Source organism: Gekko japonicus, unplaced genomic scaffold (genome assembly GCF_001447785.1).
Source record: "Gekko japonicus isolate JY-2015 unplaced genomic scaffold, Gekko_japonicus_V1.1 scaffold752, whole genome shotgun sequence".
NCBI lineage: Eukaryota > Metazoa > Chordata > Lepidosauria > Squamata > Gekkonidae > Gekko > Gekko japonicus.
In genome coordinates, this window is record NW_015170296.1 from 316880 (window position 1) to 388307 (window position 71428).

The 71428-nt window shown below is 47.0% G+C and overlaps 2 protein-coding genes across 2 annotated transcripts in view; both read left to right on the plus strand.

Annotated features, from left to right (window-relative positions):
- The window catches only part of COQ2 (coenzyme Q2 4-hydroxybenzoate polyprenyltransferase), a 22733-nt gene extending 10467 nt beyond the window's left edge, over nucleotides 1-12266 (plus strand). Inside the window, exons 3-7 of the mRNA XM_015417925.1 lie at nucleotides 728-849; nucleotides 3390-3475; nucleotides 5588-5721; nucleotides 7738-7926; nucleotides 11755-12266. Coding sequence (XP_015273411.1) covers nucleotides 728-849; nucleotides 3390-3475; nucleotides 5588-5721; nucleotides 7738-7926; nucleotides 11755-11910 — 687 coding nt within the window. The 3' untranslated portion in view covers nucleotides 11911-12266. The remainder of the gene's footprint in view (nucleotides 1-727; nucleotides 850-3389; nucleotides 3476-5587; nucleotides 5722-7737; nucleotides 7927-11754) is intronic.
- Nucleotides 12267-24411: 12145 nt separating this feature from the next.
- LOC107116069 (placenta-specific gene 8 protein-like) lies at nucleotides 24412-40598 on the plus strand. Its single transcript, XM_015417928.1, has 5 exons — nucleotides 24412-24497; nucleotides 31049-31189; nucleotides 36228-36352; nucleotides 39643-39751; nucleotides 40312-40598. Exons 2-4 carry the CDS (start codon nucleotides 31078-31080, stop codon nucleotides 39745-39747), a joined length of 342 nt encoding a protein of 113 aa, XP_015273414.1. The 5' UTR covers nucleotides 24412-24497; nucleotides 31049-31077; the 3' UTR covers nucleotides 39748-39751; nucleotides 40312-40598.
- Nucleotides 40599-71428: the final 30830 nt, after the last annotated feature.

A 71428-nucleotide genomic window follows, 5' to 3' on the forward strand; every position in this document is an offset into this window, starting at 1 on the left:
TTTTCTGCTGAAGTACAGTAAGCTAGTCAGTTGTTGAATGTCTGGGGAAAATATAAGTCCTCCGCTGCTGGTATTTTGGTGGTGGAAAGGGCCATCAAGGTCCAGGCGATTTATGGAGACCCTGTAGGGTTTTCAAGGCAAGAGATGACCAGAGGTGGTTTGCCATTGCCTGTCTCCAACTATCAGCCCTGGACTTCCTTGGTCGTCTCCCATCCAAGTACTAACCAGGACTAGGGTTGCCAAGTGTTACCTTCCTCTGCAGCGGGGGACTCCTGGGCCGATCACGGAGCGCGAGTGCACCGCATCCACATCACCAGGAAGTGACGTGACGCCGCCGAGCACGCTGGGGGCGGGGCCATGACCATCTGAGGGAAAACCATAGAGTTTTCCCTCGGATGACCGTGGCCCCGCCCCCAGCGTGCCTGGCGTCGTCACGTCACTTTTTGGTGACGTGCACATCGGGGCGGAGTTCCCCCCAGGGCCCGATGCAGCGGCGGTGGGGAACGGGCCTCTGGGACTTGGCAAGCCTAACCAGGACTGACCCGCTTAGCTTTTGACAAGATCAGGCTAACCTGAGACTTCCAGCTGGAACTTTACTGAGGCTCATCTATGAGAGAGAATTATTTGATGTATGAAATCTAAAGTGACAGAGCTTGTGTACAGTGTATGTGTATATATGCATTACTGCTGAAATAACAGAATGACTGAACTACTTCTCTGCCTTCAGGTTGCAAGAACGGCGTGTAGGCCGCTGGCTGCTGGAAGGATTTCAACTTTTCAGTCTCTTGTTTTCCTTGGAGGGCAGCTCAGTTTGGCTTTATGTATCCTTTTGTGTTTAAATTATTACAGGTGAGTAAAATGCTTTAGCCATTCCATCCTAAGACTTGAACCACTTGAAATCCTTGCATAGGCATGAATGTGGAAAATGCTGTATTAGAATTCAGCAATGATTTTGGAAATGTGTGAGCAAGAGGGCAGTTGCTTTGTGGATGGCTCTGGGAAATGTGCGTGGTTGACCCATTCTGATGGCACATCTTGCTTGGGCCCAGTGTCGAACTAAGCCTTGCAGGGGGTGCAGCCTTTTGGTATTGAAATTGAAAAGTTCCGTCCAGAATTGTTTTGTTGGGGTAGAGGGGGTTGACTTGAGTCTTCATTAGACCCTTAGTGCGATAATGTGTTAATAATAATAAATAATAATAATACTTTCAATTTATTAATCGCTTTACCCAGCGGACTCAAAGCGATGTACAGTTACACATTAGACAGGGGACTAACAATGTTCAAAGGGGATAGGGAGGACAACGTATATTCATTGTTAATTGCACATGCTGTCACTGCATAGTGTAAACGTCTTCTGGCTTGGCTCAGTCATTTTCCAAACGGCTGCTTGTCGACCAGGCTTCAGGACCCGTATGTCACATCGCCACACTGCCACCACCTGGTTGGAGACATCCACTGCAGGGATTTTTGTAGCCGAGAAGTTCTTTCACCTTTTTCCGACCTCGACCAGGAAGTCCCGACCGTCAGCTAACACCCTCCCACAAGGGAGATTGGTGTGCCCACCCTCTCTAAGGAGTGGTTCCCATTTTATCTACTCGCCGAAGCTTTCGAATCGCTGGGTGGACGATGAGCTGGGGACAACAGGCTGGCTGCTCACACCAGCGCGGGGCTCGAACTAACACAGTTCGGATGTTAAGACAGTGGGATATACCCACTGTGCCACCGCTCCCCTTGTGTTGTAGTAGTAAACGTAGGTTGGACATAGGATATAGAACCACAGAGTTGGAAGGGGCCATACAGGCCATGTAGTCCAGGGGTGGCCGAACTTGCTTAACATAAGAGCCACATAGAATAAACATCAGATGTTTGAGAGCTACAAGACATGAACAAATATTACACATTTTTACTGGAAAACATGCAGATTTGCTTTTTATTAACATTAAGTGAGACTGCAAAAAGTAATAACAAAAGCGGTAAAAGCAGATATTGATAATTATTTTTATTTGCCCAATGATATTTGTTTGCTAATGATATTTAGCTTCCCCAGCCGCCCTGCCGGGAGCCGTGCAATATGTGTAAAAGAGCCACAGTTTGACCACCCCTGATCTAGTCCAACCCCTGCTCAATGCAGGATCAGCCTAGAGCATCCTTGACCAGTGTTTGTCCAGCCGCTGCTTAACAATTGCCAGTGAGGCAGTGTATATGTGGTGGTGGTGGAAAGTGCCTTCCCGTCACAACTGACTTATGGCAACTTCAGAGATTTTTCATGGTTAAAGATGATCAGAGGTGGTTTGCCATTGCCTGACTCTGCATAGTGATCCCGGACTTCCTTGATGGTCTCCTGTCCAAGTACTCACCAGGGCCAGCCCTGCTTAACTTCCAAGCTCTGACGAGATCAAGCTAGCCTGAGCCGTCCACGTCAGGGCATCTATGGGTAGTAAATTATTATTAAACTATTCCTTACTAAATTATTTTAAAATGTCATACTGTTAAAGTATATGTGTAGTGAATTATTTTTAATGGTATTGCTTTTTTAAAGCAGCACATTTTGTGTCCTTCCTACTAGGCATCCAGGAAGTCATGTGTGCCATTCTTCCTTTTTCTTTCTTTTCTTTTTAAAAAAGGGAGCCTTGAACCAACCCCTGCGAAAGAGGTTAGGCTGAGTGTGATGGTCCCTAGTGTCCCCAGTGAGCTTCATGAGTGAGCAGGGGTTTAAACCCAGGTCTCAGTGCTCCTCACTATCTGACACTGGCTGTAAGTGAGCGCATTTTTCGTAATATTGTGCTCTGTGGGTTGATTCCCATGCCACTGTTCCGCTAGCTTGTGTACCGTCCTCTTGTGCCTTGGGTTGGAGGAAGGCACTACCATTAGAAGAACAGACCTATGCGATCTAACTGTCCATTTGCTGTAAAACATGTCATTATTTACTCTGAATCGCCTTGGCAGATGGCAAATGCAATCAATAGCAGTTCTTAAAGCTAAGAAGAAAGGTAAAGGTAAAGATTCCCTTGCTCGAAAGCCAGTCGAGTCCGACTCTAGGGTTGCGGTGCTCATCTCCGTTTCAAAGCCGAAGAGCCAGCACTGTCCGAAGACGTTTCCGTGGTCATGTGGCCGGCATGACTAAACACCAAGGCACACGGAACGCTGTTACCTTCCCACCGAAATGGTACCTATTTATCTACTTGCAATTTCTTGCTTTCGAACTGCTAGGTTGGCAGGAGCTGGAACGAGAGACGGGAGCTCACTCCGTCATGCGGCACGCTCGGGTCTCGAACTGCTCAACTACCGACCTTCCACAGCCTGCAGTTCAGCGTCTTAATGTGCACAATAATAATTACTTGCGTTAAAAAAAACACTTGTATTGAATGCTTTTCTTCCTCCACGTACAGCATTGTGCTAGGAGCAGCCTCTCTCTCTCTTGTGGTGACCTATCCCCTTATGAAGAGAATAACCTACTGGCCTCAGCTGGTCTTGGGTGAGCTTCACAATTTCCTTCTCTTGCAAATGGCTTGTTCCTCTCCTGGCTCTGTTATGTTTTGGAAGAATTCAGTCACATTTATTTATGGAATTTATGTGCTGCCTCTCCCGAGGCATCGGGGAATTCTCAGGTTGCCGTGTAGGATCGATGCCCCTTGGGGACGCACAACTAGCAGAGCAGTTACGTGGCTGAGAAACATTGTGGTGCTTGCCACCTTTAGGAGGGATGAGTCCTGTAGCAGTCCTGTGACGTTTAGTGCGTTTTTTAAAAAGAACAAATAAAGAAGTTGATGCTGGCAAAGATAGAATGGGAAGATTAAAATCCTTCCCCTCTTCTGCAATCCCACTCCCTGCTGCTTGCCCCATTTTCCTATTTACAGCATAGATTATCCTGTTTAATACCCATTCTCCTGATAGGGTAATCATATTCCATAGAAACATGATTTCCTGTCCCTTTTGAGACCTATGTAGAAATCCTGGGCCAGTGCCACTTATTGCATCCCAGAATTTGGAGGTGAGGAAAGCTTATCTGCATAACCACTTAAGAAACAAGAGCTCTGCCCTCCTTCTACGACTGGCCATGTCACAGGATGGAATTAAAGGCATGCACCCTGTGCGGTATATACAGGTAAGGCTCAGAAGTGGGAGGGGCAGGGCTTGAGTAATACCTTCCTCAGGTGGGAATGGCTTCCGTCCTTGCGTAGCTCTGACTCACTTCCATAAAACAGAGTGAAAGAAGTCCTTCTCCTGCTGAGGTCCGGTGCTGCAGTAATGTTGCGTTTCTTGAGGCAGAGGGAGGTGTTTATTCTGGGTCAGGGTGTGGGCAAGGCTACTGCGCACACTTCCCGCACCTTGCATTACTGGTGTATTACTTGTGCCAGTTTGGTGTAGTGGTTAAGTGTGTGGACTCTAATCTGGGAGAACCGGGTTTGATTCCCCACTCCTCCATTTGCACCTGCTGATGCGACCTTGGGTCAGTCACAAGCTCTGGCACAGCTGTTCCTGAAAGAGCAATTTGTGTCAGAGTTCTCTCCGCCCCACCCACCTCACAGGGTGTCTGTTGTGGGGAGCGGAAGGGAAAGGAGTTTGTAAGCCGCTCTGAGACTCCAAGTGAAGGGCGGGGTATAAATCCAATCTCTTCTCTTCTTCTTCTTCTTTGCCCAGAAGCCACAGAGGATGAAAAGGCTGACTGGCTTGCGGGCAAACACATAGCATGTTGCCAACAAAACTCAGATCTCAGTGCACTAGGTTCTCTTAAGCAGCCATGGAACTTCTGATTGCTCTTAACTAACATTGCAGCTCTTCTGAAGTTTCAATAAAAAGGGTCTCACATCTGCCTGCCTCATGGGTTATTTTGCATCTGATTCCCTGCGCAGTCTTCTCAAACTATTTTTTAAAGTATTTGTATGCCCACCTTTCTCTTGGGTATCTCAGAATCCATGGTGGGTAACAATAAGGTAAATACAACTTTGTAAAAAAGATTAAAACAGTAGGTGTAAGAACATCAAGACCAGTGGGAAAACACGTTATGCCCTCGTCCCACCAGCAGGTATTTCCCAGGCTCAGACTGCCCCCAAAGGAAAGGAAGGAGGACAAGAGTGCCCTGACCATTTCCAGGAGGCTGTTCCGGAGGGACACAGTAGGTACAGAGAGGCAGTGCAATGCAGTGTAGTGGTTAGAGTACTGCTTCCTGACTGTTTTGAATATGAGGACTCCTTTTTTACCAGAAAAAAAACCTTCATGGACCCCACGTGATAGTAGTACTATAAGTACCCATTGATTGAGAAAATACATCACAACAAAAAGATAAAAATGGCAATGCTTAGTGCGTAAATAGATTCACAGAGCCCTTGCAATAATTCCACGCCTCCCCAGGGGTCACCACCCCCCAAGTTAGACTAGGATCTGGGAGACCTGAATTCAAATCCCCACTCTACCACGAAGCTTGCTGGGTGACACTGAACCCCCAGTCCTTTTCTTTCAGCCTAACCTACCTCACAAGATAGTTGTGAGAAGGTAATGGGGAATGGAGACCCATTTGCACTTCCTTGAGCTCCCAGGAGGAAAGACAGATAACAATGTAGATTTTTTTCTTTGTCATCTCCCTTAGGTCTTACCTTCAACTGGGGTGCGTTACTCGGGTGGTCAGCCATCAGAGGCTCTTGTGACTGGTCTGTTTGCTTGCCCCTGTATTTCTCAGGAGTGCTGTGGACGCTGATATATGACACCATTTACGCTCATCAGGTATATAACTTTTTTTCTTCCTGGTTTGCTTTCAAACCTATGTTCTTGGTTGAACTTCCTCCCTGGCTGCACTTTTTGAAAGAATTCAGCTCTACAACTTTTTTCCCTTTTAGGAAATTTTCACCTGCACATTAGTAAACAATGTACAGCCAAGATGGGTAGCCATGTTAGTCTGTCTGTAGTGGTAGAAAAGAGCAAGAAACTAGTAGCACCTTAAGGACTAACAAATTTTTTGGCAGTGACTCACAAAAGCTCATACCTTGTCACAAATTTTGTTAGTCTTTAAGGTGATACTGGACTCTTGTTCTTTTCTAACGTACAGCAACTTAATCATACATACTAATTACAGTTTTCTTTCTGTAAGCAAAAATGTACAGAAGAACCCCACAGAAGTCAACTGAATTTGCATTTTAGGCTGCTTTTTCTTCTCTCAAAAAGCAGAATGATTTATTTATTTAGAATATATCTGAGCCTCCTCTTCAGAGTCCTGCTTGGGTCAGCGTACAGTTAAAAACCACAGTATAAAACACAGACCATTAAAAAAGCACAAGGATTAATGAGGGTATCTGGATTAAAAATGTCCAGAATTCATTCATCTAGAAAACAGTGATCTAGGGGAGTATGAAGTGCTCTGGCGAGTTACAGCCTTTCCCACTTTTCACAGACCAATATTAAATATGGGAAATAACACGTGAAAGCAGATATTCCTGACCTCTGCCACCAAAAACAAAATGGGGTGGGGGTGGGGAGACATTTTACTACTCAGAGATACATTGGAATTTGACTTTGGGTATTCAATATACCCCAAATAGCAACTTATATAAGCTGTGTCACACAAGTGCCGAGGGTTTGAGTGTGAGAAGGCCCTCGTCTGAAGCCGAACAACTTTGGACTGCGTTGCCGTGGGGTGACCCGTTTCTGTGGAACGCAAAATGTTTGCTTTTAATTCCTTGGGCTGCTTCACCTGTCATGACTGACTTTTGTCTGTGCCGTTGATGTTTTTACGCTGGTGATCAAGAGCAGCCTTGGGGCGAAAGGGCAGGATAAAAATACAAAAATAAAACGGCCGACGCCACAGAGTCTTGTAGGCTGCCCTTATCAGCTGCCCTCCTTACGCTTGATGATGATGTGAGACTTTGGAATGACGACACACCTGATATTTTCCACAGCTGGGAGTGATTCATTGGGAGCGCCTTAATCATCGAGCCTCTGGCTGGCCCTATATAAACGAGGAATTTGGAGGGGGGGGGGAAGAAATACATGAAAATCGGCCTCACCCCTTAAAATTCCCCTCCAGCATTCTCTAATTTCTCAGGGGTTGGGGCAGGGGGATTTCTCCTCCCCTCCTTTTCTCTAGACCGTTCTCTGCCTACACTGACCGTTTTGTTTGCTCGCGTTGTTTTCCGATTCTTCTGTCTGAGCCCCCGCTACATTGTTTTGTTCATTAGAGATTTGCGTCGTTTGTCTGAATTGTTCTTCTCATATTTTATGACCTGCCTTGAGTCTCTGTGAGAAAGGTGGGCTTTAAATGAATAATAATTAATCTCCCCCCCCCTCAGCTGATGCTTGGATGCTCCAACATACTGTACCTTCCAAAGTGAATCCGGTGCTCAACTGGCTGCTATTTTTTGTGGGGAGGGTGGTGGTCTTTGATTCAGGAGCTTCTTGCCATGTACCGATGCTCAGCATGGACTGTCAATCATCTTTGCTTGCTTTCTTCTGCCTTAGATGCTGTCTGTTAGAGGAAATGTCTTTATACATCAGAAATATATTTGAATGCCAATGGTTTAGGTTGCCTGTATTTTTGATAACGGATTCCTCATGGTTTGGTGGCTTTGTCTTCAACCACTGTTGTGCTTTTCATTGCTGGTTTAAGCTTCAAACGGGGACAGAAATGCTTCCTGATACAATTTTCAGCTATAGTGCACAGTACAAAAGGACCATTTTTGTCCCTGTGTCAGTCTGCTCAATGCTACTGCCATTTGACTTCTATGTCTATAACAACTTCATTTTTAGGATAAAAAAGACGACGTTGCCATTGGTGTGAAATCAACAGCGCTCCGATTCAATGAAAACACAAAACAGTGGCTCAGTGGCTTCAGTGCTCTGATGCTTTTGGGACTGACTGTGACAGGAATGAACTGTGATCAGACTTTCCCGTACTATGCAGCTGTGGCAGCTGTAGGCGTCCACTTGGCACAGCAGGTTAGACTCCCAACATTACGCTGTTGTTTGAAGGGATAGGTGCTCTATCTGATGCACGTTCTTAAGTATCTTTACTGCAGCAGCCAGATAAAATGTCTCCTGTGTTTTGTCTCTTTTTGGCTTTCCTAAAAATAGTACGTTCCTCCCCCCCTGCACAATTTGTTTTTTTATTAACGTTCCTGAAAGGTGAGTTCCAGTGCAAACCAGGTAGACTACAAACACATTAGCTGACCTCCTCTCTTCCCTTGCAGCAGATGATGGGGATCGTACAAGGGAAAGGGAAGGAAGTCCTACCAACCTTGATTTTGTGTGGGGGGGGGGGAGAGATCCCACCGCCTGCAGCATGGTTTGTGGGTCAATTTATGCACTCACCGGAATCTGGTGGGGAAGCTCTTCCCACCGATGTTTGTGCATCTGTTTTTGAACACTCCTGTGTGTGTGTGTGTAGCACCCTGACCTTGATAGCCCAGGCTAGCCCAGTCTCATCGGTCTTGGCTACTATATGGATGAGAGGCCTCCAAGAAATACCAGGTGCATGACGCAGAGGCAGGCAATGGCAAACCACCACTGAACATCCCTTTCCTTGAAAACCCCCATGGGGTGGCCCATAATTCAGCTGTGACTTGACAGCACTTTCCACCACCACAGGTGTGTAGGGCAGGGAACTTCCAGCATGTAAGAAGAAGAAGAAGAAGAAGAGATTGGATTTATACCCCGCCCTTCACTTGGAGTCTCAGAGCGGCTTACAATCTCCTTTCCCTTCCCCTCCCCACAACAGACACCCTGTGAGGTGGGTGGGGCTGAGAGAGCTCTTGACAGAAACGGCTCTTTTTCAAGGACAGCTGTGCCAGAGCTTGTGACTCACCCAAGGTCACATCAGCAGGTGCAAGTGGAGGAGTGGGGAATCAAACCCGGTTCTCCCAGATTAGAGTCCGCACACTTAACCACTACACCAAACTGGCTCTCAGTTTGTAGAAGAGAGAAGTCTAGCAGAGAGAGAATGAATCCTTGCCCCTGGTTTTTTTAGCCTTGACCATGCAATCTGTAGCCCATTACTGGCTATGGACCGTGACGGGAAAATGTATCAGGGTTCCGTGGAGGGGTGTGAGAAAAACGTCGGACTTCAGTGAAAAAGAATTTATTTCACAGTTTGGCGAGTGAAAAACCCATCTGGGTGTTCTCTGTACATTTCACACATCTCACACATTATATAGTACCTTATTCTGCCTTCTGTCCCTATGAGGGTGTAATTACTGTGTTTCCCAATCATGTTTCTCATTTGCCTTGATGCATGTTCTGGTTCTTAGTTTCAATTGTTTCCCTTACAAATTCCTCCGTCAAGTGACATAAGCCCTGAAAATGGAGTGGGGAGGATGCTTTTTCCATAGCCGATGGTCTGTCAGCCCCCAATTCTGTATTCAGTTTTTCCCCTTATTAGTTCCCAAGCATGATGCTGACAGGAAGGAGGAAAGAAAATGGCAAAATCAACACACTGCTCATCTCTCTGTGGTGTTTCAGTGGGATAAAGTCATACTCTTGAGACATTCCAGTGACTTGGGTGTGTGGGGAGAGCAGGCCATGGGGTGTGGGCTAATGCCAAGGAGTTCTAAGCTCAGCTTTCTGCTCCACCCCAGTTATTCTTTATGACCCTGAGCAGTCACTTTATGATCTTGAGTCCCTTAGTTATCACATGGCGATACTGGTTCAGGCAGGGAGTTGTTTGCTTGCAGGTCTATTTAAAAATGCAGTTATCCTTCCTGTAGGTACCACAATCCTGTAAATGGTTATTTTGCTTTATTTTTAAACACCCTCAGAGGAGCTTATGACAACATAAGGGTTCCAAAAACAAACCTCAAAAATGCATAATGGCAGCTGATACAATACATGGCCGTAGGACAGGAAGCACAGATTTTAAAGACTTCTTAAGTCACAGCACCCTGAAGCCCAGCAGCTTGTTTCAACAAAATGCTTGCACAACCCTAATGAGCCAGTTTGGTGTAGTGGTTAAGTGCGCGGACTCGAATCTGGGAGAACTGGGTTTCATTCCCCACTTCTCCACATGCAGCTGCTGGATGACCTTAGGCAAGCCATAGTTCTGGCACAGCTGTTCTTGAAAAAGAGCAGTTTCTGTCGGAGCTCTCTCAGCCACACCTACCTCACAGGGTGTCTGTTGTGGGGAGGGGAAGGGAAAGGAGTTTGTAAGCCGCCCTAAGACTCCCTTCGGTAGTGAAGGGCGGGGTATAAATCCAATCTCCTCCTCCTCCTCCTCTTCTTCTTCAACATCAGTCGCCTGGCTATGACTGATCTACTTCAGTGGGCAATTTTAAGGCCGTAGTCGGTAATCCTTGGGGTGGATCGTAATCCACTGTCCCGTTGGCACAGCAGAAGTTCCACCAGTGGAGGAAGAGAGGACAATTTCCCCTGAATCCTCCCTCCCACTGCAAACCTCTGCTTTGCCCCTCCCACTGTTCCTTGGAGGGGGGGGTCACTGACTAGCAGGAGCTCAAGTTCAGGGGCACAGAAGAGTCCATGGGTGTGGGGGGGGGGAAATCACACTAGGATTCAAATCCCTCATTCTGGTAACTATCATTGTAGCTTCAGGTAGTGGCTGTACACAAAGAGGAGACTCGTCCCCTGGTCTTGGACTTGATTCTGCCGAATGTACAAACTGGGCCCTGTATTCTTCACTGTCCCTGTGTGTCACAGGCTCTATGAGGCTACATGAGTTGATTTTCGTTCCACTGGACTGAGTGGGAGGGAGCCTTGCTAACTGTAAGATGGGGAACATAAAGATAATAGTCAGTCTGCCTCTTTCCCGTCTACCTTTGATGGCTAGTCATTGGACTTTTGCACATACTCTTGTTACCATCTTTCGAAAGGCTGGGAGGATCAGCTCTTGATCTGACTCTTTAATCACCCTTTAGTGATACATTTGTCTTTATTGTGCTTACGGTAACAGGAGCAGGTGATGGTTAGGAGTGCTGGAGTCTGCAGATGAGGCTTTTACTGCATCTTCCTTCCCATCCACCCCAGATTCGTCTTAAGTGTTCATACATAGTAAAGTCCTCAATTCCCCCCCCCCCGCATGTATTACTACTGGTAAGCTACCAGGTGGTTCTCTGACCTGGATGGGACAGGCTAGTCCAATCTCATCAGAGCTCAAAAGCTCCACAGGGTCAGCCCTGGTTAGTACTTGGGTGGGAGACCACCAAGGAAGTCCAGGGTTGTTACGCAGAGGCAGGCACTGGGAAACCACCTCTGCTCATCTCTTGCCTTGAAAACCCTCTGGAGTTGCCATAGTTCGGTTGTGACTTGATGATGTTTACACACACACACACAAGCTACCAGGTAGTTGACAACCATCTCTATTTGCGTTGTTGTTGCAAAGCCAGAGCTTAAGGGCTGTGTTGTACTAATTACTGGAAGGACTCTACAGATCTCTCTTCTCTCCCGCCCCCATTTTGGTGTGCTAACCTTCTAAATATTGACAGAAGATATGGTAGTAATGGTGATTTTATCTAATGCCATCCCTGTATATCTGTAGAGTGTAACAAAAGAAAAAAGGTCCCTCTTTGAGTGGATTACCATCTGTCAGCAGTGAGAAGGAAAGTAGAAGAGAGACAGGGGGAAAAGACTGTTGGCAAAGAGCTGCAAAAATAGACAGAGTGAAGAGTTTGTTGCAGCACGTAATATGAACAGTAAACTCCTGGCAACCTGGGAAAAGATTCTGAAGAAGAGGAGATCTGAGGAGGGCTTTAACAAGGCACAGGCTCAATAAATAACAAAAGTAGATAACTTTTAATATTAATACATTGTCTCTTTCCTCAGATATACACTTTGGACATACACAGTCCTGAAGATTGTTGGAAAAAGTTTTCTGCCAATCGCACAGTAGGACTCTTGCTTTTCATAGGGATTGTTCTGGGGAATTTATGGAAAAAGAAAAATACAGAAGAAACAAGGAAACTGTCAGACCTTACTTAGTGCGAACATAATGGACTCTGTTTTATGGCCAAGAAAATTATTCCAAGGAGATTAAAGAAAGAAGTTCTACACAATTTTAGCAAATTCTTTCTTTGCACTTGCACTGTGTTGTGGAAGTGGCCCTTTGTTAAGAAGATAATGCATCTTTTTAGGTCTAAAGTCTGTCAAGATGGGGTCCAGGTACTAAAATACATGAGAGCTCCCTACTGAAGTCCTGGGAAAATACTTATAGGTCTGCACCCACATCTGAGTATTGTAAAATTATAGTAGGTGTTCCGGAATTACTCTGTAAACACAACCCATTGTTTTGCAGTTGTAACACTATTTCAAATAGTTAAACTTATTAAATACTTAGTTGGCGTAAACAGGTCTATCGTGAAACATTCTGGAACAATGAAGCACAAACTATACTGTGACTTTTGTCAAGATGACATTTGGCTTTGCTGTGTACTCGCACCATCTAAGTGTTCTAGATCCACACAGCAGGTTCCTGCTCAACAGTTTAATCTTGGGCTAGCTGCCAGTGAGGTGTAACAGTCAAGTGTCAGACTACTACCTGGGAAACCCAGGTTCAAATCCCCACTCTGCCTTGGAAGCTTGCTGGATGACCTTGGGCCTGTCACACGTACTCTCTCAAAGGGTTGTTGTGAGGATAGAATGGAGCAGAGGAGGAAGAGGTAAGCCTCTCTGGGATCCTTTCCACACTTGGATCTCATCCCTGGTTTTATCAGAGTTCAACTCGCGGCACGATACCTTGCATGTATCCCTGGTTGTAACAGCATCAGTTTATCCCAGGATAAGTGTGGGGCAAAATCGGGGCGACCTCACTGTAACGTGGGAACAAAAAAATACCACAAAATTACATGGGTGAACTCGAGTGTAATGTAGAATGTAAGTTCGGGGACAGGGTTGAAGCAGGATTTACGGTCTAGTGCGGAAAGGACCTGGATCTCCGTCACGGTATAAGTACAGTAAATTAAAAAGCTGTAGGCTGTCTTTGGGCAATCGCTTTGGGTAGGTTTGTCGATTTCACAATGATCTGGCAGCCCCAAGGCTCCATGCATTGACTGGAGCCCTGTGTCATAGCAAGCAGGTGTACCAGAGGTTGCTAGCGTAGCTCTTCCTTTACTTCTTTAACTCACACAGGTCATAGTTGTGCCTCCCGGTGCCAAGTCTACTTTTATTTAATACAAAGTACTAGGGTTACCAGGTCCCCCTGGTCACTGGCAGGGGATGGGGGGGGGGAGCGTAGGGTTGCCAGATCCAGGTTGGGAAACTCTGAGGTTTGGGGATTGAGCCCCCGGGGGTGGGGAGACAGGGCCATCAAGTCCACCCCCCAAAAGTATCCAAGTTCTGATTTGGGCACAGGAGCAGGGGTATAATGCCATAGAGTCCACCTTTCCAAGCAGCCATTTTCTCCAGATCTATCACCTGGAGATCAGTTGTCGTAACGGGAGGTCTCCAGCCACCATCTGGAGGCTGGCAACCATACTTATGGACCTGCCCAACCACCGCAATCCTCTTTGGAGGCTCTGCGTCAGAGTGCCCCCCCCTTCTGAGATTAGGCAGGTGGCAACCCGGGAGAGGGCCTTCTCAGTCATGGCACCAAAACTCTGGAACTCTCTCCCCAGGGAGATTCGCCTGACCCCTTCTGTTGTTGTCTTCCGCCAGCAGGGGAAGATTGTTCTGTTTCGTTCGGACGAATGATGTCTCCTTCCTAACCGATGCTTTTACGTTTTGTGTGTATTTCAGCTCTGTGTTTAATTGCTTTGATGATGGGTGTTTGGAGAGGGTTGGTTTTAATGGTTTTAAAAATCTGATTTTATGATGTGTTTTTAAATTCCGTCGCCTTCTTGGTGGCTCTTGCGAGAGCAGGAAGGCGGGATATGCGTTTTGTAAGTAAAAGAAACGAATCTGTCGCTGAGGCTTCCCAATTCTATCTGAGAACTGACTTTCATGGGTGAAAGTTCCCATTTAAAGAATTGAAACCCCGTGGCTTGTGCAGACTAATTCGTCCATTAACTGATGACAGCTTTTTAAAGTCGCTCCCAGTTCTTTTCAAGTAGGTTGACTCCTGTTTGGGGTTATCCAGCAAACAATGTAAATTGTCACGGGCCACACACACCTTTAATCTGACATCCCGCAGAGCTGGATTGTCAGATAAAAGGATTAATTACATCCAAGAAATTGCAGAAGCCTCCAGCAACTGGCGTAGAAGTGCGTTCTTCAGCCGGTAAGGTGGCCAGGCTTCCAGCAAAGTTCTGAAATGCGAATGTGCCTGTTGGAGAAAGAAGCTGGGCCTGCAGAGATCAGGTTCACGGGGTTTATGAGTTCTTTAGTGGTGAGTGGCTTTTATTTTCCCCCCAATGCTAAGCAACCAAGTTCAGCTGCCCTTCCCTCTGTTGAGGAAGCCATGTAGCACTGCAAGAACACCTTGCACAATCATTCTTGGAAGTAATTTCCGTAGAAGGTGTGGTCCTCTGTATGCCATTCAAAGAATAGCGACAAGGTCACTTCGGTGGCGTTTTATTTGACTGGGTGCGTACAGTTTCTTGCTGAGATGTGATTAACGAGTCCCCCCCCCCGTCCCCCGAGTCTGAATAGGAGCAGGTGTGCTATTTCATTTTAAAAAATCACATGTTCCTTTTGATGTGAGTGTTGGTTTCGTTGACACAGAGGTGTCTCAGCCAATAGTTTATGGCTATGAAACGGCTCTCCTGTCAGGTTATTTTTTTCCAGGAATTTGTGCACATTGGCCCTTGATGTATGTGGTCTAGAATGAAATCAGGTTGCTGATTCTCAATGTCTATAAATGGGGATAATTTCACTGCCTTTTGTAGTATATTCCTTTTGGGTTTCTGTGTCGCCTTTCCACCTTAGGTTCCCCAAGTCAGCAAGTCATCAAACATTTCAACCTCAAAAATATGTAAAATTGAGTATATATACAATGATTCAATAAAAACACATAACCATATGTAACACCAAAAACCAGGGAGGAGGCCCATACCAGTTATGCATCAGTCACACAAAACAGTGTAGGAAAGTTGATGTCAGCTTTCAAAGGCACCTTAAAGACTTAACAAAATTTGTGACAGGGTAGGAGCTTTTGTGAGTCACAAAGTGAGCAGTAACTCACGAAAGCTCCTACTCTGCCACACATTTTGTTAGTCTTTAAGGTGCTACTGGATTCATGGCTCATGAAAGCTTATAGCCTTTCACAAAATGTTGTTGGTCTTTAAGGTGCTACTGGACTCTTCCTCTTTTCTACTGCTACGGACAACCGCAACTACCCAACTTGAGCTTTCCGAGGAAATGTGCTTTTTGGAGACTAACCTTTTGGTTCAGCCATCTCCAATGTTGATTTAATTGTTTGCAATCAAATGTGATTTGGTGTGTTAAAACTGACTAAACCAAATCATGTTTTTTATTTCCCATAATCATGTCAAACTCTTTTCCAAGTGTTAGGATTGTCCTTTAGATTGCAGCCAAAATGTCATAAGTACACAGCTCTGAGTAACTGGATAATGTCTTGGACAGCAGCCATGTGGTACCCGCGATGCTTATCTAACCGCTGTCCAAATAATTTTGTTGCAAATGGTGAGTTTGCTTCCCCCCACCCCCCTGCTTCATACCCATTCAATCTTAAGTCCTTATATGTATGAAATAAAAAATGTTCCAGGGGAAAAAAAACAATCTTAAGTCCTGAAGAACATCTGGGAAAAGATCTGGTCTTCCGTTGCAGTTCAGACCACTCACAGGAAAAGTTTAATGTGTCCAAATCCACTGAGAAATTCATGTTAAAAAGATGCTGCAGAAAACAACTATGAATTCCTGGTCAGATCTTTGTAGCTGCGGCCAACCTTTTTTTTTTTTTTAAGGGTTGGTTTTGTTTGTTGTTTTGAGGAGTCGGATCTTTGCCGCTGTGGCTAACTTTTTAGGGGGTTTTAGGTGCTCAATTGCACCAAGCAAAAGTGATAAACACACTTCCCGTTCCCCTTCATTTGGCTTCCTGTGCCAAATACCACTTCCTCTCGTTTACAAAAACAGCTCTTGTGCAGTTACTGTTCTAAACTGTGGTAAGCTGTTCTTTTGGGGCCATTAGGCAACATCCCTCTGCCGCAGAGCAATTTGGATTAACCAATGTAGAGATGATCTGGGGCCCTTTACCCCAAGCTATGTAATCCATTCTACAGACAGATCTTTTCTTCCATCGAGGAAAGTGCTTCATGCCAGAGGAAAGCCCAACACTCAAGGCTGGGGGGCGGGGGAAGGGAGGTATTTGGCAGAATGAAGGGACTCCAGATACCCCTCTACTTCCAACACACAGTTGATCAGACAGGGAAAATGCACAGCCACAGATCCCCAGCTCATACTTGTAGGTGCGTCTCAAACCAGAGGGCATTGTCCATAAAAGCTTTGTCTGGTCAGGTGTTAGAACCCCAGTCTTTGAGAGCCTGTGCAGGGTAACAGCGCAAGAAGAACCTTGCCGGATCAGTATGGTGTGAGAGCCAGTTTGGTGTAGTGGTTAAGTGCGTGGACTCTAATCTGGGAGAACCGGGTTTGATTCCCTACTCCTCCGCTTGCAGCTGCCGGATGACCTTGGGCAAACCATAGTTCTGTCAGAGCTGTTCTTGAAAAAGCAGTCCTCAAAAGAGCTCTCACAGCCCCACCTACCTCACAAGGGTGTCTGTTGTGGGGAGGGGAAGGGAAAGGAGATTGTAAGCCGCTCTGAGACTCCGAGTGAAGGGTGGGGTATAAATCCAATCTCTTCTTCCCTTCTTCAGTCCCATGAGTCCAGCGCCATGTTACGGTGACCAATCAGATGCCTCTGGGAAGCCCACGCTGACCTTTCACTCCCCTTTTCTGTTTGTGCTCCAACCACACCGGCAAACTGATTTCAGTGGCATGAAGGTTTCATTGCGCCACATTGGCTAATAGATATTGCTGGGCTTATCCTTCATGGCTTTCATAGTCACCTGGCAGCAAATTCCGTAAATTAGTTGTACATTGTTCTGAATTGACTGCCCACAAGGTTGCCAGCCTCATGGTGGGGCCCAGAGTTCTCCTGGAATTACAACTGATCTCTAAACTATAGAGGCTAACTCCCCTGAAGCAGACAGCGGCTTCGGATAGTGACATTGTGGCATACCATAGATTCTAGGAGAAGTGGAAGTCCTAGACTGACAACGCATTTTCACTCAGCTCTCTTCTCTCCACACACTTCACATTCCCCGGGCACTACCCCCCCCCCCGACTTCCAGAAGTGTCCCAAGGCAGATCTGGCAACCCAAACTGCCCATCAACTTCATTGGGTAGCCCTGAGTTTCAGCAGACTATATGCCATTTTTATGTAGCTCTGTCACACCGTGCGTCCCATCAGATGCAATAGTTAAGAGTTGAGCTGGGATGATGACCCCACACTGAATCTCACATCTCCGCAATGAACTTATTGGTAGGCTACGGCAAACCGCTTTCTCTCAGGCTCAAACGCGGCACCCTACTGTCCCTGCCCACAAGATGGTGGTAGTTGTAAAAAATTTCTGAAGAACCAATCAGAGGGAAGAGGCCCTCCAAGAAAAGAAGACACAAATAAGGGCCTCTAAGAAGGCAAGTAACCACAATATGAGTAATTCCATAGGTAAAGTATGTATACATAAAAATTATGTAATAACAACTATCGTGCTAATGAATGTGGGCAGGGAAAAAACCCACGCCATATAATTGCAAAATAAGTAATTCACACCGTATAAACGATGAATAAGAAAAAAGGATATCAACATTTATACATAGTAATAGAGAGCAACACATAGATGTATGAACACGGCACAAAAAAGACCAAGTCCCAAGTATGACTTATCTTCCTCAGTAGGATTAATTGGTGGTGGTGAAAAGTGCCGTCAAGTTGCAACTGACTTATCAAGGCAAGAAACCTTCAGAGGAGGTTTGCCATTGCCTGCCTCTGCAGAGTGACCCTGGACTTCTTTGGGGGTCTCCCATCCAAATACCTCGGAGGAATACCGAGGTTGTGACACAGAGACGGGCAATGGCAAACCACCTCTGAACGTCTCTTGCTTTGAAAACATAAGTCAGCTGTGACTTGATGGCAAAAACATAAAAAATAATGCAACATGTTTATGGATTTTTATTTTATTTGCTATTCTGCTATTTTGACAAAGCGAGTATTGAAAAAGCCCTCCTCACTGGAAGATGTCTCTTTCATTTATTTATTTATTTATTTATTCTTTAAATTTGTATCCCGCCCTCCTCGAAGGCTCAGGGCGGCTAACAAGGGCATAAATGCCAATAAAAACAATAGGAATTTCTTCATCTTCTTCGTGGTCTCTGTGCATCACACCCTTGGGATAGTCTGCGCCTGCGCTGACCCTGCTCGGTACCGGTAGCAAGCCAAAGGGATTTTCGCGCCCGCTCCTAGGTCACGTGCCGGGCTCCACTGCGCATGACCAAGGAGGGGCACGCAGATCCCGCCAGTTCTTCTCTGACAACCGCGCTGGTAGGACGCCTTTGCTTCGGTCTGCTGAGTATTAGTTTCACTTTTTAGCTTAACCGCGTAGTTAGCCTTTTTTTCTTTATTTTTCTTAGTCTTAGTATTTTTCTTTCGGGTTTGAAGTTGATTATTTACTCCCCACCGGCCTATGGCCCCGCGGTGGGGTTTCTTTAAGCGGTGCAAGTCCTGTGGACTTAAAATCTCCCCCACAGACGGACACTCTTATTGCCTGGTGTGCCTAGGGGAGTCTCACCGTGTATCTACGTGCAAACATTGCCAGAAGTTTTCCAATCAAACCAGGAAAAACAGAGCTGCTCGTTTGCACTTAGCCTTGATGGAGAAGGCTCTCTCTCCACAGTCATCTTCTCCATTGGAGACATCCGGGCACGCTTCGATGTCGACCCTAACCCCGGATGCTCTCATTCCCGCTTGGGGAACTTCGACGTCGACAGTCGCAATCAATGCTTCGGCACTGAAACGGTCGATATCAACCAGCGACAGCCCTGTACCTTCCATGATCCGGAAGCAGGGGTTAACTGTTGCCGTACCTTCCAAGATCCGGATGCAGGGCAAAGACACTGAAAAGCCACTTAAGCCTAAAAAGGACGCTAAGTCTAAAGTCCATAAGGTGTCGGCTAGTCAAGGTCGTGCTCCAGCTTCTTCGTCTCTGGAACACAGCCTACCTGTAGATTCAGACATAGACATGGACCTCACACAGCAGGCACCATTGTCTGAATCTGATGTGTCGAGCCACCAGTCCATTAATGCCTCACCTGCTCACGGCGTCGACGATCGACACCGACCGTCTTCTCCTCCCGTTATGACTTGGGATGAGAGACAGTGGCACTATCTTTATGGAAATAGATACCCATATCCTTGGGCTCTTCCACCACCACCACCTCCCCCAGTGGACTGGGATCGTCAGTCGATGTCGTCACGTATATCTCAATATAGAGATCAGTCGTCAGTATCGAAGCGATCGATACCAACCCCTAAGCCGTGTCCAACTCTGCCACCACCGAATACATCGGTACCGACAGAAGTACCTTCATTGCCAGCTCCGTCTCCAGCTATGTCTAATACCTCATCTGGTTCAGAGGAATTGTCTGACCAGGGAGACGATATACTCATGCCTTCCCCACCTCCTGATGTGGAAGCAGATCTTCCTATCTCACCTTCAGAAGATGTCAAATCGTACGGTGATTTCATCCAACGCATGGCATTAGATCTGTCAATGACTCCCACGTTGATATCACGTCTGGTAGACGACAATGTCTTTGACATTATGCAGTCTGGCACTTCCTCTTCAGTGGCTTTACCTATGGCAAAGGTCTTGCTACAAACTACCAAGGATTTTTGGGCTCACCCTTCTTCTCTCACTGTATCTAATAAACGGCTCGATCACATGTATAAGATCCAAGAGACAGGGGCTGAGTTCCTTTTCACTCACCCAAAGCCTAATTCCCTAGTAGTGTATTCATCTACAAAAGGAAAATCAAGTCATTCCACTCCGCCTAAGAAGGAGGAAAAGAAATTGGATTCTATGGGAAGAAACTTTTATACAGTCGGAGCGATGGGCATGCCTGCATGGGTCAATACAAGTTTAATTTATGGAAGCATATGTCGGAGTTTCTTCCTCACCTTCCTAAAGAATGCCACTCCCAAGTCAAGAAACTTCAGACTGAAGGAATGATCTTGGCCAGGCATTAGATTAGTGCTGCTAAGCATACATTGGAGTCTGCGGGCAAGACCCTAGCAACTTCTGTCGCATTGTGCAGACATGCCTGGTTGCGCTCATCTTCCCTACTGTATGATACTAGGTCTTCGGTGGAAGACCTTCCATTTGAAGGCACTGGACTATTTAGTTCCACCACTAATGCTGTGCTGCAGGAAATGGATAAAAGTATAAAGACATCTAAGAGTTTGGGGATCTCCCCGTCCTCCAAATATAACAAGCATAAACAATGGTCTAGACAATCATGGTCAAATAGACAGTCGTCTAATAAATCGCCCACTGAGCAGTGGCAAAGACCACCTGTGGCACAGTCTCGATCCTTTGGGAATAAGTCTAGAGCCCAGCCTTCTGGACAGTACAAGTCAAAGGCCCCCAAGAACCCCAAACAGGGACTTTGACTCCACTCTCAACTCAAAGACACGTCTGGCACCGTTTCTCAATGTTTTGATGCAAGTCTCAACCGACAAATGGGTTCTATCCATCATCAAAGAGGGCTATCTCATAGAGTTTCTTCAAACACCCTTGTTTTCCCATTTCATTCAAACTCCAACGTCACCAGTCCTCATTCAGGAAGTCCAATCTCTGACATTAAAAGACGCCATAGAGCCGGTGACAGAACTAGAGTACCGCCAAGGTTTTTATTCTCTGTACTTCACGGTCCCGAAGAAGGACGGAGGCCTCCATCCTATCATGGACCTCAGATTCCTCAATCAGTTCATTGTCTACAAAAAGTTCCGCATGTCTACTCTTCAAACTATTCTACCGTTACTGTCTCCAGGGGCCCGGATGGTCACCTTGGATTTGAAAGACGCATACTTCCATGTCTCGATTCACCCTTGTCACAGACGCTTCCTCAAATTTACAGTAGGGGAGGCGCATTACCAATTCAAGGCCCTTCCCTTTGGGCTTTCCACCGCCCCCAGGGTTTTTACGAAGGTGATGGTAGTTATTGTAGCCCATCTCCGCCTTCGAGGAATTCAGATATTTCCATACACAGATGATTGGTTGCTGGTTGCGGAATCCAAAGACCTTCTCCTTCATCATATCAACATCATGCTATCGACTCTTAAGTCCCTAGGAGTGCTCGTGAATTTGCAGAAGTCGATGCTTCAGCCTGCGACTCGAGTACAGTTCATAGGAGCTGTCATCGACTCGAAAGACACCAGGGCATATCTACCGCGTCTGAGGGCAGAATTGATTTGTCAGGAAATTCGCAATCTATTCCTGTCAAACATAACCTTTGCAGTTCGCATTCAGAGGTTGTTGGGACTGATGGCAGCCACCACCTCGGTCATCGAGTGTGCACGTCTGCGCATGCGTCCGTTGCAGATATGGTTCCTGAAGAAGTTCCATCTACTTTTTCATTCTCCAAACTTAGTCATGAAAATTCCCCCCCATGTCCTCCATTTCCTCCACTGGTGGTTAAAGGAAACCAATCTCTTTGCGGGGGCCCCCTTCCAACCTCTTGTTCCCTCAGTGTCAATCACCACGGATGCTTCTATGTGGGGTTGGGGTGCTCACACAGAAGGGAAATGTGTGGGTGCACCATGGGACTCTCAGAGGCAACACCATCATATCAATTATCTGGAACTGCTGGCAGTACGTTTTGCTCTCAGATCCTTTCAGCGAATAATAGCGGGAAGAATAGTAATGATATTCACGGACAATACAACGGCAATGGCTTATATCAAACACCAGGGAGGAACCGTGTCCAGAGCTCTGTGCAAGTTGGCCTTGACTATTTGGGAAGACTGTCTCCGGTGGAACACTACCATTCAAGCGGCCCATCTGCCAGGGGTCATGAATCTTCAGGCAGACTTTTTGAGCAGAGGGGGAGCAACGGACGACGAGTGGGAACTCAATTGGGAGTACCTTTCACTTATTTTTCGTCAACTGGGTCATCCAGAAATAGACGTCTTTGTGAACCGTCACAACACAAAATGTCGCCTGTTCTCTTCCAGAGCAGGGATGGATCCTCTGTCCTTAGGGGACGGTCTCCTGATCTCGTGGTCGCATCACTTTCTGTACCTATTTCCTCCTCTTCCGCTCATTCAAAGAGTTCTTGTCAAAATTCAGCAGGACAAGCCTCATTGTCTCCTTGTAACCCCATGGTGGCCTCGTCAACCCTGTACTGCTTCACCTGTCCAAGGGCTCCTTCATACCCCTTCCTTGGGCATTAGATCTTCTGCTGGCCCAGGGAGGCCAGATCCTCCATCACAATCCCTTGAGTCTCAAGTTGACAGTGTGGGACATACGGTTTCCGATATGAATAAGAGAATAGATGATGTCCTCTTAAACTGTCGTAAACTTTCTACGAGGATGTCATATGATAGGAAATGGAACAAATTTTTGGAGTACTTACTTTCACTGAAATTGCCTCCACCTCTGTCTGACTTGAGGTCGATTTTTGGCTTTATTTTGTCCAGATTGGATATGGGACTTAGTTTTGCTTCGGTCAAGGTTTATTTGGCTGCGGTGTCAGCGAACCTTCTATAGATGGGTTTTCTGTGTTTTCCCATCCTCAGACCAAGAAGTTTTGTAAAGGTCTTATTTGTCTGTACCCTCCTAGTCGTACTCCTGCTCTGGCCTGGGACTTGGCTTTGGTTTTAAATTTTTTGACAGGGAAACTTTTTGAGCCATTGGCTACGTGTAGTTTGAAGTTACTGTCGTTAAAGACGGCGTTTCTAGTAGCCATTACGTCTGCTCGCAGAGTGAGCGAGTTATCTGCGTTGAGGTGTGACCCTCCGTATTTGAGTTTTTCCCCTCAAGGGGTTTCATTGGCCTTGGATATTTCATTTTTGCCTAAAGTTGTTTCAGAGTTTCATTTATGCTCTGATATAGTTCTTCCGTCATTTTTCCCGTCTCCATCCTCTGAAGAGGAACGTCGGCTGCATTCTCTGGATGTTAAGAGAGCGCTGTTGTTTTATCTGGGGAGGACTAAACCTTTTCGTAAGTCCCCAGCTTTATTTGTTGTTCATAGTCTACCCTCTCAGGGGAAGAGGATTTCCTCCCAGTGTCTGTCCAAATGGATTGTGGAGGTTATTAAGCTGTGTTATACTTTGGCAAGAAAACCGCTCCCGGAACAGATTCGAGCGCACTCCACACGGGCAGTGGCCACGTCTACAGCTTTCTTGAGAGGTGCATCGTTGGAGGACATCTATAACGCTGCGACTTGGGCTACTCCTCTCACATTCGTGAAGCACTACGCTCTTGATACCCGGTTCAGTTGCCGGACGACAGTGGGTCGAGCAGTGTTGCAGACAGCACAGATGTAGGGTCTTGGCCCCTCCTCCAGGTAAGCATTTACTGCTTGCTAATTTCCCAAGGGTGTGATGCACAGAGACCATGAAGAAGATAGACAGATTGCTTACCTGTAACTGGTAATCTTCGAGTGGTCATCTGTGCATTCACACCACCCGCACTCCTTCCCCTCTGCTCTCGGCCCTTCGTCTTGTTCTTTGAAGGCAGTTGGGCGGCGGTCAGAAGGAACTGGCGGGATCTGCCTGCCCCTCCTTGGTCATGCGCAGTGGAGCCCGGCACGTGACCCAGGAGCGGGCATGAAAATCCCTTTGGCTTGCTACCGGTACCGAGCAGGGTCAGCACAGGCGCAGACTATCCCAAGGGTGTGAATGCACAGATGACCACACGAAGATCACCAGTTACAGGTAAGCAACCTGTCTTTCTCAATCCTGTGTTTCTATATAAAAGGTTCAGTATTATTGTTATTCATGGACACTACCTATTGGATCTCTTTATACTTCCATTTGAATTATTTTTTCTTTAGGCTTTAATTTCTTCTTTTTTTGTGGGGGGCAATCGAAGCTGCCGGGTTGGATCCTCCAGAAGACACAGGCAGGATCCAACCTTACACAATTTGGTTCTCCCCCCTAAATTAAACTTTAAAATGAATGAGTTGTATTTGCTTTCTTTGCATTTCCCATTCGTCACGTTTCGAGCAGCACTGCAAATGTGATTTCTCCCGGCAGCAGACACACGAATGACGCCTCTCCAAATATAGAAACACAGAACTCCAGAGGAGTGTGTAATCTGAAGGTGACTGAAGGACCACGCCTTGATGTTTCCAGGATTGTGCAATGCAAATAACCTCAGCATCTAATTTACTACTTGGTCATGAAGGGCTGTTGACGGTTTCCAACTTATTATCATGTCAGATCAATTATTGCAACTATTAATTAAATTGCCAGCATGTTAAATAGCCACTGACATCTCTGAAAACACCAGAGCTCTTTTGATGTGATGCTGGAACCTCCTTACATATAAAAGGTTTGTCGATTGAATCCCATCTAGGAAAAAGAAACCTTTCCTTCTGGAATAATTCAGCAGACGGTATGTGTACAGGGTTTTGCTTTTTCCTGATTAACTGGAGATATTTGAACGTTTTTACCACTCTGCCAGTGTGGTGTAGGGGAGACGGGGCCAAACCAGAACCTGAGAGACCCAGGATCAGATCTCTGCTTTTCCATGAGGGTTGTTGATTGAGCTCAATCCGGTCTCTCTCTCTCAGACTAAGCTACCTTGCAGGGTTGTTGTATGAACTGGAGGAAGTGGGAAATGATAGACGCCACCCTGAGCTATTTGGAGGAAGGGCAGGATAAAAATATACTAAATAAACATAGTTTCAGAGAGTTTCAGGTGGGGTAGCTGTGTTGGTCTGTAGCAGCAGAACCGAGTTTGAGTCCAGTGGCACCTTTAAGGCCAACAAACTTTTATTCTGGGTATAAGCTTTCGTGTTCATCTGAAGAAGTGTGCATGCACAGGAAAGCTTATCGTTTCAGAGGTTAGCCATGGCCCCGGTCACACGGGCCGGATATCGCTGGGGGGAGGCGTGGCTAATTGCCCCGGTGCAGTTTGATCTGTGATTACGCGATCAGATGCGCCGGCGGCACACCACGGGTCCTTCCCTCAGCACCGGCGGGTAAACGAGAGTGGCGATCACACGACAATCCTGCGGCACGGCAAAGAAGCGGCACGGCGCGATCACACCAGCAATGGCTAGGCGCCGCTGCCATGGCAAACGGGGTCATTTATTTTCTTTTAAGCCGAAGGACGGAGGAGTGGGACTTTTGGTTTCGCGTTCAACAGCATGCGCGATTCTGCGCAGCAACAGAACTTTTGCTTTCCTCTTTGTACGCATGCGCCATTGGGTGCTTGTGCGCATCCTGTGGAGACTTGGGGAAAAAAATACCTGTTTGCGACGGGACATGGGCGGGCGCCGGATGCCACGAACTACCACCGGAAACGCGATCAGACGCCAGCCCTTGCCCCGCGGTTTCCGGAAACTAGTACCTCGGAGGTACTAGCTTTTTATGCCACATCTTCAGCGGGAAGCCTCGGGTTCGCCATGGGAGCTCTACGCTTCCCAGATGTTGCGGTGTGATTTAACAGTCTCAGTAGCGTGGCTAATGCTCCGTGTGACCGCAGCCCATGTTGATCAGCAGTAGAAGAGCTGGGTCCTTTCTGCATTTGCCTGCCACTCTGGATTTTTTCAGTGTTCGAGTTGGGGCAATTTAAGTCCAGGGCAAAACAGCATCCAAATAACCCGGGGCAACAGCAGGCTGAAACCAGGCTGACCATTGAAGGGAGGGAATGTCATGCAGAAAGGGGGAGGGGGAACAAAATAATAAAAAAGAAGGTTGAACTTGATTTTAGTGCAGAGGGGGGGGGAAGGTTGTTGTTGTTCAGTCGCACAGTCGAGTCCGACTCTTCGCGACCCCATGGACCAGATCACGCCAGGCCCTCCTGTCTTCCGCCGTCCTCTGAAGTTCGCTCAGTTTCATGTTCTATGACACTGTCTAACCATCTCATCCTTTGCCGTCCCCGTCTTCTTTGACCTTCAGTCTTTCCCAGCATCAGGGTCTTCTCCAGGGAGTGCTCCCTTCTCATTTGGTGGCCAAAGTATTTGAGCTTCAGTTTCATTATCTGGCCTTCCAGGGAACAGTCAGCGTTGATTTCTTTTAGGATCGACTGATTTGATCTTCTTGCAGTGCAAGGGACTCTCAAGAGTCTTCTCCAGCAGGGGAAGGTAACCTGGATTAAAAAGAAGGTTGAATTCGATTTTAGTGCAGAATTGCTTTGGAGGACACCGCGGTGAGCATGGATTAAAAGGAGAGTGCGGAAAGGGCCATAGATTCGAGTCCAGTAGCATCTTGTTGGTCTCTAAGGTGCTACTGGACTCGAGTCTAAATAAATATAGATCTATTCTGGGAAAGATAGAAGGTATTTCTACCAACCAATAGGCTGGCTCAGAAAATCCAAGTCCACTGCTTCCAATTAGACTTCGTCACAGCTAGTGTTTGCTGGATTGAGCCTACTATCTTCTGTCATTCAAGTATTTATCACGACTAGAGGGAACTATTTTACCTTTTATTTCGGCTATCTCTCCAGCTCTCATGGCTACCAGTGAGATCAAATGGCAAAGCTTTTCTGGGAATGTACCACTCTAGGCTGCAGAGAATGAAGGGGGGAATTCACGTTAAACAGAATAAAACAGAGAATGGAGGGGAGAATTCATGTTAAAGCCAGTGTGGTGCAGTGGCCAGGCTTTTGGCTGAGGACAGCGACGGGACAGCAGGTAGTCTGGCGCTCCCTTACCTGCCCCCTTGGAGGCTCTGGGTAGTTCAATTTTTATTCAAATTATTCGCCGCCTTGGAATTACTTTTCACTTATGACTTTGTACTGTGTTTTAGCGCTGGTTTAATCTAACTTGTTTTTATTCTGTTGTAAACCACCCTGAGCCCTGCTTGCAAGGAAGGGCGGCCTAAAAGTCTAAACAATAAATATAAATAAGCTAGGATCTGGGGAGTTTACCGGTTGACTTGGGGCCGGTCCCTTTCTCCTAGCCTAACCTAACAGAGGATGTTCTAGAGCGAAAGCCAGGGAGAGGAGAATTATGGATGTTGCTCTGAGTTCCTTAAAGGAAGAATGGAATAAAAATGTAATAGAGCGTTTAATTGTTCACATTAAAAAGCAACCCCTCCCGAGGCAGAGATGAATAACACGGCATAGATTTAGCACAAACTAAGTGCTGTCCAGCAAGTATGCCAAGGGCCATATGTAGGAGATCTACAATTAGATTCCTGAATGTTTGATTTCATATTAAAAACAGTGGCAGGGGGGTGTTCCCTCTAAGCTGAGTTAGTGTGAGCTTGCTCAGTTTTTTAGCCTCCAGCTCACACATTTTTGTCTTCGCTCAGGAAGGATGGCTCCAGAGCAATCTAATTTATGCAGTAGCCAAATTGCTCTCTCATAACTAGGGCTTTTTTTGTAGAAAAAGCCAAGCAGAAACTCATTAGCATAATAGGCCACACCCGGCAGCAGAAACTAATTAGCATATTAGGCCACACACCCTGACAACACAGCTCATTCGCATATTAGGCCACACCTCCATGTCCTCCCTTGGCTTGCCTAGGTGCCCTGTGGCTGCGGAGAGCCCGGGCAAGCCAGCCTTTGAAGGGAAGGGAAGGTGCAAGTGGACAGGCCCGATCCTTCCAGGGCCTCCCCAGGCCTGCCCGCCTCAGAGTCGCTGGGGGGGTGTCGCTGTCCAGGCCTTCCCTCTGTAGCCACGCACACGCAGAGGTTTTGGCTGTAGTGGGCGTGGCCAACTCTGAAGCCAGCACAAGGGTGTGTGTGTTAACCTCCCTCCCCATCTCTTGCTCATAGAGAGCCAGTGCAGTATACTGGTTAGAGTGGCAGACTAGGATCCCCACTCTGCTGTGAAGTTCAGTGGGTGACCTTGGGGCTACTCATTTTCTTTGAACTCTACCTACCCAGTAGGGTTGTCGTGAGGATAACATGGTGAAGAAAGAACCCAGTATATCATCCTAAGCTTCTTCCTTGAAGGGTGAGCTCAAAAATCCACAAGATAGAAAGAAATTAGAGTTACTTTTAGTGGGGGAGTCATCACTTCCTCCAACGTTCCTGCTCGTAGCAGCTCAAGGGGTGATTTATATGGGGAAATGCAGTGGACGAGCTACAGTCTCTTGGTCCAGATGAGGAACCTTCACGGATGTTTTCCCATGTGGGGAGATTGCAACTCTTGTGTCATTTGTCTCTGAGCTCTGTGGGCAGAGATGTTTCCGCAACAGCAAAGCGCACATAAAACCCTTATGAGTCGCTCCTTATCTGCAAATCTCTCTTCACTTCCTGACATTTAAAGGCAGGGTGTGCCTGGCTGGAGATGTGCCATGTGGCCTCCTGCAGCTCCCTGTCTCTTTCGTGTGTTTCGTCTAGCATTTTAAAAATCAGAGGGGCGATCTAGCCGATAAGCGTTTGAATCCCCATTGGCTTCAGCAGGGACTTAGCATAATCTCTTCTCTGACATCAGTGGAAATTAAAAAAAGAACGTCACTGTGATCCTGGGGTGCGTGTTTTATGCTATAGGCAGCAGCTGTGTACCAGCAAATTGACTCCCATTGAGTAATTGTCAACTGGCTTCTTGGGTTGCCAACTTTGGGTTGGGAAATCCCTGGAAATTTGCGGGGTGGCGTGTAGGAGGGCCTGGTTTGGGGGAAGGAAGCACCTCAGTGGGGTATAATTCCTAGGCTTGCTGACGTCTAGGTGGGGCCTGGAGATCTCCCGGAATTACAGTTGATTTCCAGGTGACAGATATCAATTCCCCTGGAGAAAAGGGCTGCTTTGGCAGGTAGCCTCTATGACATTATATCCAGCCAAGGTCCCTCTCTCCCTCCCCAAGCCCTAGTTGCCAGGAGGGGTGGGGAATCCACAGCACCTCTTTCCTTCCACCACTCTTCCCAAGAGCAAGAGAATTCCCCCCCCCCAAAAAAAAAGATGGCTGTTGAGCCAATCCAATGGCAAGATGTCATTTTGGGGGAAACCCAGAAGTGACATCAGTCCTCTCTAGGAATCACCAAAAACTCTTATCGTTTTACCACAAAGTTTCCAGTGATTCCTAGAGAGGCGTGATGTCAGTTCTGGGTTTTCATTGGAAGTGACATCAGTCTGTCACAAATAGCTGCCCCCCCTCCCATATCCTTGCCCACCGGTCTCCCACTGGTTGCCAGGCCAGACCTGGCAACCCTAGACTTTTCAGCCACCTTCACATGTTAATAAGTATGACAGCTACCAAACCAATCACTTGATGGTTAGGGTCAGTCTTAGCCAATGGGCTACCAGGGAATCTGCCCTGGCCCCCATTCTCCTGCGTCTGCAGCTGCTTCCCCTCATCCCCACCCCATTGGTACCTGGCAGTGGCTCCCATTTGCCTCACACAGGGCGAGTCCCATTTTGGCGAGTCCCATCCCCTGTTGGAGGGCAGTGATTCTGGGCCCCATCCTGGCCTTTTGCCCAGGGCCCCGTTATCACCAAGACTATCCCCTGCTGGTGGTTTTTGAGCAAACAGTCTGGAAAGAGTCAGCTGTTTCTCTTCGTGTATTGTCTTGCTGCACTGAACTGGGATGTCGTTTTACTCAAAACAAACCTGTGGGAGAGAAAGAGTCCCCCTGCTGTAAATTTTCTTATCAAACCAGCCTTGTGGCTCCCCTTGTTCTTAACAGCTGCACATTGAGGTGGCTATTGGGCCAGGAACCACCCTATTGCATCGGGAACACGCACACCACAAACACAAACGAAGCTGCCTTATACTGACCATTGGTCCATCTAGGTCATTATTGTCTGCTTAGAGTGGCAGTGGCCTTCTAGGGTCTCATTACCTACTGCCTGGTCCTTTTTAACTGGAGATGCCAAAGACTGAACCTGGGGTCTTGTGCATGCCAAGTTGTTGGGTGATAGTGAGATATTGAAAAAAATGGTATTTAGCAGAGATAAGATAGTCCAGCAGTCCCGGAATGAAATAATTCAGACTCTGAGTCCATGTGTGATTAAAATATAAAGTTTTTACTAAATTCTAGCATGGGAAGGGTAACTGGGATGAAAATAACAACAGAGCTAAATCGGCTACATCCTTACTCTACAAAGACAAAACTAGAAGAGAGAGAGTATGGCTACTCTTCTTCTTCTTCAGAACACCAAACAAAGACAGGAAGAGAAGCCATAAAATGGTAATATACCTTGACACTTTAGTCCCAATCAAATTCCTAGATCAGGGAGAAAATTCCCGGGCTTTCTACATCTAAAGAACATTGGTTACATGAGAAACATGTGACTTCCTGTGAGTAACATAAACAAACATTTAACCCCAGATATACTGAGTGTTTTCAACTTGTAATACCCAACACAAGTAGATGCTCTACTAATGAAGCCACGCCCTCTCCCCAACAGAAAGCCACAAACTGAGCAAAACAAAACATACAAATAAATCAGATTGCTTTGTTGTCATAAGTGCTTGGGGGTTCTAGAGGTATGAGAGATTTATTAAACTCTGTGTCTGGTAGGAGCCTGCAAGGCAACGGGCTGTCTGGTGTAGTTGTTATGCCTACAGGATAACAACAGGGAGCTGGACTAGATAGCCTGTACAGCCCTTACCAACTCTATGATTCTATGTTTCTCTCAATACACAAAGGTTTTTTGGGGGGAGGGCAAAGAAAAGAGATCCGTTCCCTTGGAGAAAATGGCTGTTTGAGAGGGTATGACATCATACCCTGCTAAGGCCCCTCCCCTGCCCAAACCTCACCCTCCCTAGGCTCCACCCTCCAAATCTCCAGGAATTTTCAACCTGGAGCTGGCAACCCTGGAAACTAATGACCTGCTGACTCCCACATATCCCATGGCAGAGGACCAGGGGTAGAGCAACAGAAAGTCAGAGCATTAAAGCCATGGTTATGTACAACCAAAGCCATCTCGCTTAGGGGAATCCTTTTCTGAACCTCGAAAATATTGTAACGATTCCTTTAATTGTGGCCCTTGACCACCTGCGTTTTTCTGAAAGTCCTAATGGATTAATCTTTTTTTTTCCTTGCTAGACTATAACGTCTGACCAAACACTGTATCCATGGAAATGGCATCGCAACCAGTGATAATGTCTCAGCCACAACGCTACACATCCACACGGAGTTTTGAGTGGCAGACGGATCTCTGTGATTGTGGCAGTGACTGCCGAACCTGTGAGTAAATTCCCTGCTATTTGGATGCCGCCATCTTGAATTCCTTTGAATCTCAGACATAATCTGCTCATACTTAGAGTTGCCAATCTCCAGGAAGTAGCTGAAGTTCTCCCACTATTACAACTGATCTTCAGGCAACAGAGATCAGTTCACCTGGAGAAAATGGCCACTTTGAAAGGTGGATTCTATGGCTGTATAGAAATATTGATTTCTAAAAGTCTCATGCCTTCTCCTGTGATGTCTTTTGATAACATGCTGTGTCTTGTTTCCTGTTGCAAGCCAATTGGTGAGGCCACATGGCGTCAATAGCCATGCCATAAACCCACATTCTTTCACACTTTCACGCCAAACGCCAGACCTCATGGCTACACTTTCTGGCCCACATGCGACTAATCACGTAGACCATGAAGTAGCTGGAAACTGGGTCATATGACTGCAGGCAGGGCCTCCAAACTTCTAGCCTATCCCCACACGCAGCTATGGCAACCAACAATTGGCCACACACCCCTGCTGCTCGTGATTGGCTGAATGGCCACAGCTGATTGCGATTAGAATGGGGTATAATTCCATTGATCACTATGGGAGTGATGCTCTTAGCTCTTGCTCTCTTAGCTCTCCCTTCCTCCTCTTGTCAGAGTCTGTTTTATGACACCTGAAATGCTGTCCCTTGCGAAACAAAGACCTGCTTTGTGACTTGGAGCACATGGTGTGCAGAGATGGGATTCCTACTCAAAATCCCTTGGTGCTACCTGGATTATCACCATGGACAATCTTGAACTCTTGGATGCTATCCTGATCTTGCTAACTATGAATCTTTAATGTGTAGTTAAGGCAAATTGCCCTAGCCTTTGTTATTTTTGTAATCTTTTATAGTCTGTTGCTGTGCTCTGTACTGAATAAAGATCCTCCTGATTGCTAAATTGGTTTTGATGTTGTAATTGAATTCCAAGTCTAAGTTCTGTGCCTAAATGCTCACCATATACGCTACCAATGGAGGGTAAAAAGCGTGCATCTCTGGGTTGAGTTGCTAATGTGTTCTGCCCCAGATGCCAACTAAGGGTTTGGAATCTCTCCCTTAGAAAGGCAGGGACTAGTGAAAAGAGGTTCTGGTGGCACATTGTTCTGAAACCAGAGAGGGTATAGACCATCTCGTGGTTTGTTGTTTAATGTACTGAAAAAGTACAGGATTCCCTCCCATTCCTGGACTGGCCTGGGTGGGCTAATCCCTGTACAATGGCCCTTTTCACATTACCATTCTAAACCAGATGTTATTCATTATTGGTTCAGTTTCGAGTAAAGCAATATAGGGACGGGGGTTTCATAGCAAATTTTGTTCTGCTAATGAGCCATCTCTGAAGCACTATGGGAATTTAAACAGTACCGCTTTTTTCCCTGCCTCTTTTTTGCTGTGTGATCTTCCTCAGACTTTCTTATTTAACATTCCAAGTTCAGCACTATAGCGGTAAACCAATATAGCACTTCAGTTCCATAGCTGCACCACTGAGATGCCTTAACTCCATTGCTATATTAGTTTAGCACTATAGTGCTCAATTTAGAATGTTCCCAAAAAAAGTGCAAGGAACATCGCGTGGCGAAAAACGGTGTGGGGGAAGAAGTGGCATTGTATGAGGCTCTATGGACATGTTAAACAGCACACTACAGTAATCCAGAAGCTCAACACAGGGGTAGAAAACAGAAGAAAGCAGTTTCCCTCGAAAGCGGCTCAACCATGCTTTGCTAACCCAATGCAAGCGGGTTTCTATGAACAAATAAATAAATTTCACTAGCAGCCAGTTACTAAAACATAATACAAAGGCAGTTTGGAAAGGGCCACCAGCATTAGACCCCATCGAAGTCCTTCCCTCTCTCAAACCCCACCCCACCGTGCAAGATAATAAATAGTGAAGCCAGCTTCTTTCTGTGTTCCAGTAACAGAATCTAAGCCAGGAGTCCTCAACCTTTTTGAGGCTGCAGACACCTTTGGAATTCTGACACATTTTGTAGAAATAGCTTCTACAAAATGGCTGCCACAGGAGGTAGAGCCAGCTACGGAATGGCTGCCTCAGCTTACCTTCAGTCACACAATGAAGATTGTGCTGTGCTGTGGAGGCAGCTGTTGCCAAAGCAACGTTTTTTAAAAGACCGAGCAGCCTATCAAATCTCCAGTGACCAATCAGGAGCCTTGCTGGGCAAAAGTGGCCCCACCCACTTTCTTAAAACATTTGATGGGCACCAGGAAAGGTCCTGGTGGGTGTCATGGTGCCCATGGGCACCCTGCTGGGGACTTCTGATCTAGACAGAAGTTATATCAGTGGTTCTCCAATAGTGGGGCGGGAGAAGACCCAGAACACCCAGAAAGGGTAGCGGGAACCTTCAGGGATGCCAAAGACCTTGTTGTTGGCTGTGCTAAAGATACAGATTTAGCCTTTGGCAGCTGCCCAAACACCCTGCCCACCACAGAAGCTGCAGAGGCAGGAAATGATACCTTAGAGGCAGGAAATGATAACCAGAAAAAACTGGTTCACCTTGTTGGAATGAGAGACTCAGCATGCCTGGACATCGGGGGATGGGGGGTGCTGCATCACTCTAAGCGTGTATAGGTGTTATCTCCTTGTATGGGATGCCTTCCTTTGTCTTAACCTGGGAGCTGCCATCTGGCCTGCCTTCCCTCTCCCTTTCTCCTCTCCCTTCACATGGTCTTCCATGGAGACATGTATCTCTGCGGGTCTCTCCTGTAGACACAGTGCCCTCATACTCCCACAGACACGATGCCGGACAAGGTGGCCATTTGTGATAGGGAAAGTCCTCTTTAGATTAGGCATCTCTCTCTCTCCTTTTGACTGCAACCTGAATGTGAACTGGATCTACCTGAATAAATATGTTTAACCCTTTTTTGCAACATACTTTCTGGGAGATTTATTTACTGCACTCAGTAGCACACTTCTACAACTGGGCAAAACTCTGCTGTATGAACCAGATATCCCATTACATCTGTACCTGAAGAAGAATCTGTCTTTGTGGTTACTGCTTATCTTCTGGTCACAAGAGCTCCCTCCCGCTTTCCTTCAAGAAACTCAGGGCAACGTACATTGTTCTCCCCCAACTAGGTATAACAATAACCCTGAGATTAGGGTTGCCAAGTGGAAAAATCTTATTACCGGGGGACTCCCGGTCTGCAGCTGGAGCGTGCGTGTGCGCGCCGCACACACGTCACCAGGAAGTGACGTTATGACGCCGGGCACGCTGGGGGCGGGGCCATGACCATCCGAGGGAAAACCATAGAGTTTTCCCTCGGATGACCCTGGCCCCGCCCCAGCGTGCCCGGCGTCATAACGTCACTTCTTGGTGACGCACACGCTGGGGTGGGGTTCCCCCGGGGCTCAATCCCCCGGGGGGACTTGGCAAGCCTACCTGAGATACAGGTTCAAAAGACAGAGAATGACAGGCCCAAACTCAGCCGGTGAATTTCATGGTTGGGTGAGGATTAGAACCCAGGTTTCCTTTGTCTGACACTGTAACCGCTACCCTGCCCTAGCTGGGGATGTCAGGCCTCCCCCTACATCATGAGTAGGGATGCCAGATCCATCCTGGCAGCTTGTGGGGGATGGAGTGTGGGCTTACCAGGAGCAGGGAGTTTCATCCAATGATTCAGCAACATGCCCATGTGACCTCCAACACCATCCAGAAGTGATGTAGGCACATTGAGGACGTCAGGGCAATGCTCTGGTCTTTGGGCCAAAACTCCATGGTAGAATTAGCTCCTACCATAGAGTTTTTGCTCAAAAACCAGAGTGTAGCCCCAACATCCCTGATGTGCCCACACGTTGAAGTAATGTAAGCATGTTGAGAGCCAGTTTGGTGTAGTGGTTAAGTGCGCAGACTCTAATCTTTGAGAGCCGGGTTTGATTCCCCTCTCCTCCACTTGCAGCTGCTGGATGAACTTGGGCAAGCCATAGTTCTATCAGACCTGTCCTTGAAAGGGCTGTTCTGTAAAGGGCTCTCTCAGCCCCACCAACCTCACAGGGTGTCTGTTGTGGGGAGGAGAAGGGAAAGGAGTTTGTAAGCCGCTCTGAGACTCCGAGTGAAGGGCAGGGTATAAATCCAATCTCTTCTTCTTCTTGATAAACATCAGCTGTTATTCCCTGGGGGGAGGTTAAGTCCCCCCACCGGCCAGCTGATCAGCAGCAAAGAGGTGGGGCCTGGCAGTGGGGGAACCCTGTCCCCACTGGGGGGGGGGGTCTGGCGACCCTAAGCATGAGATCTCCCAGCACCTCAGCTTTCTGCCTGCTGGCATCTCAGGTGGTACTGTAAGGTTCCCAGCTCTGGGTTGGGAAATACCTGGAGATTTGTGGTATGGAGCCGGGAGAGGGCGGGGTTTGGGGAGGGGAGGGGCCTCAGCAGAGTATGATGCCATAGGGGCCACCCTCCAAAGCAGCCATTTTCTCCAAGGCAACTGATCTCTGTTGCCTGGAGATCAGTTGAAATCCCACAAGATCTCCAGGCCCTACCTAGAGGCTGCAAACCACAAATGGAGATCACGGGAAGGAAGGTAGAAATGAACAGAAACAACCGTGATATATAGTATGTATGCCAAAAGAAAAATACGCAGGCTTATAAGTTCTTATCCACTGTTCAGTTTACTGTAGAAAGTCAATTTCTCAGAAATCATTCATAATGACACCATAACGTCATTTGAATTGGCGAATGACTCTAAGAGGTTTGGCCACAGTGCTTTCTAAACGAATTAACTATATTGAAATTTCAACGCTACACACTCTGTCAAAGTTGTGAACGAAACAAGACTTGATCTGCATGGTCCGTTGGTGTTGATGGCGCCATTATGAATGATTTCTGAGAAATTGACTTTCTACAGCAAACTGAATAGTGGATAAGAGCTTATAAGCCTGCGTATTTTTCTTTCGGCATCGGTTGTTTCCACTCATTTCTACCTACCTAGAGGCTGGCTACCCTCCCTTTCCCCTCAAAAGCAAGCTGTGAAACGACACTGTCCACCTAAAACCGTTTCGCCTTTTCCTAGGCCTCTGCGGAGTGTTCTGCTTCTGCTGTCTCGGGTGCAAAATTGCCAAGGACATGGAAGAGTGCTGCTGCTGTGGACCAAGCGTGGCCATGAGGACTCGCTACCGGACCCAGTTCAGGATCCCGGTAATAGGATATCATAATCATTTCATTTTCATGTTTCAGGGCGTTCCACAAGCAAACCTTTAAAACAATCGTGTGTGCCCTTAAGAATCCAGTTAATTGTTGTGTGTTGTTGTTTCTATCTACAGAACAGATAAATCATAATCCTCAGCTTAAGCATTGTGTTGCAGGAATAGCACAACAGAAGAATAATTACTTGTCTGAGTTTACCTAGGAACGATTCATTTACCAGACTATCTGGAAGATCCAGAACATAGACTGTACACACCAATTACAAAAATATCTGCTCCCAGCTTGCCCCTTTCAGGCTAGCGCCTCCTATATCTTTGATATGAAAACAACAAGCTGGCTGTAGTTGAAATCAGACTCTTTCTTAATGAAACACAGTGCTGCAAAACTGAGGTAAAGAGGCCATAAAGTACACTGTGGGGATATATAGCAACAATAAGTATGCTACTACTCAGCTAGGGAGACCAGGCTTCTCGCTAGGGAGACCTCCCGCCCTCCATCTGCTCTGCCTGCTGCTGCTCATCAACTGGTCAACAGAGGAAAATGGCAGGGGAAATGGGGGAGGTCATTGGGGATGCAGCAACATGATGATGTCATTTCCTGTACAATCTGGAAGTGACATAATCATGTTGGGTTGATGCTCTAGCATTCACCCAAAACTCTGGGCAATGCTCTGGCATCTGGCAACTCCAAAAAGGTCAACCCCCTCCCCCAGCCATTCTCCACTGGTTACCAGCTAGAGTCTTGCAAACCCAACTGAACTACAACAGTTAACTGGTAAACCCTGGACTGACTTTATTCTAGAGCCCGAGGTGTGGGGTGTGTGGCAAAACACGTATGTCTGGAAAACAAGCCTCAAAGAAGCAAAAACTGGCCATCATTGCTACAGAGTATGGCATGAGCAAAACTGGACTTTGATTCCAATAAAAGCCCCCATCTGGTTCTAAGAGAAGCCATGTTGGATCAGGCCAATGGCCTATCCAGTCCAACACTCTGTGTCACACAGAGGGCAAAACCCAGGTGCCATCAGGAGGTCCACCAGTGGGAACAGAACTCCAGAAGCCCTTCCACTGTTTCTGTTGAGGAAATGAGGACTGCAGGAACCTTTTCATGCACTCCCATTCCCACCGTGTTCATTTTGGGGAGGGAGAGAAGCTGGTTTCCCAATTGCATCAAGAGAGAGAGAGAGAGTGTTGTTCTAAATCAAAACTCAGTTTATTCTATTACACACTCTTAAGTCAGAAAACTCTTTTGTAGCATTTTCAATATTCAACACAGAATATTTCATCACAACCCTAATACATAAATAGTGCACTTGTAATTCTATAAAGGATATCCTTGATCGCTCTGTCAAGACCCATAACGGAAGGGTGGCTGGCCAGAATAACCAGGAACGAAACTAAATCCAGACATTAAGTACCCTTTTCCAACCACAAGGCTAATATAACTGTCAGTTAAGTCTGTGACAAGCATTTGACATACATCTCTGACGTGTACAACAAAGTCAGCCCATTCAAGGTCAAGGACAGTCAGGGTGACTCAGAGAGTCAAGGCTGACTAAGGGCAATTCTGCATCTAGCATTCACTCCACATTATTTTCTCAACTGGGAGGGAAAAGTGCCACTCAAAACCACATTCAGATACAAAATGCCATACTGACAGCAAAGTCACCCCTGAGCGGCCATAACACGGTGCCATACTGACAGCAAAGTCACCCCTGAGCGGCCATAAAACGGCCATAAATCTATGCAGAAGGTACCATAAAACCCAATGATCAAAGGAAGTGAAACTAGCATGCAATGCAGAGGGGAATTTCTGTTCCAGTGTGGGTTTCGTAAAACAAGAGAGGGAAAAGCCAATGCAGAATCATTGTCTACTTAAAATTCGATAGTGACTCCTGACTTCTGCAAAGCATAAACATTCCCACATGGCAAAAGTCATATGAGGCAAAATCATGTACAGGGTTATCCTGAAGGCCACAGCGCTTAGCAGAGTCATGACACCTCCTGGGAAACAGAACCACAGATTCATCTATAGAGGCTAATTGCTATAGGAATTAAAGTAGCATTGGTATACCAGAGGTTTAGCAGAGGACTGAGGCTCAATCCAGTCTTAGGCTGCGGTCACACGGAGCATTAAGCACGCTAGAGAGACGGAAGATAGGCGGATTTTCCGGGCGCGATCTCACCGCCACATCTGGGAAGCGTAGAGCTCCCGTGGCTCATCCGAGGCTTCACTCCAAAGATGCGTGGTAAAAAACTAGTACCTTGGAGGTACTAGTTTTCGGAAACCGCAGGACAAGGGTGGGCGCGTGATCACGTTTCCGGTGGAATCCCATGGCATCCAGCGCCCGCCCATGTCTCCTCACAAAAAGGTTGGTTTTTTTCAAGTGTCCTCGGGATGTGCACAAGCACCCAACGGGGCATGCGCACATGTCGGTGTACAGAAAAAACCCCACCCGTTTGCCGCGGCGCACCGCTTCTTTGCCGCGCCGCAGGATTGTGGTGTGATCGGCACCTCCCCCCTACCACGGGACCTCCACGGGATGTCTGCTCGCACAATCGCGCGTTATTTTGCCCCGGGGCAAACAGCCACGCTTCCCCTCTGCATTTTCCTGCCCGTGTGACCGCAGCCTAAATTCCGCAACAGTTTCCACATTATATCTTATCCATTCCCTGCTCTACACATTCAAATACCTGGATGTTTTTCAGTATATCTCAGACCTTCCATAGACACGCACATATTGTTTTGCCACTGTGTGGTTTTAAAGATGTTTCAGAATACTCATTTCCTGCTCTATGCATGTACCGTTTTTGTTTTTTTTAAAGCATATTTCTGTGCATCCAGTCTCTTCTTCAGTGGGGAGGTTATTGGGTGGCCCTGGTGATTTTATTCATGTCCAGCATATCCAGTCCTAGATTTCAGCATATCCAGTCCTAGATGGAGACATGCTTGGAGCGTTTTAGCCAACTGGGTGGCTTAAAACCTGTTTCAGGGTATCAGTTCCAAGTTGTACAGAGGTGTAGGGTGTTCTGGCCTACACCAGTCCTCTACCACCGCACACCAGTGTAGCCTGTGCGGTTTGCACAGCTTTGAGTGGGTGCCTGTCCCAGAGAACCAGCATAAACCTCCGCCAGGGATTCTTCTGTCTTTTGAGCTGCGCCCCAAAGTACACAGTTGCAAACACAAAAATCCGCAGTGTGGGCACATTCTCAGTTTAAGGTCTCTCCTTCCAGTATTGCGGATACAGATCCACTGACATCTTGCCTTTTTATACTCCGCAGGGATCCATCTGTTCAGACTGCCTCACTGTCGTCTGCTGTGCTCCCTGTAATCTGTGTCAGCTGAAGCGGGATATCAACAGGAGGAAACAACTGGGAATCTTCTAGAAAGGTCTGTGATTACATTTTATCCAGGGCTCTTTTTGTAGGAAAAGCCCAGCAGGAACTCATTAGCATAACAGGCCACACCCAACAGCAGAAATCCATTAGCATATTAGGCCACACCCCTGACAGCACAGCTTATTAGCATAATAAGCTAATAGCAAAACACCCCATGTCTTCCCTTGGCTTGCCAGGGCACCCCGCGGCTGTGCGGAGCCCGGGCAAGCTGGCCCTTGGACAGGCCGGGGAAGGTGCGGGGAGTCATTTAAATGCCTCCCCGATCCTTCCAGGGGGCCCCTTGGCCCACCCGCCTCAGAGTTGCTGGAGGGGGGGGTTGATCTCCAGGCCTTCCCTCCGTAGCCACACATGCAGAGGTTTTGGCTGTAGTGGGCGTGGCCAACTCTGGAGCCAGCTGGAACGCCGTTCCTGTGCGTCCCTGCCCAAAAATAGCCCTGCATTTATCGGCAGGAAGAAGCAAAGTACGGCATTGTCTTCATGCTTGATGGTGCACCCTTGACTAGACGGACCCAGCAGTAGTCTCTAACTAAATCTCTTCCCCCCTCATTTCAGGTGTTCCTGCCTTGTCCATTTCGGCCGTTCCTCTCACCAGAAGCCTGGCCTTCAGTCTTCCGCTCTGCTTCATCACCGTATCCGGAAAACAATACAATAACAACTCAGGTTGCCACCCCACCAGAAAAAGAATGCGATCTGGATCTTCTGAGCCAGTTGTCAGATGTAGTGTTTGTATAAATTCCAGATTCTAGGGCCAGGGCTGGCATAATAAGGATTCTGGGTGCCCTATTGGGTTACCAACCTCCAGGCGGCACTTGGAGCTCTCCTGCTATTACAATTGATCTCAAGACAACCTAGATCAGTTCCCCCGGAGAAAATGGTTGTGTTGCAGGGTGGAGGAGGTGGAATGACAGGGCCAACCGGAGGATGGGTTCCACGGCACTGTACCCTGCCCTCCCCAAACCCCGCCCCCTTCAGGCTCCGCCCCTCCCCCAAACCTCCCAACCCAGAGCTGGAAATTCTAGTGCCCCAGGCTAGGGAGGGGAAGCAGCCCACCTGCGCTGCAGGATAGCGGGAAGAGGCTGCTGCCCCCCCACACACACATAAGGAAGGAGGAAAGGGCCTGCCAAAGAACCTCCCAGGGCTGCCACTAGCCGCAGCAGATGGGGAATAGCAGGACTTGCCGGCACACCTACACCTCTGGTGCCCTGCACAGTCCCTTAGGTGAACCTAATGGACAAGTCAGCCCTGTCGGTAGCCAGTTGCCCCAGAGGTTTGGGAAATCCTGGCCAGTAGCTACTCCACTCCCCAGACTGACTATGAACACATGAAGCTGCCTTGCATTGAATCAAACCCTTGATCCCTCGAGGTCCGTATTGTCTACGCAGACTGGCAGCGGCTCACGTCTCCTACTATCGGGTCCTTTCAACTGGAGATGCCAGGGATTGAACTTGGGACCTTCTGCATGCAAAGCAGGTGCTTTACCACTGAGCCACTGAGCTCCCGTATAATGACATTTGATCAGGCTTTCCTTGAGGCACAATCCAATGCTGCAAATTTTGTTGTCGTTCAGTCGCACAGTCGAGTCTGACTCTCTGCGACCCCATGGACCAGATCACGCCAGGCCTTCCTGTCTTCCGCCGTCCTCTGAAGTTTGCTCAATTTCATGTTCGTTGCATCTATGACACTGTCTAACCATCTCATCCTTTGCCGTCCCCGTCTTCTACCACAATTATTGCAGGAGGACCCTTCAGAGGCACCCAGTTTCTATTGCATCCTACTAACCATCTGCTGGTAGGGCTGGGATACCAGCGAAGGGACTGTTTATTATTTGATTGCAGTCCAATAAAGCACAGTATTGCATGTAGTAAAGAATGCCCTTCTTTGAATCAACCTTTTTATCACAGTTGCCTCCTAGCCCTGCAGGATCAGGGTCACACGGATACACATCTCATTTACGAGCAGGAAGAAACTGCCCTGCGCCTCCCTCCAGAGTCTTCTCTTTCTCTCCTCTGGATTAAGCCACGCTGCTTAGTTCTTCTGACTGGCCAGGTGCTGTAACGTCAAGGGGACTGTGACTAAGAGGACATGAAGAATGACACACAAGCCATCACTGCAGGGACTCCCAGGTCACACAGGCTCAGCTCTTTGTTACTGTTCTAATAAATGAATGATTTAAACCCTGGACTGGTATTTTTTAATTAAGATAATTTATACCCCAGTATCCCCATTGCTTACGGCAGTTTATAAATGTATTTGAAAAGATGTGCTGTTTATCACAGTGGTGTACCAAGGGGCAGGGCGGGTGGTCTGCCCCGGGCACAACTTAAGGAAGGCTTTTGAAGGGGGCCCTCGAAGCCAGCATCGTCTTGCTGCCTCCAAACTGGAGAGCCAGTTTGGTGTAGGGGTTAAGAGTGGTGGATTCTAATTCTGGAGAACCGGGTTTGATTCCCCGCACACCCACCCCTCCTCCACATGCAGCTGCTGGGTGACCCTGGGAAAACCACAGTTCTCTCTCAGAGCTGTTCTCTCAAGAGCAGTCCTGTCAGAGCTCTCTCAGCCCCACCTACCTCACAGGGTGTCTGTTGTGGGGAGGGGAGGGGAGGGGAAGGGAGATTGGGAGCCCTGAGACTCTGAATGAAGGGTGGGGTATAAATCCAATCTTCTTCTCCTCCTCCTCCTCGCCAAATGTCTTCCCTTTTATTTTTAAAATGCAGTTCTGGCTGTAACCACTAGGGGTGCAGGGAAGTCTGAGCATAGCTTTTTGCCTTGAAAACCCTACAGGGTTGCCTTAAGTCAGCTGTGACATGACCAAAAATAAATAAATAGAGGGGGTGTTAGAGGGGGTGCCAGTTTGGAGTAGAGGTTAAGAGCGGCGGACTCTAATCTGGAGACCTGGGTTTGATTCCTCAGTCCTCCACATGAAGCCAGCTTGGGCCAGTCACAGTCCTCTCAGAACTGTTCCCTCAAGAGCAGTTTCTGTCAGAGCTCTCTCAGCCCCACCTACCTCACAGGGTGTCGTTGTAGAGAGAGGAAGGGGAGGTGATTGTAAGCTGCTCTGAGGCGCCAAGTGAAGGGCGGATATAAATCCAACTCTTCTTCTTCTTCTTCTTAAAAAATTATCCACCCCAGGCACCAAATAGGCTAGGTACGCCGCTGGTTTATCAGCTGGTGTAATTGCATGGAATGTCTCCAGCCCATTGCTTGCAGGTATCAGTAATACGGGAATATGTACTTATATATACCCCACTTTTCAATGCAGCAGAGATCAAAACCAGCTTACAACATCATTCTCCCCTCCTCCATTTTATCCTTACAAGAACCCTGCAAGGTAGGTTAGGATAAGGGTGTGAATGGCCCCTAAGCTGCTTACTGAGCTTCCATGAGAGAATGGGGGTTTGAAGCCAGGTCTTCCAGATCCTAGCCCAGTGCTCTAACCACCACAACACACAGCTATGTTGGATCAGTCCAGTGGCCCATCGAGTTCACACAGTTGCCCCTGAAAGATCTACAAGCAGGCCACAGAGGCCAAAGGCTCCAGACATTGTTGCCCTCCTGCAGGGGTATTCAGGGGGCTACTGCTTCTGAGCCCGCGCTGGTGTGAGCTACCAGCCTTGTCCCCAGCTCGCCATCCACCCGGCGGTTTGAAAGCTTCGGCGAGACATTCCATGTGAGCAGCTTAGGGCACACAGTAAGGCATTTCCAAGTGTTCCCATCCTCACGGGAAAGTGCAGATTTTTTTTTCAAGTTTCCATGTGACTCCAAAATAGACCCTCCAAGCAGAAGTGATTCGTTCTGCTTTCGTTCTGAATACTGCCTTATACTTCGTCCCCTCTCAGTTTCCCATTTCTTGGTTTCCCCTGCCCTCCACAAGTCAGCTGTTTGCTTAGCAGTGGCCATGAGGAAAAAGAACTGGGCCAAGCAATGTCATATTGCTGCTCCTTAGTTGCCTCCTTTGTTTCCTCTTGCAATATCAAAGGACACACTTTACACAAAGACCCAGACGTTGGACTTGCCTTCCTCGTCTGCCTCGCATCCTGGAATATGTGAAGCAACAATAAAATTGCACGGCCTTGTAGATAAGACCTTTTACCTTCCTCTCCCTGTCTTTTCTTTAGTTTCATTGACAGAAGACGCTTGCTTGAATGAGCATTCATGGCTTTTCAGGGCTAGTGGGTACTAGCGGCTGAACACCACCTATCATCAGGGTTTTATGTGCTCCTAACTTGCCCCACTTTGCAGCAGTTGGCACAAGAACTGGGCTTTGGACCAGGAAATAGGATATGTGCCTTTGGAGAGCAGAGTCCCCTGGATGTGGAGGTGTATGACTTGTGGTGGTCCAAACTTTATTTTGGGGTGCAGAGGGCAAGCAGCCATTCCAAATCCTTATTCATATATTCTTCGTAATACAGGCTTCCTGCTGGCAACCTAAATAGAAGCCTGTGGTGCCAAAACTAGGGTTTGGACCAGGCACCAGGCAGTCATAGAATCATAGATTTGGAAGGGACCTCCAGGGCCATCTAGTCCAGCCCCCTGCACAATGCAGGGAGTTCACAAATACTTCCCCGCCACACCGCCTGTGGCCCCTGCTCCATGCCCAGAAGATGACAAAAAACCCTCCAGGATCCCCGGCCACACCGGCCTGGAGGAAAATGGCTTCCTGACCCCAAAGTGGCGATCAGCATTTCCCTGGGCATGTAAGAAAGGGCCACAAGGACTAAGCACTGATGCAACCCTTCCTGCCCTCCCTTCTCGCGATCTGCCTAATTTCACACTCTCTGGAGTGTTGAGGATATGTAATTCGGGGTGGTCCAAAGATTGTTTTGGGGTGCAGCTTCCCCTCAGGGTCTGCATGTCTGTTTTTCCTGGGAGCACCCCACTTTGGAGCAGTTGGCATAAGAACTAGGTTTTGGACCAGGAAACAGAACCTGTTGGCCCCTTGGAGGGCTGAGTCCCCTGAGCATTGGGGTGTATGATTTGTGGTAGTCCAAACCTCATTCTGAGGTTCAAAGCTTGTAAATGGTCAGAGGTCATTTCGGAGGGGGATCGCGGGGGATCGCAGTTCCCCCGGGTCAGGTACGGGGGGCGGGGCACATGACAAAGCCCCGCCCCCTGCTTCCGGCCACCCCGCTTCCTGGCCCTCATTCAGCCAGGAGGAGGCAGGAGAAGAGGGAGGGTAAGTTGCTTCCTCCCTGCCTCTCCCCACCCCTGCCTGCCAGGGAGGGCCTTGGCGGGGCTTCCTTGCACTCCTGCCGACCTTGCAGGTCCATCGCCGGGCCCCTCATGGGGCTCAGCAGTGGAGCTGCAAGGCCGGCAGTGGCGGCCGGGACTGTTGGGGTCGGGGTGTGTGGCCTTATGACACACTTCCGGTGAGGTCAGGGTGTGTGGCCTTATGACACACTTCCAGTGATGTCAGGGGGTGTGGCATATGCTAATGAGTTGTGCTAATGAGTTCCCCTAGCTCTTTTTCTACGAAACGACCCCTGTAAATGGTCGTCAATATTTGTCATTGGATTTGCAAATAAGGAACTAGGAAAAGTGAATAAGGAACTGGGAACCAACTTCTGCATTCTGTCTCTGGGACCTGTCCATCGCAAACAGTTTCTTCACAGACACAACTTCTCTCTTCTGTTCAGCTGGGACAGGCCCCCATTTAGGGCTGCCAGCTCCAGATTGGGAAATACCTGGAGATTTGGGGGCTGGAGACTGGGGAGAGTGGGGTTTGGGGAGGGGAGGGGAGGGACTTCAGTATGGCATAAAGCCATAGAGTCCACCTTCCAAAGCGGCCATTCTCTCCAGGTGAACTAATCTCTGCTGCCTGGAGATCAGTTGTAAATTAGCAGGAGATCTCCAGCCACCACCTGCTGTCCTTCAGCACACCATCTCCAAGCTGTCCTTCAGGGACTGAGCTAGCAGGAGATTACCTCCTAAAAATTATCACCAATTTAGGAACTTTCTGGGCCATCGGCTTCACAAGGGAATGGCTAAGGGGCAGCCATAACATTAGCATTCTTTTGTAAAGGTAAAGGTTCCCTTGCTCGAAAGCCAGTCGAGTCCGACTCTAGGGTTGCGGTGCTCATCTCAGTTTCAAAGCCGAAGAGCCAGCGCTGTCCGAAGACGTTTCCGTGGTCATGAGGCCGGCATGACTAAACACCAAGGTGCACGGAACACTGTTACTTTCCCACCAAAGTGGTACCTATTTATCTACTTGCAATTTCTTGCTTTCGAACTGCTAGGTTGGCAGGAGCTGGAACTAGAGATGGGAGCTCACTCCGTTATGCGGCACCCTGGTCTCGAACTGCTGAACTACTGACCTTCCACAGCCTGCAGTTCAGCGTCTTAACCACTTGAGCCACCGCAGCTCCAGCATTCTTTTGGCATAGACCCAAATTCCCGCTAGCTGTACCTGTATATTCATTTAGAACTAGAGTTGCCATCTCCAGGTTGGGAAATTCCTGGAGATTTGGGGGGTGGAGCCTGGGAAGGGCGGGGTTTGGAGAAGGGATGGGCATCAACATGATAGACTCCTACAGAGTCCACCCTCCAAAGCTGCCATTTTCTCCAGGGGGACCTATCTATGTAGTCCAGAGCAATGCTCCCTCCAAGCTGCGGAGTCCTGTGAGCCAAGATTCTACTTTATGAGCCACTGGCATTAAAGTTGTGAGCAAGCGATTTGGCCGCTGCATAAATTGGTTTGCTCTGGAGCCCTCCTTCCTGAGCGAAGACAAACGTGTGCGAGCTGGAGGCTAGAGAACTGTGAGCTGGCTCACACTGACTCCGCTTAGAGGGAACAGTGGTCCAGAGATCAGCTGTACTTCTGGGAGATCTCCAGGCCCCACCTGGGGGATGACAACCCTATCTGAGAACACAGATGCCCTGACCTGGATAGCCCAGGCTAGCCGGATCTCGTCAGATCTTGGAAGCTAAGCAGGGTCGGCCTGGCTAGTATTTGGATGGGAGACTTTCAAGGAATACCAGGGTTGTGATGCAGAGGCAGGCAATGGTCAACCACCTCCGTCTCTTGCCTTGAAAACTGCACAGGGGTCGCCATAAAGCAGCTGTCACTTGATGGCAAAAAAAAAATTGCCCCACATTCTCCATCCATGTATAGGTGATATCTTTAGGCTAAACCTGTAGGGATAGACGCCTTCAACCTACTTGTACCACAGTTTTACAGCACCTGTTTGGTTATGCGCTGAAGACTGAATGAATCTGTTTATCAGTGAAGGGGACAGAAGTCTGAAGACGCTGAACTGCAGGCTGTGGAAGGTCGGTAGTTCAGGAGTTCGAGACCCGAGTGTGCCGCATGACGGAGTGAGCTCCTGTCTCTAGTTCCAGCTCCTGCCAACCTAGCAGTTCGAAAGCAAGAAATTGCAAGTAGATAAATAGGTACCACTTCAGTGGGAAGGTAACAGTGTTTCGTGCGCCTTAGTGTTTAGTCAGGCCGGCCACATGACCACGGAAACGTCTTCGGACAGCGCTGGCTCTTCGGCTTTGAAACGGAGATGAGCACCGCAACCCTAGAGTCGGATTCGACTGGCTTTCGAGCAAGGGAAACTTTACCTTTACCTTTACTAGCAAGAAGGAGCCGTCAGAGGCCCCAAGGGGATGGCGTTTTGGGGAACTGATGCTGCTTCCGTACTAGTTCGCTCTTGGACAGTTCAGAGGTTCCTTTTCTGCGGTCATCTGCCAGAAGAACTGAAACTGTGGATCCCCAGGGTTGCCAAAATTAGGGAAGAAAAGAATACATCTTTGCTCACTCCTCCTGTGGGAATTTCAGCTTGCTCTTAAGAATTCCAGTATGAAGCTGGTGGCAAACGGAAAAGATTCTCACATTCTCCGGGATTCTCCCACAACTCTCATGAAGCTAGACGTTGTTGACAGCAGCAACAGCACCTGACGTACCCTCCGGATTTCATTGGGTGCATTTCGTTGCCCGTCTTCAAAGCCGTGCACAGGAAGGTCTCTCACACAGATTAGCAGCGTCTCTCACACAAACACCCAAATAATACCAATTGTTTTCAAATGGCTTTCATGTTCGTAATGGTAGCCTCGGCTCACAGTCCTTTCACAAAACTCAAACCGATTCCCGAAGAAAGTGAGAACAGCTTCCATTTGCCGGCAGCTTCCTACTGGAATTCCTAAGAGCAAACTGGAATTCCCATAGGGGGAGCGAGGATTTATTCTTCTTTTCTTCCCTAATTTTGGTTATAGGAGGCATTTTTGGTCCTGTTCTACATAGTAGCAACCTTGAGAGGTGCACTTTCAAGCTTAGGAGACCTGCCCCAATTGGAATGAGACTTTCTATTGTGGCTCTTTGTTCCTGAGGAAGGACCAGAAGTCTGAAACACTGTATGCTACCTAGGAAAAGTGTTGGATATCTACTTTGGACTTGATGCATTCTGTAGACTTCTATATTTCCTATGGTGGATTTTATGTACAGATTTATTGCTGATTACATATGTGTTTCACTTTGCTGAAGTCTCTTTTTGTATATTTACTCTTGCGGGTATTTCAGCACACAGTTGTTTTGCTGTTACTTGCCATTTTGTATTGTGTGCTGCATTGTTTTGTTATATGAACTTTAGCGCCTGCATATTTTGCCAGAATTTGTGTATATATTTGGTGTAGTGGTTAAGTGTGCGGACTCTAATCTGGGAGAACTGGGTTTGATTCCCCACTCCTCCACTTGCACCTGCTGATGTGACCTTGGGTCAGTCACAAGCTCTGGCACAGCTGTTCCTGAAAGAGCAGTTTGTGTCAGAGTTCTCTCAGCCCCACCCACCTCACAGGGTGTCTGTTGTGGGGAGGGGAAGGGAAAGGAGTTTGTAAGCCGCTCTGAGACTCCAAGTGAAGGGCGGGATATAAATCCAATCTCCTCTCCTCTTCTTCTTCTATATTAATGTACGAAATTTATTGTAATTCTGTATGAACAAGGCAACAATGGAAAGTAGAATATTTATTATAGAAATATTACCGAATCAGGGCTCTTTTTGTAGAAAAAGCCCAGCAAGAACTCATTAATATAATAGGCCACACCCAACAGCAGGAACTCATTAGCATATTAGGCCACACCTCTGACAGCACAGCTCATTAGCACATTAGGCCGCATCCCCATTTTACCAGAAGTGTGGTCATCCAGCCACACCCACCTTTCCCTTCTTATTGTTTACCTTGTTTGTTGTCAAAACCCAAGGCTTTTTTTTGTAGCAGGGACTCCTTTGCATGTTAGGCCACACACCCCTAATGTAGCCAATCCTAATGAGTTTCTGCTGTTGGGCGTGGCCTATTATGCTAATGAGTTCCTGCTGGGTGTGGCCAACTTGGGAGCCAGCCGGAACTTCGTTCCTGTGCGTTCCTGCCCAAAAGTAGCCCTGCCAATTTATCAAAATGTATTCTGAATCAGACCACTGGACTCCATCAAGGTCAGTATTGTCTACTCAGACTGGCAGCAGCTTTCCAGGGTCTCTGGTGGAGGTCTTTCACATCACCTGACCACTGTTTTCAGCTGGTGATGATGGGAACTGAACCTCCTACTCCTGGCTTCCTTCATCTACCATCCATCCACATCTTTGTGTCTTTTCCAGGACAACCTCATATCTTTCTCTACTCCCTGGATGGTTCGTTTCCTTTGGCTAGTAACATAGGAGAAACACATTGTTTTGGATTAAAAGTAGCTGAACTCAGACACTAGGATTGTGCAAAAATGAATATTTTCAGTGGGTTGCCGTAAGGAAACTTCTACTGTATTATATCAGTGAACTTCTTAAACTGGCAATCTTATATGATACATAGAAAAGCTTCTATTTTATTTTCCTTTGCTACTCTGTATCTTGGTTAGGACAATAAAGTCACTTTCTGCGTAAGATTCTGTGTATTCTGGTGGATACAGAACTGAACTAGGCCTGGAGCTGTGCACAAAGCCGAAAGATCTCCTGGATGCCAATGACCAGTTCCTACATGTGTAGGGATGCTCATACATACATACTTCTTGGGATTCTTTGATTCAGGGTCGTTGGTCGTATTGCAAACACAAGAGCACACACTTAGTAAAAGAAAAATATCTTTACTATAAAAACAAAATAAAACATGGGTACGGTACTTTGGATAAAAGAAATAAAATAAAAGGTTACATACTTGCAGTTACTCTCAGTAATATATGCTAACAGCTACATCTTTCTAACTGTCTTGGCTTCTAGAAGAGAACTAACGCTTTGGTTCACACAAAGGGCCATAAATCTTGTGAATACATTAATGCTAGATCAAAGCATTTCTACAAACAAGTTGTTAGTTGACCAATACAAAGGTTACAGGTCACTTCATTAGGATAATCAACTCCCACAAACTTTCCCACATTTATGTAACGTAACATCCTGTTTCCTAACAAACAACATTTAACTCTGTAATGAATGAAGTGTAAGCAACTTGCAAGTCCAACAATACTCTGTCATGACTGTCCCTTTTGAGTAACAGTTCTCACCTGCCACAAGTGCACCGTTTTAAGAAGTTCAACTGCCTCTTGCACAATTCTTGACTTCCTGGAATATTTGCTTCAATTTGTCCAAGGAAGTGTGCTTGCGCATGAAAGCTTACACCTTAAATAAAACTTTGTTGGTCTGAAAGGTGCCATTGGACTCAAACTTTGTTCTGGAATACTTTATACCATTCTTACGCAGTTCTCTGAGTGGTGAGAAGTTCCAGGGGCAGCACTTACCTGGGCTGGCTTCCTTTGTAGGAGATGGCCCTGGAAATTAACAGTATTTCTGTTTGTTGTAGTGGTTAGGAGCACGAAATCTAATCTGGGAGAACTGGGTTTGATTCCCCCACTCCTCCACATGCAGCTGCTGGTGTGATCTTGGGTCAGACACACGTTTTTTCAGAGCTGTCCTCTCAAGAGCAGTCCTCGAAAGAGCTCTCTCAGCCCCGCCTACCTCACAGAGTGTCTGTTGTGGGGAGGGGAAGGGGAAGGAATTTGTAAGCCACTCTGACACTCCTTCAGGTAGTAAAAGGCGGGGTATAAATCCAATCTCTCCTCTTCTATTTTATATTGACATTTGTACATTTGATATATTGACATTTGTACAAGTCATGGAGATGGGCAGAGGCACTCCTACAGAACAGTAGATCTGCTACTTCACATCAGATCCCAAGACAGAGAAAGCTGTCTACCCCTGAGGTCGCCAACCTCCAGGTGGGCCCTGGAGAGCTCCTGGAATTGCAACTGATCTCCCGGCTACAGAATTCAGTTCCCCTGGAGAAAACGCCTGCTCTGGAGGATGGACTCCATTGCGGTCCTGCTGAGCCCCCTCCCCAAACCCCTCCTTCCCCAGGCTCCACCCTCAAATCTTCAGTTATTTCCCCAACGCAGAGTTGGCAACCATAATCCCCACCCAGATGCCTCATCCAGCTCCCAGCAGTGTCTGTCTGTCTGCTTCTCTCTCCAGCCGTGCCAGAATCAAAGCTGTTTTTCTTCAAAGACATACATCTGTCCCCTCCCTGCAGCTGGGAACGGTGCCACCTCAAGCCCTGATGGGCCCTTGGACAGAGCCGTCTCTTAACAATTGAGACCCATGGCAGAGATAAGCACAATCAATAACCACCATTCCTTTCGGCTCCCCCAGATGATAAACCCATTCCTGGTAGCCGGACTGCAAACTCCCCACAACATTTTACGGCAGTATTAAACATCTGATTAATTAATTGACCTGCTTCCCACGCAGGAGGATGTGTAGCTATTGGAAGATCAGTTTTGTTTGCTTGTTTCCCCATATAACACCTGGGTCCTTTTTCTAGCTCAAGGGCAGTGAGTCCTGCTTTGGAGGCTCCACCCGGTTTCTGAGAAAGGGAGAGGGAAGACCAGGGTTTCCATAGATGAAAGCACATGTGCTTGTTTTCTCTGGGGCCTTTTTGATGCAGAAGCCAGCCCTGTACTTTCACTTATGGTAGGAGCAACAGGTTTCTCTGTGGCTGTCTTTAACTGAAAAGTGAAAGAACATGCCCAGTTAAGCGAACCACAGACGTCCAGCGCATCTGACTGCAATTTCCTTTATTAAACGCTGCACCAATCACTTCCTTAAATTATTTGGAATGAGATCATTTATTATTTGCGTCCATCGCCTATAGGGTTACCAGCCTCCAGGTGGTGGCTGGAGACCTCCTGGGATTACACGTGATCTGCAGGTGACACAGATCAGTTCACCTGGAGAAAATGGCTGCTTTGGAAGATGGATTCTAGGGTGCTGTACCCCTTTGAGGTCCCTCCCTCCACAAACCCCGCCCTCCTCAGGCTCCACCCCTAAAATCTCCAGGTATTTTGCAGGCCAGAGCTGGTATCCCTAGTTGCCCATCACAGTTGGATTTTAACTTAAAGACTAGAGAGACACCATCTTGCATAAAAGGTAAGTAGGTTAATAGAGATATTTCAAAATATACAATAGAAATGGTCCTTCCATGAAAACAGGGGGAAATCTTTCATAAGTCTTTGTCCCCACTTTCTTCTAACGGGTTCACGGCGGCATATGGGAGTGGCAACCCATTTTATCTTTACTATAGTTCTTTGAGATTATTTAAAGTGAGAAATGGCGAATGTCCCAGGGTCACACAATGAGCCTCATGGCTGAACAAGGATTTGAAGCCAGGGGTTGGATCCCACCTAAAATTCCCCTGAGCGATTTCCCTCTAGTTCTTCCCTCCGGTGGCATACCACCAACCTCCCCCCAAGGTTATTCTCCCAGGACCTGCAGTGACGGGGAAACAAATGAATAAAAGTATCTTCCGATAGCCACACATCCTGCCGCATCATACTTAGGTTTGGGGTGTTTAATAATACCTGAACTCTCCCTATAAACTAAAATAACTAAACAGAGGCTATTATACTTTGGTCACATTATGAGAAGACAAGGATCACTGGGGGAAAAGAACATACTGATGGGGAAAGCTGAAGGCAACAGGAAAAGAGGAAGACACAAAGTGAGAGGGATTGACTAAGACCCCTTCTGCACCCGTATTTTGCCTGGGTCTCTGAGCGCATCCTATTCTTCCATTCTGCATCCACTGTCACTTTCACTTTGTTTTGGGGCTTTTCTTGTTTTACAGGAATCTGCATTTGTTTTACAGGAATCTGCATTCAGACCGCTTCCAGCACACTGTTGTCCCGCAGCTACCAAAACTCCTTTTGCAGCGATTCTTTGTTCTCATCTGCTTTCAAATCGCTAATCTTTTCTAAAGCAGAATTGTTTCTGCGGGTATTTCAGTGCTGCCCACTGCCCTCCCCCGTTTCCACCTCTCTCTCTCTCTCTTTAGGTGGACGCTCCCTCCCCATTCTGTTTCCTTTCCCTCCTTCTCCAAAGACAAAAGAGGACGTGTCCTCCTGCTCAGGCAAACTTTTAAAAAGCCAGAGAGAGCATAAGAGGGAATCAGTAAATATAAAGGACTAGGGGATTCCCTGCTCCCAAATATGTCAGTCTTGCATGTGTGGGTCTGGATTCCCCCCCCCCTTCCCTTTCTTTTTGTAGAATCACAGTGGAAGGGAAGGAGGGAGGGGATGGCAGCCAGTTTGCTCAAAAAAACTTGGGTTTTGCCTGTAGATGCAGAATGCATACAGAATACACAAATAAATAAACCGGGGGGGGGGGGGGGGGGCCAAGGGGGGTGTGACTGTGAGGTCAACCCTTAAGCCTTGACTCCTTGGATTCTCTGGTGCAAGTGGTCAGTGCAGAAGGGGCTAAAAGCAAGGAAGCTATGGCTAACTGCAGAACCGAAGCAAGGCTGTAACATACAGGTTGATAGGTTGTTTTGGAGGACAGTGATTTAGAGGGTCGTCATAAGTCAGAAGCAACTTGACGGCACTTACAAATACATTTGGTAAACTGGTCAACAACCTAGCTAAATGTCTCCTGGCATTGGGGGGAGGACAGCAGGAGGGGGAAATTGTGGGTCCGTGGACTGAAATCCTTCTGCCAGCAGAAATTTCAGGTGGGATCCAATCCCGGAGCTCCCCAATACCACACTTGTTCCTCATTGGCTCTCAGTTTATTGCAGTTTATGAGACAAAAAGGCAGGGCTCTTTTTGTTAAAAAAAAAGCCCACCAGGAACTCATTAGCATAATAGGCCACACCCAACAGCAGGAACTCATTAGCATATTAGGCCACACCCCTGACAGCACAGCTTATTAGCACATTAGGCTGCACCCCCATGTTACCAGAAGTGTGGTCATCCAGCCACACCCACCTTTCCTTATTCTGTTTACCTTGTTTGTTGTCAAAACCCAGGGCTTTTTTTGTAGCAGGAACTGCTTTGCATGTTAGGCCACACACCCCTAATGTAGCCAATCCTAATGAGTATCTGCTGTTGGGTGTGGCCTATTATGCTAATGAGTTCCTGTTGGGCGTGGCCAACTTGGGAGCCAGCCGGAACTCCGTTCCTGTGTGTTCCTGCCCAAAAATAGCCCTGCAAAAAGGAATGTCTGGGAGACAGAAGAACTCAGTATGGTCTTGGAGGCAGAGCACATAGCTCAGTAGGATGTCCTTCTTTCAGGCTGTGGGGACTGACTGACGCAACAAGGTGTCCGTTCCCACTCTGCAGTCTGCATCCCATGCATGTGGCCATTCTTTCATAATGTGTCGTTTCTCAATTTAACTGTAACCTGAACCAGCATATGCTTTGCAATGTGCAGTTTCTCAATGTACTTCCCGGACGCATCTTCAACTAACGGCCGAATGAGTTCTTTCCTTTAGGAGAGGGGCCACAGCTCAGTGGCAGAGCATCTGCTTTGCATTCAGAAGGTCCTAGATTCATTTCCTCCCCCCCTTTTTTCCTTCTCTACCCCTCTGACCTACACAGCTTGAGTAGTATCGGTCTATCCCAGCGAAAAACTAAAGGAAGAAAGGAAGAGTTCGAGCCAGAGAGGACAGGCTCTACTATATCAAAGAAAGTGTCTTGTCACAAGCTGCCCAAACTGTCATGGCCTGAACAAGGAATTTAGCTTTAAAAAGTGTATTTGCTGGCCCAGGATCCATTAAAATTTTAGTAACTAAAATGTCTGGGGGAGGCTCGTTTCGCTGGAGCATGTGGCTTGATCAGTTTCTCTCTGGCTTCCTTATACCATGGGCATTCAAATCAAACAAGCTTCACAGTTTCTATGATCCCTAAGCCACAACCACAATATAAGCATAGGATTTTTATTTTTATTTTTGCCGAGAACTTTACCTCTTGCATCTGCAGCCAGAGACCTGGACGAATTTCCAAAGTCTGGGTTATCATCTTTGAGCAAGTGGGAAATCAGACAACTATAATTCTTTAATAGTCTGTGGCTCTATAATCTCTTATGACGAGATTATTAGGAAAAGTAATGGTCAGATATCATGGCTTGAGTTTCTACAGATGAAGAGGGTTAAGAACATAAGAACATAAGAGATGCCAATGTTGGATCAGGCCAAAGGCCCATCCAGTCCAACACTCTATATCACACAGTGGCCAGAAATACCAGGTGCCATCAGGAGGTCCACCAGTGGGGCCAGGACATTAGAAGCCCTCCCACTGTTGACCCCCCCCCCCAAGCACCAAGAAGACAGAGCATCACTTGCCCCAGAGTCCCTATCTATACCTTGTGGCTAATAGCCACTGATGGACCTCTGCTCCATATGCTTAGCTAATTCCCTTTTGAAGCCGTCCATGCTTGTAGCCGCCACTACTTCCTGTGGCAGTGAATTCCAAGTGTTAATCACTCTTTGGGTGAAGTACTTCCTTTTATCCGTTCTAACCCGACTGCTCAGCAATTTCATGGAGTGCCCACGAGTTCTTGTATTGTGAGAAAGGGAGAAAAGTACCTCTTTCTCTACCTGCTCTTTCCCATGCATAATCTTATAAACCTCGATCATGTCACCCCTCAGTCGTCATTTCTCCAAGCTAAAGAGCCCTAAGCGCCTTAACCTTTCCTCAGGTTTTTTTTTAACAAACTTAATTCATAAGGGTCAATACTTAATTCATAAGGGTCAATTACTTTGAAAAAATTACATCTCAGCATCAAAAAGGCTTACATCCCAAATTCTACAGACTGATCAAAGACGAGTAATTAGTAGTTCCAAATTGTAAAGACAAATGGAGCATTAGGAAATGAAGTTACAGAAGAGGTCTGGGAACAGGTGTTTTCATTAGGATCAACATTTACTATATGTCTGAACTTTAGGGAGAAATATGGAAACTTATACACCAGCTGTATTTAACTCCTTGGTTAATTGCCAACATTTACAACTCTAGTTTAGGAGTGTGTTGGTTCTGTACCACTAATTCATCTGATTTCATCCACATGTGGTTGGGTATGTTCTTGGGCCAAGAAGTACTCGGAGAAGATTTCTGTATTAATATGTGTGGAATTTGTGTGGGATTCTGAAGAACAGGAGAAAATACTGCAGAATGTATGCTACTAAATTACATTCCAGTTATGCCAAAGCATTGATGTGTGATTGCATTGAACTTGATTACAGCTGTGTGTTTAACCTTTGGAAATCTAAGGTGACACCAGATAGGCTTGAATAGTTAGATAAAATAAAGGAGATTTACCTCATGTTAAAATACCTCCCTTCAAAGAAACAAAAACTGTGTAACTCTACAGGCCGAACAGGCAACAGTTGTTGAAAGTATTCAGTGGCCTCTGACAAACGTTGGGTACAATCACACGCACAATTAGCTGCACAATGGGCAAAAATGCCGGGCAGATTTAAAGGGCGCGATCAGACGCAAACATCTGCCCAGCATCCCGCACCCATCGGCAACCTGTTTTGCTCTGCCGCAGAAGCTACGCCTGCAGCTTCAAAGAACTGTGCAACTGCAGGTCAATTTCCTCCGGGGTCAATAGCCTCGCTTCCCCTGTGCGTTATCTCGCACGTGTGACCTCAACCGTTATATAACTAATTTTAAATTCATTTTGTGTCTCTTTGTAATTGTACAGTAAATAAAGTGCTGAAAAAACAGCAATTAGGATAATATATAAAATAATTCAATTAAAAACATACAAACACATAAAAACACACAAAGAGAGAGAGAAGGGCTAATAAGAATTAGTGAGAGAACACAAAACTCAATTTAAAAAGTCTACACCGGCTTGGAGAAGATAACAATAGTGGGAGACAGACGAATCTCCCTCAGGAGGGACTTCCAGAGTTTCAGTGCCATGACTAAGAAGGCTCTTTCGTCAGGCTGACACATGTCTAGCCTCAGCTGAGGGGGACACCCGAACCAAGGCTCTCCAGAATACCTCTCGACTTAGAATGCATCTTAACAGTCTTTTAAAAAGCTTAAAAACACACTTGTCCCTTGATACTGACTGTTTTAACCAGAAAAGATCAGGAAAGACTTGATAAGATACACCCATAGGTCCCTTCATTGATTCATTAAGAATCCTGCCAACCCAGCAGTCCGAAAGCCCCTCGGGGCAATTAGGTAAATGGGTACCTGTCCATAGGAGGACAGGGGGGTACCCCTCCCTCGAAATTGGGCTCCAGCTGAGCGAGGAATCGAGAAGCGGCGGCAGCACGGCGGCGGTCGGCACGGAGGAGATGAAGAGAGGCAGCGACATCCCAAGGTGGCGGTTGGCTCGGCAGCTGATGACGTGGCCAGCAGGAGGGCGTCCAGAGCCGCAAGGACGTTGTGACGCCCACCGCGGCTGCGCACCAGGGCCCTTAACCAACAGCCCCCGAGAGGAGTCGCCAGAGAGCCGAAAGAACAGCGGAGGCCGCAGAAGCCGCACCAGAGAGAACTGGAAGAAGTCGCCCGCTCGCCGGATAAATGAACGATCGGAGCCGGGAGGATACCTGGTAGGGCTCCCCCCACCCCAGACGTACTGTGGCCATAGTTAGGGTTTCTGCATAGGTCTCTGCACCATGCACCGTGTAAGCCGCTCAGAGCCCTTCGGGGGTGAGTGGGGTACAAATTGAAAGTATAAATAAATAAATAAATATAAATAATTGCCATTTTTAATGGAACCCTGTTTAGAACAGAAAACCAAATATGGTGTGCATAAACACAGAGTGTGTAAGCACAGAACATCATTCTGCCCCAGAGTTAACCCAGAAGGATATTCTGCAAAGGGTTTTCCCATTTGTGGAAGCCTGTTCCTGATATTGGCTTGTCCTGATTTATCACTGATGGTTTATCATTTAAATCAAGCCGCAAAGAAACCGGCCCAAGGTCACGATAACCTGGAAATGACTGGAAATGGAAAGGCGAGGGCAGAGTACTGGGGAAAGCATTCTCTGAACGATGACCTCAGCACTTCCGTGGCTTTCCTTAGATAAGGCAGTTTTTGTTTTCCTGTTGCAGTGTTGTGGTTCTCAAAGCTTTATGGAAGTCATTTACAGAGGCAAATTCATCTGCAAGGGGGAACAACATGTGATTTATCAGTGAGCATCAGGTCATCTCTCACCTACTTTTCCTTCTCCTTTCGAAGAAAAGCAGCCCTAGGAGGTAGGAATCTGGAGCGGAGATACACTGGAGATGTAGGTTTGCCATCCTCTGGGAGTTCTTCTGGAATTACAATTTATCTCCAGACTACAGAGATCAGTTCCCCTGGAAAAAAAAGGCAGCTCTGGGAGGTGGACTCTATGTCATCACTTTCCTGTTGAGCTCCCTCCCTCCCCAAACTCTGTCCTCCACAGGCTCCACCCCAAAGTCTCCAGGAATTTTCCAACTCAGATTTGAATCTAGACTCATAGAGTTGGCAGGGGCCATACAGGCCATCTAGTCCAACCCCCCGCTCAATGCAGGATCCGCCTAGAGCAGTGATGGCAAACCTTTTAGAGGCTGAGTGCCCAAACTGCAACCCAAAACCCACTTATTTATCGCAAAGTGCCAACACGGCAATTTAACCTGAATACTGAGGTTTTACTTTAGAAAAAACAACTCATACATTAACTTAAGATGATCCAAACAAAGTAAGGAAAGCAATCCCAAATGCTTTCATTTACTTAAAATTATTTGGCAGAGAATTCGACACTTTAATGATGGTCTGGGCCTGGCTGGGGCGATGGCACGCGTGCCCACAGAGAGGGCTCTGAGTGCCACCTCTGGCACCCGTGCCATAGGTTCGCCACCACTGGCCAAGAGCATCCCTGCCAAGCGTTTGTCCAGCCACTGCTTAAAGACTGCCAGTGAGGGGGAGCTCACCACCTCCCCAGGCAGCTGATTCCACTGTGGCACAACTCTTACTGTAAAAAAGTTTTCCATAAGATCCATCCGGTACCTTCCCACCCTTAATTTAAACCCATGATTGCGAGTCCTATCCCCTGCTGCCAACAGGAACAGCTCCCTGCCCACCTCTAAGTGACAGCCCTCCAAATACTTCCAGAGAGCAATCATGTCCCCCCTCAACCTCCTCTTTTAACTTTAATCAAATCAACTTTAATTAGGTTACCTGCCCCCTAAAAAAAATTAATGCCCCCCGACGGAAAAAAAAAAATCCTGGCTACAGGCCTGAGTGCAGGATATAAGCCTTAAAAGTAAATATATATAATCTAAGGATGCCACTGTTACGTATGGAACTCAACACCGTCTCTTAATCAAACAGTGAATCAGCTTTATCAAGAAGTAACAAGAACATTCAGAGAACACAGACAAAAATAGTGGAGCACAGCTCCCTTTTAAATTGGCCGGGCTGGCGTAACCACGCCCCTAGCCCAGTTAAGGACCAATTACAATACAGGGATAACATCCAATCAGGTCTGTTCCCTCCAGAACATCTTTCTTCATCCTGATTGGATGATTCTACACAACAGCCAATAGAATTGTTGCAGCTTACAATCCTTGACATGGTTTCAAGCTTAACATGTCTTTTAATACAGATCAAAACATAACAGCCACCATCCTCCAGGTGGGACCTGGGGATCCCCCGGAATTACGGTTCATGTTCAGACTACAGAGATCAGTTCCCCTGGAGAAATTAGTTGCTTTGGAGGGTGGACTCTATGGCATTGTACCCCACTGAGGTCCCTGTCCTCCCCAGGCTCCATCCCCAAATCTCCTGGAGTTTCCCAAACTGGATCTAGCAATCCTACCACTCCATCCCCTGCTGGTGGCCACAGGGGTCCTGTCCAATGTTCCCTCTAAGCTATGAAGCCCTCTGAGCAAATATTCTACTTTTGTGAGCTACTGGCATTAAAGGTGTGAGCAGGTGATTTGGCTGCTGCATAAATTAGTTTGCTCTGGAGCCATCCTTTGTGAGAGAAGACAAAAAGGTGTTAGCTGGAGGCTAAAAAACTGTGAGCTAGCTCACACTAACTCAGCTTAGAGGGAACACTGGTCCTGTCAACCCTGATATCATCCCCTTTGTCTCAACTTGTTTTCCCATCCAAACTCCCTACCTCTACGTTTGTGGGCAGGAATAAAAGAAGTTTAGGGCTGCAATTTTTTAGCAGCAAAACAGGACAAATGGAAAAAACTAAATAGCCTAATTGCCAGTTTCTGCCTTAAGATTTCAACCCCTGGTGTTTTAACCGTGTTGTTTTTTACTGCTTTTACTGTTGTTGTTTTAATAATATCAGTGCTTTTATTAGTTTGAACCTTAGTAAACCACGCTGAGTGCTGTTCAGGCAAAGGGTGGGGTAGAAATGTCTGAGAAGAATTGTGGAACAGCATGTTAATATGTTGTTCTGCTCTAAATATCAGGTATACTATCAGTCATAACTTTGGTGTCCAGAAATATAAATGTGGGATAGGTTGTTTACAGTGACTACTCGTGAGAAGTATTCACAAGTATGAGAGGAATCCCAAAGCAATAGGACACCCTCATGCCCTGTAAAAACCAAACTAGGCATCACAGGAGAGAGAAAGAGATGAAAAAAGGCTTCAGAAGGGGTTCTCCAGAGGAGACCAGAAAGGCATTGTGGAAAGGAGCTGTTCAGCACTTTCCCTTCTGGCTACGGATGCCAGCTCTGGGTTGGGAAATACCTGGAGATTTTGGGAGTGGAGCCTAGTGAGGGTGGGATTTGGGAAGGGGAGAGGCCTCGGCAAAGTATAATGCCACCCTCCAAAGCTAGGGCTGCCAAGTGGGGGCGGGGGGCAGGTAAACCCCCGCTTCTGAGGCCCGATTTCCGCCGCTGCGGAATCGGGCCCTCGGGGGAACTCCGCACCACGAAGCGCAGTGTGGCTGCGTCACCGGAGGTGACGCAACCACGTCAATCACGTTTGGGGCGTGGCCCTGATTGTCGGAGGGAAAACTCTATGGTTTTCCCTTTGACGATCGGGGCCACGCCTTCAACGTTATCAACGTTGCACGTCACTTCAGGTGACGTGCTGGCAGCGCGCGCACAGCGAATAACGGCTCCCAGAGCCTAGCGAGGCTCCCCCACCGGTAAGACATTTTGACTTGGCAACCCTATCCAAAGCAGCCATTTTCTCTGGAAGAACGGATCTCTGTCATCTGGAGAATGGTTGCAATTTCCAGGAGATCTCCAGCCATCACCCTACTTCTGGCTGTTTTTTCTGCTCTAAAGTGTTTTCCCACCACCCTGAAAAAGGGTACAATGCCATAGAGATCACACACCCCCCCAGAGTCCATTTCTTCCAGGGGAACTGATCTCTGTAGTCTGGAGATGAGCTGTAACTCTGGGGGATCCCCAGGCCCCACCTGGAGGCTGGCGTCCCTAAACTGGAGGCAGGCAACCCTCTCCTGCTTCTGGGGCTAGCAAATAAATGTACACTTGTACCCAGGTGTTGTGCAGCACCGAAATCTAGCTGAAGGTTGTGGAGAAGCTAGGGTTGACAACCTCCAGCTGGGGCCTGGAGATCGCTTGGAATTACAGGTGATCTCCAGACTACGGAGATTAGTTCCCCTGGAGGAAATGGCAACTTTGGAAGTTGGATTCTATGGCACTATACTCTGCTGAGGCCCCTCCCCCAACCCCTCCCTCTCCAGGCTCCACCCCCAGATCTCCAGGAATTTCCCAACCAGGAGCTGGAAGCCCTAGGAGAAGCACCAGTTTATCAGATGGAGAGTGTCGGGTTGCCAGCCTCCAGGTGGTGGCTGGAGAGCTCCTGAAATCGCATCTGGTCTCTAGGCTACAGAGATCAGTTCCCCTGGAGAAAATAGCAGCTTCATAAGAACATAAGAACATAAGAGATGCCAATGTTGGACCAGGCCAAAGGCCCATCCAGTCCAACACTCTGTATCACACAGTGGCCAGAAATACCAGGTGCCATCAGGAGGTCCACCAGTGGGGCCAGGACATTAGAAGCCCTCCATTAGAAGCTTCAGAGGGTGGGATCTATGGCGTTATCTCCTGCTGGTGTCCCTTCCCTCCCCAAACATTATAGGAAGTGCAGATTAAGAGATTTTAGAGACAAAAAAGCTGTCATTGTGTTAAATCTTCCAGGGATTATTTCCCTCTGCTGAAAACACCGGCACAAGAAACTGGACTGTTCGCCTTCCCCTCCACAAGCTCCTTGCTCTTCTCTTTGATGCTAAACTGGCCAGAGGTCCCTTAGTTGTCCCCCTTCCCCATATCTGTGGTCCAGAGCTGTTGCTAAGGCTGGGTGGAATCCATCTGGGCAATTCTGAAGGTGGAGGGCAGGGGTGGAGTTCAGGGAAACATCAGTAGAAGAGATACTTTATCCACCTCTGTTTCCCTTCTTAGGACTCTTCCTTCACCTTTCGTTTCTCAGCTGGGCTATGACTGTCAAAAGAGATCTGGCTGTGGGGAGGGAAATTGTGCAGATTAAGAGATTTTAGAGACAAAAAAGCTGTCATTGTGTTAAATCTTCCAGGGATTATTTCCCTCTGCTGAAAACACCGGCACAAGAAACTGGACTGTTCGCCTTCCCCTCCACAAGCTCCTTGCTCTTCTTTGTGATGCTGTGATGTGGCCGTAGTTAGGTTCAAATATGTGACTAGCACCCAAAAATGTAAACCGCCCAGAGACCGCTACGGGGGTTAGGGCGGTATATCAAGTTGAAACAATAAATAAATAAATAAATAAATGCTAAAATGGCCAGAGGTCCCTTAGTTGTCCCCCTTCCCCATCTCTGTGGTCCAGAGCTGTTGCTAAGGCTGAATGGAATCCATCTGGGCAATTCTGAAGGCGGAGGGTAGGGTAGGGGTGGAGTTCAGGGAAACATCAGTAAAAGAGATACTTTATCCATCTCTGTTTCCCTTCTTCCGACTCTTCTTTCACCTTTTGTTTCTCAGCTGGGCTATGACCGTCAAAAGAGATCTGGCTGTGGGGAGGGAAATTGCTTAGGAAGACATGGAATAGAAGGGGGGGAGGATAAGGCTCTCACTCCCATTTCTCTATTGTAAATTCTCTGCTCACCACAGAAGTCAGAAAAGATAGTCAACATGAAGTTGGGTGGGGTTTTTTTATTTACTGTGATCCGGCCTCAGAATACCGTTGAAAATTGCCTGGATGTGTCCCATTTGGATAGAAAGGTACATAACATAAGACTGTCACTACTGAGTCACTTCTCTCAGAAAGACAAAAAGAAATCAGTGTGCAAGCAAGATTATCCATCTTGCTCAGCCTGGACTGTTCTACTTTTAGTGCTCTCAGTTCTTAATAGGAAAAATTGACTAGAATCTGTGTTAAATGTTTATCACCCTCTACAGAGCTTCGGTATTTTCAACAGCAGTAAAAAAAAAAAAAAAATTAACAGATAAAGCTTTTTCCTCATCTTTATAGATTCATGCTGCCATGATCTGGATAGCCCAGACTAACCCAATCATGGCAGATCTTCGAAGTTAAATAGTACTTGGATGGGAGACACCCCACCCCCCAAAGAAATCCAGAATCACTGCACAGAGGCAGGCAATGGCAAATAGAGATGAACACGAACCGGAAAAATGTGGTTTGGAACCAATCCACGAACTGAACCACAAACCAAACTAGGAAGTTCATTTGAGAACTGAACCAGCTCACGGTTCGTGGCCCCGCAAACCCTGTTGAAAGGGTCCGCAGTCCCCTTAAACGGGGTTTGCAGAAAGTCCCCAAAACAGCTGAGCGGCGGGGAGCAGCCAGCTACCTTTCACTCAGCTGTTTTTATGGCTTTCCTGGGGAACAAAAAACACGGGTTTAAACGGATATGGAGTCCCTTTAAACCCCTACTTTCTGCTCTAGCCACGAACTGCTTTAAACATTCATGAAAGCTGGTGACTGTAGACCTGTTATGAACTTTGGTTCGCAAACCATGAACAGGGAAAAATTCATGACAAATTTTGTTTCATGGTTTGGCTCATGCTCACCCCTAATGGCAAACCACCTCTGAACATCTTTTGCCTTGAAAACCTATGGGGTCATCATAATTTGGCCACAACTTGATAGCTATATGCATGCCAGGAAAAGTCGTTGAATTTCTGCCAGCCAGGGATACAGCTGTTTGCACAGGAGGCCTTGCAAAAAGGAAGAAATTTTATGGTTGTGATTCAGTTTTAAATGACCTATGAGGAAGTAAAGAATGAATTCCTTGTTTCAGTGACAGAAACATTGTGCTTGGATTTTAACAAAAAACTTAGCCAATAAATACTGTAAAGTTTTACTCTCACATAATAGGGACATTTCCTGTATGTAGTAAATGCACCAATAAGCTATGACTTACTCACTTGATTTTCCTGAATTGTGTAAAATCTTGCCCTGGTATGTGTTACAAAACTGCTCAGTGAACTGACAGAGAGTGAGAGCAGTTTTCAGCTTGAATAGTTTTTGTCAGCAATCAACTTCCTTGAACACAGCAGCCAATAACTATCTTGGAAAGTTACAAAGGTTGGCTCCTTAGTGTAAGTACATTTATAGTTACCCTTGCTCTTGACTAAGAGGGATTGCCACTTCCTCCTAAGTACTTGGTAAGTGCCATGTATGTATATGCTTTAATATTACAATATAATTTTCTGTGAATATTCAGAAGTAGTGTTGTTGACTTTGACATCTCCGGGAAAAGGATGCTATAATTCATTAATAACTTTTATTTAAGAGAATGGAGAGACAAAAACAGTCACAGGATTGCTCGTGGATGTTTTTGAAGTTATATTTATGCATGTATCCTGGCTTGAAAATTGATTGCCCAAATACGGCTGCGGTCACACACACACTAAATAATCCACTTTCAATCCACTTTCAGTGCACTTTCCAACTGGATATTACTGTGTTAACTGGCAAAATCCAGCAGAAAAGTGGATTTAAAGTGTATTGAAAGTGTATTGTTTAGTGTGTGTGTGTGACCGCAGCCTACATTTGGCAAATTTGCCTTGCATTTGTTTGATTTTCCTAATACATTCCAGTTTGCAAAATTTGGAAGCTGTCAAGAGGTAATCACAGTGTTGAAGAGACCACAAAGAAAACAAAGTCATCATGAAAGATGAGACAGGAAAAGGGCCATGGCTTTGTGGCAGAGCATCTGCTTTGCGTGCAGATGTTCCCCGGTTCATTCCCCAGCAACTCCAGTGAAAAGGTGATGTGAAAAACTTCTGCTCAAGACCCTGGAGAGCAACTGCTCATCGGAGCCGGCAACACTGACCTTGATAGACTAGTGAAAACTCAAGAGAAGGCAGTTTCATATGCACATCGAAACAAGTAGCAAACCCCCTCCACACACACATATTTGTTAGATTTGAGCCCAGTTGCATCTTAGAGACCAACAAGATTTTGGTATGAGCTTTCAAGATTTTGGTATGAGCTTTCAAGCGTCAGAGCTCTCTTCGTCATATTCAAAGAAATTTAATCCAAGCGGGACCTCAGTAAACCTGAAGGCTGCACAAGCTACTGAATTCAGACTCAGCACTGCTTTCGGGGGACATTGCGACTACTCTTGGCCATTGCGTTGCCGGGTCCTATCTAGCCACCAGCGGAAGGGGGGGAGGAAGCAAGGTTCCCAGATCCACGTTGAGAAACTCCTGGAGATTTGGGTATGGACATTGGGGAGGACAGGGACCTCAGTGGGGTGCAATGCCATAAAGCCCACCCTCCAAAGCAGCCATTTTCTCCAGGGGAATTGATGTCTGGAGACGAGCCGTAATTCCGGGGGATCCCCAACTTCCCACCTGGAGGCTGGCATCCCTACTTTGCCAGAATGTAGCCAAGAGATACAGACATACTGACTACGGTGACACAGATGAGGGAAAATCCCAGAACAGGGCCAAGTGAAGGGGGAAAGGACAAAGAAGAGCCTCAAGTTGGAGAGGACCAAATTCCTGCTCTCTGTTTGCTGGAAACCTCTCACTCTCTTCTTCTCATGTCATGGCAGCGTTACTAGGGGGACTAAAACACTGCTGGGATTCTATACCCTGAACGAGTCAGCTACAAGTTCAGGGTGATCCAATGCAGTCGAAGCTTTGCTACCTTTAATAATAGTAGTATACAAGTGGGAATTGCAGCAGGCACAGCTGTTTCAGCTTCTGCCAGGGCTGTATGCCAGGACAGGTTTCACCTGCCCAAAGTCTCTCTTGTGTGCAGCGATTAAAGGTACAGAAACCCTGCCCTCGATCGCGCCTGTTTATTCCCTCTTGTTTGTTCATGCCGTTCTCCTGGCCATACTTCCCCTCCCCTCAGTTCACATCTTCAGTATCTTTCCCACCTCCCTTCCCAGTGTGGCTGTTCCCCTTCTTCTGAGAACACCCCTGATCTTGACCCCCTTTTCTCAGAGTAAGTATCATCTTATTTCTCATGTTTCTCTCTCGTATGGGCTTGTCGGACATTCGGTCTGTACTTTGTGTTTCCAGGATAACGCTTCACTCCCACCCAACTGTGGGCTGTCTTGGGCTGTTTTATCATTTCCAGGTCTCAAACGCTTATTTGATGTCCTCCTTGAACTGGCCTGTGTTTTTGAGACGGTTGAACACGCTGTTCTCTTGCTGAGAGAAGTCTGAGGTTTTGTGGGTCTCTTCTGCTGCCTGGTTTCACTTTGGGGTTTGAAACCATTCTTGCAGTCTACCCTCATGCGTTTCTCTGCTCTGTTTCTGCACCTTTTCTTGAGTGAGCTGCCTCTGATCCCATTGTTATTTCTTGCCGGTCCCTTTATTTATGCTTTGGGACTCTCCTAACATTCCTGCGTTGATGAAGATTTTTCGACTTTATGTTTCCATGCTTGTCCTTCTGCAGTCTGTCGTGGGAAGAACGGTGTTCCCAAGAGCTCATCCAGCTGAAACTCTTATATCCCCCCTTTCTCTTGTTTCTTCATCTCCTCAACTTCCCCAATTTTCCTCTCTTCCTTTCAGTTGGTGGGGCTGCTTGTATGTAGATCTTGTGATTTATTGTGAGCTGTTGGCTCCAAATTATTTTTTATTGACAGATGAATGTGAGAACAGATTCCTTGAGTGTTTTCCATTAAAGCACTGGCCAGGTTGGCTTATTCACATGTGCATGTGACCAAAATGCTTATGGTGCTCTGGAAATGAACATGCAAGTGAGAACTAACGTTAGCCTTCTCGTACACTCTCTTATTATCACTCATTTGGAATATTAATATGATCTGAACTGTTCTCCGTTCTCTTAAGTCCATCCTTTCCTCTCTTTTTTTGTTGGAAATATAACCACTGGTTCTCATATCTTCTCAGGTGGAACAGCTTATTTTCAGTTCCTTGTATGGCCTTCCTGTTGCTTTTCAAAATAGGAGTCTCGTGATACTTTAAAGATGAACAAGATTTCTTTTAAAAAGATCCTGCTACAAGGTTTTTTTGGACTAAAGAATTTATGCTAGAATTAAAAACTTGCAAGAAGACTCCTGTTGATTTCCGTTGCATAGTTACCCTCATGAGGGAAGATAAAAGAGTCTGGGGCTTTTGGGGTTAGAGAAAAGGCAAGGACAGGAGGTATAACATGACAGAGGGTTATAAAATTATGCACAAAATGGAGAATGTGGAGAGAGAGAACTTCTTCCTCTCCTATAATACTAGAACTTGGGGGCACGAGTGAAGTCGCTGGGAAACAGTTTCAGGACATGGAAACAGCTTTGGCTGCTGGCGAAACGTCAGGTACTACAATGCCAAGACCACGGCCATACAGCCCGGAAAATCTACAACTAGTTTCAGGATAAAAAGGTAAAGGTTCCCTTGCTCGAAAGCCAGTCGAATCCGACTCTAGGGTTGCGGTGCTCATCTCCGTTTCAAAGTCGAAGAGCCAGTGCTGTCCAAAGATGTTTCCGTGGTCATGTGGCCGACATGACTAAACACCAAGGTGCATGGAACACTGTTACCTTCCCACCAAAGTGGTACCTATTTATCTACTTGCAATTTCTTGCTTTCGAACTGCTAGGTTGGCAGGAGCTGGAACTAGAGATGGGAGCTCACTCCGTCATGCGGCACACTCGGGTCTCGAACTGCTGAACTACCGACCTTCCACAGCCTGTAGTTCAGTGTCTTAACCACTTGAGCCACCGCAGCTCCTAGTTTCAGGATAGACAAAAGCAAATACTTCTTTATGTGCCGCCGTTGCTTCCGACTTATGGTGACCCTATGAATTAACGACCTCCTATCGTCAACAGCCTTGTTCGGGTCTTGCAAACTGAGGGCCCTCGTGGCTTCCTTGACTGAGTCTATCCACCCCATGTTGGGTCTTCCTCTAGTCCTGCTGCCTTCAGCTTTTCCTAGCATGATGGTCTTTTCCAGTGACTCTTGTCTTCTTTCTTAGCAAGTAATTAAATTGTGGAATTCACTCCCAGTGGATGTGGTAATGGCCACTAGCTTAACGACAGGGTTAGACTCGGGTTGCCAGCTCCTGGGTGGGAAATTCCTGGAGATTTGGGGGGGGGGAATCTGGGGAGAGACTGTATCGGGGTTTAAGGCCATAGAGTCCGCCTTCCCAAGCACCCATTTGCTCCAGGGGAACTGATCTCTGTCACATGGAGATCAGTTGAAATCCCAGGCGATCTCCAGGCACCATCCAGAGGCTGGCAACTCTAGGTTAGAGAGATTAATGGAAGAAAGGTCCATCAATGGGTACTAGCCATGGTGACTCCTAAAGGGGACCTCCATATTCAGAGGCACCAGTCCTCTGAACCCCAATCCTGGGAGACAGCTTCAGGGGAAGGCCTTGGCTGCTATGCCTGGTTTGTCAGCCCTTCAGGGCAACTGGTTGGCTGCTGTGTGAAACAGGTTGCTGGACTGAGATGAGCCACTGGTCTGATCCAGCAAGGATATATTTATTAATTTAAAAATATGTATATGTTGTCCTTCCTCATGGCTCACGGTTGTTCTCTTCTGGAATCTATGTTTCACATGTTCGCTTCGAGCTTTTCCTTCTGGTTTTAAAATTTTTCGTTCTAGGGTTGCCAGCTATGGGTCGGGAAATACCTGGAGATTTGGAAGTGGAAGGAGGGGTGTGTGCTCTAATGGAGACCAGACTCCATTTTGTTTGCTTATTCTCCCACGCCACCACCTGGAGACTGGCAGCCCCGTGACCTTGTCATTTAGTAACTTTCCCCCTTCTCTGTTCCGAAGGTGTTGTCTCGTTTCTTTTAGTTTTCTCATAATAATCCTTTTACAAATCCTTGTATTTCTGCTTCGGTATCCCTGTCTCTTTTTCCAGACCGCCTTTTAATTGAAGAATCTTCTCCCTTTAGATTTTCAACTGGTTTCTTCCACTTACAACATGTTGCAGTCTCATCTTTTCTTTCTAGGGTTGCCAGCTTCTGGTTGGGAAATTCCTGGACATTGTGGGGGTGGAGCCTCAGGAGGGTGGAGTTTAGGAAGGGGAGGGACTTCAGTGGGGTATAGTGCCATGTAGTCCACCTTCCAAAGTGGCAATTTTCTCCAGGCGAACTGATCTCTGTTGCCTGGAGATCAGTTGTAATCAGTGTTCCCTCTAAGCTGAGTTTGTGTGAGCTAGCTCACAGTTCTTTAGCCTCCGGCTCACACATTTTTGTCTTACCTCAGGAAGGATGGCTCCAGAGCAAACTAATTTATGCAGCAGCCCAGTCGCTTCCTCACAACTTTAATGCCAGTGGCTCACAAAGTAGAAATTTTTCTCACAAGACTCCACAGTTTAGAGGGAACATTGGTTGTAATCCCAGGAGATCTCCAGTCACCACCTGGAGGCTGGCAACCCTATTTCTTTCAGACCTGGCTCATTTCCTCAACATCTTGCTTTTCACTATCACTTTTAGTCCCTCTTTTCCTTTCCTTTCCTTTCCTGTCCTTTCCTTTCCTGTCCTTGACTGTGAATCTGGAAACAGAACCTGGGTCCCTCAGTATATGCTGCCAAGGATTTTCAGAACTCAATTGCAGGAAAGCAGGGATTTTTTTTTGGTTGTTTTTTAAAACTTTGTCTCCTGGGCCTGGCATTCGTGCTTTTAAGATTGTGTAGAAGAGTTAGAGATCTAGAAAGCTTTTAAAGGGTCGCTTTATTTTAATTTTTTTCGTTTAATGACTGCAGTACCATTGTTTTTCCTCAGCCTCTTCTATGAAATGAAAGTGTCTATAAAGCCAGAAATGTGGTTGATTCTAAATAAAAAAGGGTAATTCAAGGGCACATGTTTGATACCGGGTGGAGTAGAGACACCTTCCCCCCCCCCCTCTGTTCCCAGTAACAGCATTCATTAGGTTTCTCTAGATAGATTCATAGAGGATAAGTCTCTCAGTGGCTACTAGCCATGGTGACTGAGGGGAACCTCCACATTCAGAGGCACTAAGCCTCTGAATCCCAGAGCCAGGTGGCGACATCAGGGGAAGGCCTCGGCCTCTATGCCCTGTTGTTCACCTTCCAGACAAACTGGTTGGCCACTGTGTGAGACAGGAAGCCAGACTAGATGGACCACTGGTTTGATCCAGCAGGGCTCTTCTCCGCCATATAAAAAGCCTTAGAGATCAGTGCAAATGTGAATTGGCCGCATGCAAAATTAACAGCAGTCCTACTACTTGGCAAGCATTTTTTTTTTACTTCATTGATACCTCCCCTCCTTTCCCCCACCATTGGGGACCTAAAGTGGCTGTTAACATTCTCCTCGCCTCCATTTTATTCTCCCAACAGCCCTGTCAGGCAGGTTAGGCTTACAGCGTGTGATTGGCCCAAGTTCACCCAGCAAGCTTCCAGGGCAGAGTGGGGACTCCAACCCGGGTCTCCTGGACCCTAGTCTGGCACTCCACCACACTGGCTAGATCCCTCATACAAAGACCATATATAGATTTTTTTTTGTATCAAAGGTTGCGGCTGCTTTATTGCCACATTAATCCATTTTTTATAACAGGTAGAAGAAATTAACCTTTAGAATTTACGGAAACTAGTTTGCATAACAGTATATATTCCTGCAACCATAGCATTTAATTAGTTTATGACAGGAAAAGGCCCAAGGGGCAACGTGGCTGCTCTTTTCCTAACACCCCTTTGGAATGTGCTGTGGAGCAAATATCTGCCTGCAAAGTTGGAAATGTTTATCTTCCAAGGCTGTGTGTGTGCGTATATAAGGAAAGATAAAATAACAAAGACCCGTTTAGATTTGTGGGGAAAGGTAGAGATTTTGTTGGAGGTGCCTTGTAACATCTATTACACTCAGCCGAACAAGAACATTGTATGTTTGGTTTAAATCGGGAGTGTGAGCAGATATGATGAATTTCAGATATCTCTGGCAGTACATGCAATTCTCTCTACATCATTTAGGAAGCCTGCAAACTTCAGGAACATCATTTTATTCAACATCTCTGAGCCCTCCTATTCTTTGTGAAAGCCTGTTGTAAAACTGAGCAGATTAATAGCTATGATGCAGCAC

Coding starts and splice junctions, on each gene's coding strand:
- LOC107116069 (XM_015417928.1), top strand. CDS start 31,078: ATGGAAATGGCATCGCAACCAGTGATAATGTCTCAGCCACAACGCTAC. Junction 31,190..36,227: donor TGGCAGTGACTGCCGAACCT/GTGAGTAAATTC, acceptor GCCTTTTCCTAG/GCCTCTGCGGAGTGTTCTGC. Junction 36,353..39,642: donor GGACCCAGTTCAGGATCCCG/GTAATAGGATAT, acceptor TATACTCCGCAG/GGATCCATCTGTTCAGACTG.